Raw genomic sequence first — 72,089 nt, 5'->3', positions numbered from 1 at the left:
AGCGAAGACTCCGAGTCAGGCGTCGGTGAGACTAAGAAAACGCTTTATACATTATGTACAGGGCATAATATAGTTCAACATCGGCACGGGGGCCGAGAGCTATACAACGCGACTGTTCTCGCACAGCGACGATCAGCGAGACACCAGCACGTCACACCATCCGACTCCACTCGTGAGCAGCACTCGACTCACGGTGGGTCGGACTCTCGGTCACTTGGTCACACCGTCACACACCTCCAAGCTGCAGCGTTGGGGCTTTTATAGCCTGAGGAACGGTGGCCCCTCAGAACTGGCCAATCCAAAGGCAGCACTCGACGGCAGTCCGAAAGGACCAATCAGCGATCGCGCGGGCCAACCGCTTCAAATTTTGCCGCGCGAGGTGGCGTCCGGGAGAGAAGGAATCTGGCGCCTCGCTGTCTGGCCTCTTGCGACAGGTCCAGGCGTGTTGCTTGCAGATGCTTCTCCTAGGACTCCGCTGCCGTACGGCGCAGCATCGTGGCTTGTCAGGGAGCGTTAGGGCGCGTGCCTTGCGGCGCAGCACCAGGGCTTGTAAAAAGGGACGCTCGTTGGAGAAAGTTAGCGGCCGGCAGAATTGGAATCCGGGCGGGTTTCCCGGCATGACAGCATCCCCGCCATCAGATAAGGCGCCGGGAAGACGAGCTGCTTCCACGTGGCTAGGATGCCAGGCGCGCATCTTCGTCAGGCTCTTCCAAGTTTACGTCCAGTCCAGGTAACTTCACGAGCACCAGGTCCCACTCGCAGGCCAGGAGCTCTGTTGACCTCGTTGTCGCCAAGGCACCTCGACCAGCTTCGCTGAGGTCGTTCCGATCCCCTTGCTTCTCGCCACTGGTCATGGTTGGTCGTTCTGCAGACTACAAAACCGACCGGCAAAAGGCAACACCCAACACAAGCAAGTGCCCTCTGTCTGCCATCAAACACCAGACGAAGCCATAATCCAAATGAACCTAAACTAAATTGATGTCCCCATTTATTCCCGCTGCAACAAGAGGCATGTGTACGATCTGGTACACAAGGTTCAAACAACCATTTTGCAAAGTATCAACACATCAAAATAGCAGGAGCACTTAATAATCAACAATAATAATGAAAATAAGATTGGTCCCCTTGAAATCATTTGGACCGAAAACACACTACTGAGGAAGCAAATGAGGTCATTCATTTTTGCCCCTTTCTTCCTTCGAACATGATAGTTTGCTGCAAAGCGAGAGAAGGTAAGTAACGAGGAGGTCACTGAAAGAAGCGAGGCCTAGAATGCACGACTTAGAGCATCGGCGTTCGCGTTCAACCTTCCCTTCTTATAGCGGACAACCAGATTGTGCTGCTGGAGGGTCATGCTCCACCTCAGCAAACGGCCGCTTTTAGACGACATGTTACTTAACCAGGTTAGGGGGCAATGGTTCGTTTCCACAACAAACTTAGAACCGGAGACATAACAAGCCAGCTTCTGAACTGCCCACACAAGGCAGGCGCACTCTTTTTCAGAGGTGCTGTATGCCTCTTCCCTACAACTTAGTTTTCGAATCAAATACAAAATTGGTCGTTCATGACCACTAGCCTCTTCTTGGCATAGCACCGCTCCCATTCCGCGATCACTCGCGTCACATTGAATGATGAAACCTTTCGAAAAGTCTGGCGCCGTTAGAACCGGCTTATGGCTCAATGCTTGTTTCAACATTTGGAACGCATTTTCTTTCTTCGAGTCCCACGTCACCTTAACGGGCTCCGATTTTCGAAGCGCGTCTGTTAGCGGGCTTGCAAGGTCAGAGTAGTCTCTCACATAGTGTTGGTAATATCCAGCTAAACCTAAAAAAGCCCTTATATCCGTCTTAGTGGTTGGCCGGGGATAGTTACCATAGCGGCTACCTTGATGTCGGAAGGTCTACGCCGGCCGCGCCCCACCACATGGCCCAAATAAGTCACCTCACCGCAACCTAGGTGACATTTAGCTGGTTTCACAGTGAGGCCTGCCTCTTTCAACCTGCACAATACAACTCGCAAGTGCTCGAGATGTTCTTCCCAAGTGTCCGAAAAGATGGCAACATCGTCGAGGTATGGCAATGCAAACTCGCCCAAACCATGAAGCACTCTGTCCATTAGAGAAACAATACGGCGCGTTTTTAAGTCCGAAGCTCAGCATGAGTGGGCGGAAGGTTCCGAACGGGGAAACGAACGCGGCGCAACGGCTAGCCCGTTCCGTAAGGGGTACTTGCCAATAGCCTCGCACGAGGTCTAGCGTAGATATATAATTCGACTTCGACACCGTCTCCACTCTTTCTTTTAGGTTCGGTATCGGATATGTCTGATCTCGGGTGATCGCGTTCAGACGCCGATAATCGACGCATGGCCTCGGATCCTTTCCCGGAACCTGGACAAGTATCAGGGGCGATGTGTAGTCGCTCTCACTTGGCACTATAACCCCCAAGTCACGCATGCGCTGAATCTCCTCAGCCATGATTTTTTTCTGCACGGGTGAACAACGATACGGTTTACTGCGGATCGGTTGCTCAGATGTTAGCTCGATGTCGTGCTCTAAGACCGTGGTCTTTCCGGGACGGTTCGAAAAAACCTCCTTAAACTCGGAAACTATTCCCTTTAAATCCTCCTTTTGGGTGGTACTTAGACGCGCGTCTAAAGTCAGCTGTTCCAACATTAGCTCTAAACCACAATCTTTCATGTCAGCTGTCGTCAGGATTTCCGCCCCTTCCTCATCGGCAGCATTTATCGTCATGCTTACAATCGCGTGACGCTGAATGTAGGGCTTCATCAAGTTGCTGTGATAAATTTTGTTGGGCCGTCTCCCTAATTTCGCTTCGTAGTTGGTATCGGAAAGCTTCGATACAACCTTCGCGGGTCCTTCCCAGTGAACCTCGAGCTTGTTTTTCTTCGACGGACGCAGCAACATCACTTGACTACCCACTTCGAAGGTGCGTTTTTTTGCTGACTTGTCGTAATATCCCTTTGACAAGATTTGCGCCTCCTTCATGTGCCTCTCTACAATATCTTTTGTTTTCCCGAGCCTCTGAAGAAGGTCGAGGACGTAGGAGACTACATTTGGGTCGTCGTCACTGCCTTCCCAACACTCTCGCAACATGCGCAGCGGAGTTCTAAGGCTTCGGCCATACACGAGCTCCGCGGGGCTAAAGCCTGTGCTCTCATGGGGAGCAGACCTCAAGGCGAACATAGCGGCGGGAATGCAGGCCTCCCAGTCACAGTGACGCTCAAAGCACAGGGCTCTCAATATGCGCTTCAGCACCGAATGCATTCGCTCTACTGGATTAGATTGCGGGTGATGGATAGAACTGTGCACCACTTTAATGCCGCATCTTTCCAAAAAGGTAGAAGTTAGGCAGCTGGTGAAGACGCTGCCATTGTCGCACTGGATCTCAGAAGGGAACCCGACGCGTGCGAACATTGAGAGCAGAGCGTCCACGACCTGGGAAGAATTTAGCTCCTTAAGTGGTACCGCCTCCGGGAACTTGGTCGCGACGCACAGGGCCGTCAGAACATACCTACACCCGTTCGTTGATTCTGGCAGAGGACCTACAATATCAATTACCAGTCGCCGAAAAGGTTCTGTTATGACTGGCACTAACTTCATCGGCGCCTTCCACTTGTCAGTGGATTTGCCCACTCTCTGGCAGGTTTCGCAAGATCGCACGAATTGTTCGACATCCTTCCAACAATACGGCCAATAAAACTCCTGAGCCAATCTAGCCTTGGTCTTTTTTAAGCCAAGATGCCCTGCCCACGCATTTTCGTGCGCGAGTTCCAGTAACTGACAGCGATATTTTCGAGGGATCAAAATCTGCTCATATTTGCGACCCTGCTTATCGGTGTAGCAGCGGTACAATAAGCCAGATCTCTCGTAAAATGAAACCCTCTTTTTCTCTACTCCCAGTCTGACGCTCTTCATCAGATCGGCTATTGAGCAGTCTTGCTGCTGCTCGCGAATGAGCGTTTCCTTTTCAACTGCGGCCAGCTCCTGCCAGCTGGCGGAAACCGGAGCGAGTATGGAGCCCGCGTCGCCTAACTGCGGCGTCGTGTCTAGATCGCGGCTAGCAGTGCACGTATCACTCTCAGTCTCGTCCAAACCACGCTCTCCCAAGCCAGTCTCCGAGCTCTGCATCTCCCGTGTCTGCCCGCCACTCAAGTTACCTTGATCGCTCCGCGTGCCGCACCGCTGTTCGTTCACCGACTCAAAGTCCAGTTCCCGCGACAGTTGGCGCGCTTTGGATCGCGTGAGGGCCATGTACGCCACGTCGGCAAAGAATGATTTGCCCTGATCCTTCAGCATCTGCTCCGAGCTATTTGAGAACAGGTAGGGAAAGTGCTCCGGAAGGGCGGCAGACACAGCGGCTTCTGTGTTAAGTTTTCCAAACTCTCCTTCAATGATGACCGCTGCGATCGGTAAGCAGACACTCTCATCCTCGGCCACTTGCCGTATCCAAGCGCATTCTCCTTTAAAGTCACTAGAGGAGACGAAAGACGGGTGGACGACGTCCATAGTTGCTGCCGAGTCCCGAAGTGCTCTGCACTTCTTGCCGTTTAATTTAATTTCCTGCATGTATGGCTCCAACAGTCGCATGTTTTTGTTTGTTTCCCGTATCGTTGCAAAAGCAACTTTCTCTTGGCAGTTCGCCGCGATGTGCCCTTGCTTTTTGCAGTTGTAGCAGATTAACGGCTTCCGTTTTTCAAAAGAACGCGTCGCATCGTTTCGCTGCTTGGGACCATCGCTAGCATTCTGAGATGCATTCTGCCCTTCCTTCGCAGTTTCTTTGGTAAGGGACTCGTCTTTCCGAAACTCGCGACGCTTGATTTGCTTCCGTTCGTCGGGCTTCCTTGAAAACCCGTCTCTCTTATCTGCTTTTTCTACACGCACTGCCCTGCTGTGCAAGCTGCGGCGGAGGTAATACTCTCCAGCTAATTCTGCTGCCTTGTCTAGCTTAACCTCCTTTAGCCTATCTTGCAGCCAGAGCTTGACATCCTCATCAATGCAACGGTAGAACTGTTCTAACGCGATGCATTCGACGACTTTATCGCGGTCGTCGTAAACCTCTTCGCCTTTCAGCCATTCAACCAGGTCGGCTTTTAGACGAAACGCGAAGTCAACATGTGACTCCCTGCCCTTCTGTGCATACCGGAACCTCTGCCGGAAAGCTTCGGGCGACAGTTTGTACTTTCGCAATAGCGCCTCCTTCACATCACTGTAGCTCTCAAACGCCTCTTTCGATAAGCAAGTTATCACGTCAGATGCCTCCCCGGGAAGCAAGGCTAACAGATTCTGTGCCCAGAGGGATCGCTCAATGTCATTCCGTTCGCACACATGCTCAAATTTAACGAGGTATTTAGCCATATCCTCGCCGACTACAAAGGGCGGCAGTTGGTCGCGTATTTTTGGAGCGTTAGAGGGAACCGTCGTAGAAGCAAGACTGGGCGCTGGCGAGGTTTTTCGGAGCTCCAGCTCTTTCATTTTAACCTCGTGCTCTCTAAGCGCCTGGCGCTCCCGCATCTCCTCCTCGCGACGTTCATTTTCTCTCTTTTCCTCCCGTTCACGCCTTTCATTGATATCAGCCCAGGCCTCTTCGGCCTCCTCAGCCGTCACGTCCGCAGTCCTCATGACCTCAAGGATCGCTTTCTTTCTTTTTGTTGAGCCCAAATCAATGCCCAACTCCTCACAAATTTGGAGAAGTTCTTTAACCTTGTAACTCTCCATCGTTCACACTGCCTCTTGCTGTTTGCCCTTTTAGAAACTACTTGCCGTACACTACTATATCGCTACTAGTTCGGTACGCGCAAGAATTTCACACACTGCCTTGTTTACCCCTTCAGCATCCCTTGGTTTTCAAAACACTCTTCCTAGGCTTGAAACACACAAGGTTAACGCAATGCTACACCAATTCTTTCTCTAAGCTACTATAACCTGTGTTAGAGAAAGTCTGGCGTTTGAGGAAAACTTCAGGCACTCACCGCGCCGAGGTAGCTGATGTCGGTCGATCCCATAGCTGCCATCCAATGTTGTGCCATAGAGGTGGTCCCGTTGCGCTCGCCACCCGTTTCGTGACTGAGCGTTGCCAACTCTCTTAGCGGTAGCGAAGACTCCGAGTCAGGCGTCGGTGAGACTAAGAAAACGCTTTATACATTATGTACAGGGCATAATATAGTTCAACATCGGCACGGGGGCCGAGAGCTATACAACGCGACTGTTCTCGCACAGCGACGATCAGCGAGACACCAGCACGTCACACCATCCGACTCCACTCGTGAGCAGCACTCGACTCACGGTGGGTCGGACTCTCGGTCACTCGGTCACACCGTCACACACCTCCAAGCTGCAGCGTTGGGGCTTTTATAGCCTGAGGAACGGTGGCCCCTCAGAACTGGCCAATCCAAAGGCAGCACTCGACGGCAGTCCGAAAGGACCAATCAGCGATCGCGCGGGCCAACCACTTCAAATTTTGCCGCGCGAGGTGGCGTCCGGGAGAGAAGGAATCTGGCGCCTCGCTGTCTGGCCTCTTGCGACAGGTCCAGGCGTGTTGTTTGCAGATGCTTCTCCTAGGACTCCGCTGCCGTACGGCGCAGCATCGTGGCTTGTCAGGGAGCGTTAGGGCGCGTGCCTTGCGGCGCAGCACCAGGGCTTGTCAAAAGGGACGCTCGCAGGAGAAAGTTAGCGGCCGGCAGAATTGGAATCCGGGCGGGTTTCCCGGCATGACAGGGCCTAGCGTGCTTTTAGTAGAAGGCGGAATTGGTGAACGTGGCGCCGGGGTCACACCGTCTCGCCGGAGTTTGCTAAGTTTCTGCATATTTGTGTCTTTTTTCTTTCGTTCTTCGAATTCTTTTAGCTGAGTTATTTCTCTCGGCGTAAGGTCCGGTACACGACGTAAGGATTGTTCGACATGCTCGAATTCGAGAGCTTTTCGTTCGCTGTGCCGTATAATTAGGTCCACAAGACGTAATGAACTGTCATGTAGAATCTGTTTCCATTCCGCGTCCTCATCTGCGTTAAGGGTTGTCATCGCCGGGGTAAGCTGCAGTCGCAAACCTTTTGGTATGGCTTCCGATTCTGAATAGCTAGTTAGAGTGGTCGCGTGGGATTCATATCTAATTCGTTTTTCGATAGTTTTCCGGATTTTTAGAAATGACGGTGAGTGAGTTTCTGGGGAGCGGGCCGTACCTGTGGCGGCAGCGAGTCAGTCGCTGCGCTGCGTTGGGTTGTGTCGTGCCGCCTCGGTGCAGGCTTGTCTCGTCATGTAGCGGCGGCGTGGCGGTACGGGGGGTGTCTCGGCCTCTTGGGTTCTCGGACGAGCCAGTGATGGCGCTGTTCTTGCGCCGCTGCCTCCCTGGGTCGTCGCCATCGATTGTCCACGAACGCTCCATCCCGTAGCGGGGGGTCTGGCACCGAGGGCGCGTTTCAGGTGCTCGCACACGATAGCCACGCCCTCGAAGCTCAGATGATGTCCATCGGCCGCGAGCACTCTCCATGGTGGCAACTCTCCAAGTGCGTGATTGATATATACCTACCTGCAATACCTGCAATCCTACCTACCTGCAATCCTAGGCATAGTACTGAACTACAACAACTTTGAATTTGAGGGAAGACACTATCTTCAGGTCAACGGCACGGCGATGGGAACAAAGATGGCTCCGGCCTACGCTAACTTATTCATGGCAGCACTGGAAACAGAATTCCTTGACACTCAGTCCTTGAAACCACTCCTTTATAAACGTTTCCTGGACGATATTTTTTTCATTTGGCCGCACGACGAAGCCAGCCTCTTGGCATTCATAGCGAGGTATAACGCATTTCATCCTTCCATATCGTTCACCCACAGCATCTCCACAAAATTTATAAACTTTTTGGACGTTCAAATAGAGAAAAAAGGCAGCGTGCTTAGGACAACTCTCTACAAAAAACCCACTGACCGCCAGCAGTACCTACATTTTAAGAGATGCCACCCACGGCACTGCAAGACTGGCATACCCTACTCACAGGCTCACAGATACCGACGGATTTGCTCTGAGCTCGAAGACTTTGACCGCCATGCTGAGCAGCTAAAAACAAATCTTTTACTTAAGGAATATCCAGCGTCCATCGTCGATGACGCTATCCTGAAAGCTCGTGGTTTAGACAGGAATAAAATGATAAATTCCCCACAATCGCGGGATAGTGAAAGGCCAAGCAACCTTATTCTCACGCATTCATCTAACATTCCACGTGTTAATAGTATCCTATCAAAACATTTTAATATTATCCAGCAAAGCAGTCACTTGTCTCTCATTTTTAAACAACCACCCAGAGCAGTATACCGGCGCAGTAGGAACCTGAGGGACATTTTAGTTAAGTCCAAAACAACGCCCAACTCCAACCCGAGTCCTGGATGTCAACCGTGCCGTAAGCCACGTTGCAAGGTTTGCAGTCATATGCAGACTACAACCATCGCTAAAGGAACATTCTCCGATTTCACCTTCAGGATTAGGGAAACCCTGAATTGCGACAGCGCGAACGTAGTGTATATGCTACACTGCAGTGTGTGTGGCATGGAATACATCGGTCAAACGGAAACACCGTTCAGGTTGCGTTTTAACAACCACAAGGCCCATACTCACGCGCTGCCAAATCTTCCTTTTTCTAAGCACCTGTGCCTGCCCCAGCATGCATTCGAAAACATTCACGTCATCCTTCTCCAATCGGGTTTCCAAACAAGTCGCCAAAGAGAACAAAGAGAGTCGTATTTCATACACAAATTTCGGACACTAACACATGGAATTAATGAAAACTTGGGCAGTTTTACCTTCCTCAAAAGCCTAACTAGCTAGAACAATTTGAACGTCTGGAATCCCTCCTCTTCCATGAAGCCTGCACTCTGCGGGGTCCCACGTCCCCATTCTTACTTTTCTTAATTTTTTTTTTCTGAACGTATCTACTCTTTAGGTTCCTTCTCACCCGTCCTTTCGGCCCCTTCTTTTGAAAAACCAGTCTGTACTCGAATGCCTTCGCGACGAAAAGCACGAAGGGAATGGCCTACTGTGGGTCGGACGCCGCGGCACTCGGCTGCGGGATCGGGTTCCCGCACGGCGTCTGGCCGGCCGCCCTGCCTCCCTCGACCGCGGCGCCGCGCTTCCGCCGTGGCGATAACGGGCTTGTCTTAAACAGCTCTAAATGTTGTGGCTGACTCGTAACTCACGTTACAACGGTCCAAAACACCTGCACCGCTGGGGAGCGGTCCGTTCTGTGATGTTATACACTGTACACATGCATGCGTGCGCTTGTTTCTTTCTTCTTTTTGTGTTTCTTTTTTGTTGTTTTATTTGTGGTTTTGCTTTGTACTTTCCTTGTTAGAATATTGTTTGTGTCAATTCTGCTGGGTTCACCGCCCACACCGAAGGGAGCTTCTCTCGAAACATTCCTTCTGAGAAGCAACTAGTTCCCTCCCTATCTATTTCTATAGCTTTGTTACCCAAGCCTCCGCCGTTGCCTTCCTATATTTATTTTTATTTTTTAATGTTACTTTTGCTTCCTTTATTTTTATATTTTTGTGCACGTATGTGTTTTTCCCCTTCCCTGTCCTTCGCAACCGTCACCCTCTTCCCCCTAAATGGACTGGAGCACTTGCGTCTTATACTGAATTTGCGTCCCTTTCCACTAACGGGAGAGAGAGTGGTTTCACCTCACCCTTTGCGCACGCTGCGTACAAAATGAGAAATTGTGTTCATTCTTGTGTATACCCTGAGGAAGGACGGTCCTCCGTCCGAAACTGTCGGTATTAAATTAAGATAATTGCAAGGTTGTGACCCCTTCTATATATATATATATATATATATATATATATATATATATATATATTATGGTTATTATTATTATTTATAAATGCTATGATCATTATTATTATTATTATTATTATTATTTGTTTTGTTTCTTCTTTCTTTTTTTTCATCCTTTCCGTGCCCTTCTTGTGGTAGACTCCCCCGGTGTTCCTCTCCCGTGTGCTTTCCTTTTGCCTTTACTACGTACAGGTGAATACCAACCTTCACCATCCGATTCTTGGCCGATCCCCCAGAGTGGGTATGTGCCATTCTGTCGTAGGCTACAACAACAACAACTAGCGGACAGATCACACCGATCACAGTTCTGTTAGCTGCTTCGAGGACCGACATTGCTAGGAGCGGTACAGTGTTCCAGACACTACGACAGCCGGATCCACAGTGAGTTGGTGCTGCAGTAGGCGCTGTAAGGCGTTGAGCTGCTGCCAGGGCTTGGTTTCGCTCGAGGCAGGCCCACTGCCTCGGTATTGTGGATGATGGACGCCTTGAGAACGCGCCTTTTATGTTTATGTTTACATGAGGAAAGTAAGCCCTGCATGTTGAGCAGCAGCATTTGGCTGAGGCGGGCGTGACCATTAGTTCAGTGCACATTGCACTTCATGCTCACTTTGCCGACCATTCCAGGTGCCTGCTGGAACAGAGAGAAAGCGGAGCCATGGCGGAATCAACGGCAGCTCTTCGGTCGTCGGATGGCGTGGTAAAAAGAAAAAAATTGCGGTACTGACCTTCGAACTCTGTCGCAAGAGATTGGTAGCTTTTCGAATATAGTAGGACACACTATCAGTGAAATCGAAACGATGGGAAGACATCACGTGTCTTGTCGCATTGTGTTTTACTGTCTCGATATTGTGGGCGCCTTGATGTTAGGTTGGCGCCGAAATCATAATTAATCGGGCTAACCTGCCCAACCCTGCACACTCCGTAAGTTTGGAGGGGGAGCAGCGACAAACTTCTCCACCCCGCGTACGGAAGATGAGATTCGACTGCGGACCGGCGATAGGCGCCACGCCTGATCAGCCGTTGACCGGAGGCATGAGGCGTAGGCAAGTTTCTTAGCAAACCCCTGTTTACTTCGGTGAAGAACAAAGACGAAGAGTTACAAAACAAAGCCCAACAAAATAGCGGAAGTACACAGATAACAAACACACTGAGAACGCAATGAACTATTTACAGGAAGAGGAAAACATCAGGGCGAGAGCTATACAACAAAGTTACACAATTAAAGCAATGCTGTACAAAAGGTTAGGACAAGAAAGGGCGACTGGACAAAGAGAGTAAAGCGAGTGGTGAGAAACGGTGGCTTAGCTGCGTAGCATAAGGTCCGGTCACAGGGAGCGTCGGGCTGCGGTGGCACGCGGGGCTCATGGGGGGTTGCGGATACGGGCGAACTTGTGCCATACGTCTTCGGGACCGCCGTCGCCGCGCTCTACGCGTCAGACACCCGCCTTAGCTCGCTTGCCGACCACTTCCCTGGCTGACCTCACACACGTCCGCACGCACCGAAATCTCCAAGCCAACTAACTCGCTCGCGGTTTTCCCGCCACTGCGTTCTCGTGACAAACAACAACCAAACAAAAACTCAAAGCACAGTGCGCAAACGATTCGCAGATGTCGAAACCGGGGGTCAAGACACGCGAGGACCCTGAAGGGGACGCGAGGAAAAGGTACGGTCCTAACGAGGAGCGATGCTAACTTGCCAAGGTCGGGAACGGTGCTGGGGCATTCAACCGGCCGCTTCCCGTCCCCACCTCGTGCAATCGCTCGCTTCCCGGCCATAATCCTGGGGAGGAGGCGGCGTAGGCTTGACCCTCCAGTGTCGCGAAGGGTCAGCCGCCCACGCGGGGGGAGGCAAATTCATCGCCGACGCGTCGCGACATGCCCGCATACAACCGGCGCCGTGGACAGCCGTGGCCACCTCGGTCGGAAAATAAAAAATAAAAATAAGGCATGCACACACATTGTGACATTTACTAAAAACTTGAAGTATCGTTGTTGAAAGCTCTGATCGGCCGCCGCGGTGGCTCAGTGGCTATGGTGCTCGGCTGCTGGCCCGAAAGACGCGGGTTCGATCTCGGCCGCGGCGGCTGAATTTCTTTAGAGGAGAAATTCGAGGCCCGTGTACTGTGCGATGTCAGTGCACGTTAAAAAACCCCAGGTGGTTGAAATATCCGGAGCCCTCCACTACGGCGTCTCTCATCACCTTAGTCGCTTTGGGACGTTAAACCCCATAAACCAACCAACCAAAGCTCTGATCGCTGCAATGAATAGCATCAGGAAAGTAAGCAAAATCGGTAATTTTACTAACAGCGCCGTGAAATGCATGAGTGAGGTTGAGAGCCCGCTGTAAACGCAGAAACAAGAGTTTCATTTTACTTTGCGTAGATTTCTTGCCCAATAGCTGTAGTGTCAGCAGATATCAGCAGCAATGTAGCATTTTCGTAGCCAGAGCTTGAAGGAAGCCTATGCAAAAAGCACCTGATGAAGCTCGAGAGCAGGGGCGCTATGCCGGAAGGCCCGAGTTTGGCGTTCGCCCGAGTTTCATCCGAGTTTGCGATGACGGCAGTCAGTGAACGGAGATAGCGCGGAACGTGCGCAGGCAGCGGACAGTAAAATGTAGAGATAAAGCCACGTAAAGGCGATACAAGCGCACCCTGCGCGCCTTTTTTACACTTCAAACACAATACACTGCGCAATACCAGGCCGCAGCGCTACCTGAAGTTATCAGCGCCATATCAGCAATCGCGAAATCGTGACTTCTCTGCTATCTATCTGCACACTCGCCGCTAGCTGTTTGACACGCCTTTTCGGGCGCGTCAAAGGCGTGTCTTCTCTTTCAGGCTCTATCTGTCTCTCCATTTCCGAAGACGAACAGTGCGCACTAGGTGCACTCTTGTATCAACCCTTTCTCTTCTCTCGAATACGTTAAAAGGCAACCGATAATATTATGAACATTTTGTTCATTTCCAAATGTATTTTAAAATCTGAATCAAATGAAGCGTTGTTGAAAAGCATAGCTTTAGAAAATTAACAAATATTTGACACTTTCTGCCGCTAGTGGCGATAGTGAGGCCATTGCTTGCAGCGTGGCTTACAAACGAACTAGAGCGGCAGCCCACCGTGCCGAAAACGAGAGAGGTCCTGCTCTAACACGTCGCCGGTAGAGCTGCCTTCGAATGGAAAGACTGGATAACTACTCCACGCTGAATCTGTCTTATTTTTCGGCCATTGCGATAATATATTTTATTGTGTCGTATATCAAAATATAACAGTCATGCATCTTCTGGCTTGCATAATAAACAAAAGCAAAAAACTGAACTTCACTGCACCCCCGCGTCACTGCTGCTCTCTGCAGTGACCTCAGGTGGAGCTCTCCGCCGCTACGGCCGCTGCCGCATCCCGCTATGGCCAACCATTGCTTTTAGTACGCTCTTGGCGAATCTCAGCGGTAGAAATTGGCCGTGCGAGCGGCTGTGATGCGGTGTGAGAAAAAAAATTGCTGTTTGGCTGTATTCAATGATTCATTACGTATGCCTGTTGTGTGTGACGCCTCTGTAGTGCACTGTGGATGCGAAGAGCGTGCTACCCAGCGACACAACTCATCCTATGTCGTCAGACGCTGACTAAAAGCTGTGAAGGGGGTGGCGCGCGTATCTGCGTAGTATTTGTTAACGTCGCGCACTTCAAGGTTTTGCGGACTGGTTTGGTCACTAACGTCGATCGCCGTTGTATACCGCAGGGACATCGCATTAATATCATTCGGGCAGGTGAGGGATCCTGTTTGTAATAATGGAATCGGACTTATAACAGAGAAAGGTGTTACGGTTGTGAAGTACGCAGTGCTTGCGTGCTGGAAATTACAAACACTTTATTGCACTGGGTCTGGAGCAGCGATCGTTTGTCGATCCCAGATGTGTTTGACACATTGCTGCTGAGCTTTATCACCGATGAAAGGACGGCCAAGCCAAACACCTGTGATGTGATGTTGGAGTCGGACGTGCTCCAAGCACCGGTTCGTCGTCGTGCTCCGTGTTTGACGCCTTGCAAGCAGGTGTGACGCGCCTTCAGCGTTGCGCTGTGTCTTACGTGGTTGCAACAGGCTATAGTGTTGTGCAATCTTGGTATGCGAGCGAAGAAATCGGCGGCTTTCGCCACGTTGCGTATCCTTCGCAGAGGTGCTTAGATTTTTCAGCGATGACGTCCGTTTTGCCTGTTATATTTCGATGGTCAACATCGTCGATGTCTGTCAGCAATCGTCACAGCCGCGCAGCATACCTGTAGCCGGCAGGGATGTTGGGAGTGGCCTTCCTATAGCGCGTACGCCTATAATTTATGTACGGCACGCCGGCGGCGTGACCAATGGTATTGATTGACAGGTGAACTCGGAACTAAACTCGTGAACGGTGAAGGGCCCCGAATTCATCTCGGGACTGTCATGGCGGCAGCAGCAGCAGCCTGGGTAATCGCTTCCTCTGACGGCAAATGTCAGTACGGCCGGCTGGACCCGTTTACTGCCTTGGCCGACGACGAATTCCAGCGACATTTTCGCCTCTCCAAAAAATCGGTACGATGGTTGTGTAAATAGTTAGGCGACGACCCACGCCTGCGGAGAGTGCGTACCGGGCTTCATTAGCTTTCGGTCGAAGAGCAAGTCCTCTGCGCCCTCCGGTTCTTCGCGACCGGGAGCTTCCAGGGGAGCGTCGGCGCAGACCGCTTTAATGGACGCCAATAAAGCACTGTGAGCCGCTGTGCGAGGGACGTATCCGACGCGCTTATCGAAGCGGCTGTGCAGAAGCGGTGGCTTGCTTTACCCACGACTGCGGCCGAGCGTGCGTATGTTGAGGAGCGTTTCCTTCTGCGCGGCGGCATCACAGACGTCGTGGGATGCGTCCACGGGACCTACATTGGCGCAAAGGCCCCTTCGAAGTCCAGCCCTGACATGGTGAAGGCCAACTATTTCACGAGGAAGGCACATTATGCATTGAACATTGCAATCAGTAAAAAATAATTGTTCTCGCCATGTCCTTTGGGCTACTCTACAGCACAGTGCCAAAGTCGGTCCCAGACTCTTTTGGCGAAGACTGGATCAGCCGCAAACCGGTTCCACAGAACAATTCATAACATGCCAGGTACCTTAAGAGAGGCCCACAAAAAAAAAGTGGGTTCCTCGGCAACGGCGGAATCGAAAGTTGCAGATGGCCACTTGCTAATCGGGCCACTGCAGAGCACTCACCGCTGTGCAAATTAATTAAATCCGACGAATGAATGTCATCTTTCGCACAAACCTCTCACTTGCATCTAAAACGTATAGTCACAATGCTGCAGAATCGGGAAGATAACCGCCACTGCTGACCAAAAGCCGGTGCGAGCTCACTGACAACGAATTTCGGACAGCTCACATTAACACGGTATGCATGAAATGAACAGATGCATGCTGTTCATTTCAGAACACGGCATAATATTCAGGCGATTCTGAACAAAACGAGTTTTCTCATTCAAGTCACGCGAAATTCAACTTGCGATGAAAAAAAAATGTTAGATAAAAAAGTTTCACCATGCGGTGTTTGAACCCACGCGCTCCCATTGCCTGTCGACTCTCAGGAGCGACGCGTTAGACCACACGGCCACAGAACAGCGCGGAGTGATACACCTCTCTTTATTTTTTTTTTGCGGACTACTTCCGTTGCCTTCGCAGCGTTGCACATGTACCTCGTCGCCATTGGCGGTCAGCTGATGACGGGCGTTGGTAGCGTTCCCTCGCGGTACAAAGGAAAATTTAATAATGCATAAATCACTCCAAAGCGCTTTAAATCCAAATCTTGCACACTATAAAATGCTTATAAAGGTGTATTAAGTGCACTATAAAATTCAACTAACCTCGTTTGTCTAATTGCACACGCAGTGCACTTGGTGGAGCGACACACAAATGAAAAGTGCACCAGCGGTTGGCTCACGTGACCCGTTCTTTGTAGACCGCCCAAGAAGCCGATGAGGTGGCGCCGATGTGATGATAAAGCACGGAATATATCCAGATAACCCAATGATGTTTGAGGCGTGACGAGTGTGGTATTTTGTCTTGCTACCATTAGTTCACTCATCTGAGGGCGTCGCCAGAGCTCGGGAAGATTCCGAGTTTCAGCAAACTCGGGCCTTCCAGCATAGCGGCCCAGATATGTAGTTATCCATGGAGGAGCGATACGATACGAGTAAAAGGTTGTCACGCAGGGTTCCGCAGTCTCGCAGCTTTAATTCACTGCATGCTTTCAAGAGCCATTCAGAGCAGGATTCAGCTTAGTGACTGTTGGCTTTCTTCATAGGTTTGAAGGCTAATAGAGGAGGTTAATAACCTTCGATTTCGTTGTGGCAGTGCTCTCTTGACTCTCTTATCCGCATCTCTCAAAGCAGAAGCATAAATTAACTAAGTTCAAGGGTCCCAGCAAGTACTTTGTTATAACCCTAACTTCGTTATAGCCCATGTTGACCGAGCTTCCATGTAGAATCGTCATTCCTTCGTCATATCTATTATTACATTATAAATCATTTCGTAATAACGAGGTTCCCACACAATCTTGAATCGAGGACACTGCAGCGGCGCATAAAAAGAAATATTCTAAGTGTGACGTTCAAAAGCAAAAAGAGAGCAATGTGGATTAGCGAACTAAATCTACTGACTAATTTCCTAGCGCAGAACAATGGCATGAAATGTTCTTCAGCTGTCATGTAATACGTATAACACATAATCGATTGCGTTTAAAAGTTGCAGAGTAGGTTTCATGACAAGAAACCAGCCGAGTGCTGAAGACGGTGGGGAAGATGAGAGTGGGAAGTTTGCCGAGAATATCTTGACGAAGCTTCTGCAAGACAGGGCTATTCGAGGCCGGTGGTAGAAGCATCTGACCTGAATTCGTTATGCCCTGGCTGGCTGCCATAATGCTGACGAATTAGGTGTTGCATACAAGGCGCGTATAACTTGAGCACTATATTTTCGTGCTCGCAGCTTCTTTCGCCTCTTGCTTAGTGCAACAATATAGATTTCTGAGTGCATTTGAGGTCAACGCACTTGTGCTTAATTAGTAACAGCTCAAGAGATCGTCTCGAATCTGGCGGCAACGCAAAATAAGTGTGGCTTACGAAACAAAGGTGCAATGCTGGCCAGAGCAACAAAACTGCCTACGCGCAGGCGGCAGGCAATCCTTAACTCAATTCTTAACTCAAGGAAACTTTAAGAAAGCTTGCTCCAGCTTACGTTATTATAACTCGTCTAACCGTGATCACTAGAATTCTTGACAACAAGAAAACTTCATTTGCTTGTATATCTGACTTCCCCCACGTCAGAACAGGGCCGGTAACCTGAGGTGTTACCGGACCAGGACGAATTTTTCTTTGACTACGAAGTTTCTGAGAAAGCTGTAGAGCTTTCCTTTGTAGCCGTATGGCTGCGCTTGGGTGGATGCCAATGAGTAATTACTCCCTTATTAGTTTAGCATCCTTGGTACTTCTGCGCTAGGAAAGAAAAAGCATTTTATATTGGGAAATTGAGTCTGTTGGTACTTTCATTACAAAATAGGGATAAAAAAGAAATAAACAAATATGAGTGTCTTATTATCCTCGTATGACACATATATGGGACTCTTTATGGGGTTGTAATTTTTGCACTATGAGTACTTCGTTATTTTCGACTTCGTACCATTTGGCGAAGAACGTAGCGTTCTGCTTATAGCAGCCAAAGGCCTGAACTGAAATGACATAACAACATTTATGCAATTTATTTCTGAAGAGGACTGGATTTACCGATAGTTTAAGACAGAATAGCATCGTTGCAGATGATTCATTGGGTGTTTTGGTAAAACGCAAGTGCAAAGTCAAGAACTACTCACAGCAGACTTAAATGTTTTAACAGTTGTTATGAATAAAGCACTGAAAAAAAAGTGCTTACCAACAGTGAATTCTGTCTCTACTTTCTAATGTGACCAAGTCCTTGAGGCTACACAAAAACTTATAATGAGATTAACCACAGTGCAGAGAGCTTTGGAAAAGAAATTGGTGTGGGTAACTCCGCATGAAAAATTAAACAAATTGGACGTCATATTAAATTGGACATGATAAGGCGAAAGAAGTTTGTGATGCCTACCTTGGATACCAAGAGAAGGAAAGCGTAGCTACTTAAGGAGATAATGGGGTGACGATGTATATTGTTAGGAGATTAATTCACTGGAGTGAAGTGCAGGAAAGGGATGTTCTGAGACCAAGTTTATGAGTTTTGTCATGATAATGGCAATGATAGTGCGGTTTTTCGAATTCTCTTAGGAAAGGTAGGTAAGATGTCCCATTATCGCTGTCAGCCTGAAAGGTTAGCTCGGTTTTATCGCATACAAAAATGTTCGCCTGCAGAATCCCTCTTCTTGACCCACTTCCACACTGGGTCAAAAAGTAGAGGAGGGGTGGACTTCTTGTTTGTCCACGCCTTTCACAGGAGACATAATCTCCACGAATAGGTATTCTGGTGAAAGATTATTCTCTGCAAATATATCTTTTCTATAGGCACTTATTCTCTTTCAGCACCTATCAGCAAGGTATACCATGCACATGCTTAATGGGTACGCTTCTTGCATTTGACACCACTGGGGTGATATGGGCGACACAATAGCAATTGGAAACTGACGCCACAATATCTGAATTTCTCACAGGCGGAAAAGCAGGTGCCAACAGATCACAAAAACGCTTTCTTCGGTGTGTCCGGAAGGAATATATACAGGCTCGTAGTTCCCGTTACCATGTTAGTGATATGTGCTCTACTAGGACTGACTATGTTGTCCCTATCAAAGGTAAGAGAGTCCACATCTCCTGTAAAGTACAATAGTTTTGTTATGCCGCACTAAGGCGACCACGAGGCGGCGTGGAATGAACTGAAATGCTTATTTAGAATGCCTTGCTCACCCTGGCCCCATTGCGACCATAAAAAATAATCGCGTTTTTGTCAGACCGCCTTCAAATCTGCTTCAAGTGCGTTGTGAATTACATACCAGAACGAATAACGAATATGGGACGTTAAAAACACAGCAAAGTAGTAGCCTGTTATAAAGGCAGCTCTCCTTCAAGAACTACTTTAAAGAGCTCATCGATAAGCATCATGCGTTCCACAGGCGGTTATGACAAATCGACTTTTTTCAATGGCTAACGTTTAAATATGCAGTGTTACAAATGAATGCAGTAGTCGTTCCAATTGAAGTTGAATTATTTACTCAACAATGAGAGGGAACATCGAGAGAAAGAAACTCCAATGAGCTTGACAGGCTCTCGAGCCCCCCCCCCCCCCCCAAAAAAAAAAAAAAGAAAAAAAAAATCTGGACGGCCGCACTCCAAAGAACAAATACATCGCTGAAGTAAAACGGTGATACACAAAATGTGGGAGCATAAGATTTCCTATTTATCCGGGATTAAAATGAAGTGGAGTCACAAATTTAATGCATTGGGACAATGCAAAACAGAGTACCAAAAATATTAACAAGCGAAATATGAATGACTGTTTGCAATATACATTCCAAGGTAAAAAAAATGGACTCGCGAGCTAAAGCAACTAATCCAACACTTTGAATGTCTGACATACAGAAACGATCACACGCTTATGAACACAAATAACGACCCAAACTTAAATGACTGGAAGAGAAAATGCTCAGACATGCATCTGTATTTTCATTGAGAGAGATGGAAGATTATGCCTTAACATTTGTGTTAATGAGAAACCGCTGTGTGTGACGTAAAGGGTACGTGCTTTCATGACTTGCAAGCTCAGCCATATTGGATAGAATCATAAAGTTATTTTTTATTTTATGCTTGTAACTAAGGGCCAGTCGTAACTTATACAGACGGAACGCCTTTGCAGTGTTAGCAACATGAAAGAGCTCGAAAGTGGGATGGTCCCAGGGCAGATTGTAAATTATTCTAATGGCTTTCTTTTGCAACAGGTAAAGCTTTTGAAGATTCGTTTCAGTAGTATTTCACCACACTAAGTGACAGTGTTATAGTTGGAACATAAATAATGTTTTAAACAGCAGGAATTTTGTACCGCTTGGAAGAAGATGTCTGTGACGCCGGAGGAGACTTACAGTATCGGCAAACTTTAAACTTAAGAAATTAATATTTTGTCCCAGAGAATTTTTTCTGTAAACCAAACACCGAGGGTCTTGAAAGCTGGCGCTACTTCAATTTCGTGAGAAGCACAACTAATGATGGTGCCAAGGCTCACAATTTTACCTTTAGGACGGAAAAACATTGCTTTTGTTTTTGAGAAATTAATTAACAACGCATTATGATTGAGCCAGCGCAGGAGGTTCGTCAGTGTACTGTTAGCTTCTATAGTAAGTTCAGTGGGATCATTGGCAGCAAAAAATAAACTGGTGTCATCTGCATACATGACGAAAAATGCGTTCTTATTAACATTGATGACATCATTAATGTATTAATTAAACAGAGGTGATCCGAGGATGCTAGCTTGCTGCACGCCCAGATACCACTTATGTCGCGCTTGAGGGGTCGTGGCAATACTCTGGCTGCTCGGTAAAGACGTCTGGCGCTTGCTTTTCTTTGGGACGCAATGTATTGACGCCTCCGGCAATAAAGGAGGCCTTACTGTATTTAGAATTCCACAGTCTCAGGGAGACAACATTGTCGTTCTGTATGTATGCTCTCACAAGTCAAATGCAGGTCCCTAGCAGCAAATTTCAACGATTGAATAAAGTTACAGGTATCAACTGAATGTTTACTTTATTCATCAGTTGGAGGAGTCATGCTATGCTGTAATGTTCGAACATCTCGCATCATGAAGTGATATATTCCATAGCGAAGCAAGAACTCAGGGTACAAACACAAGCGCTAACTTCCACTAAGTCTTTATTTCGTGCAACACACAAGTTATACATGAAGAAAAAAAAACGATAAGTGTCAGATTAAGCAAAATAATTTTTGAACAACAAAATTAAAAAGCAAATCCAAACACGTTTCACCCGTTGGCATACTGCTCTTAGTTTAAAAATGCCATATCTTCCTTTGTTAGCGAAAATGATGGACTGCTGACGCAGATTTCACGTCCAGCTATTTTGATTACGGTGGCCTCGATATTCCTCTTGTTAATCTATCCGCATTTCTACTAATCACCTCGCATTCTTTAAAACCAGGCTTGCATTTATGAGGACGACAGTATTGTGCCGAATTGCTGGAACCATATCGTTCTGGATCTCACACGTGTCTTCTTTTTCTTCATGTGCGAACTCTGTGTGCACCAAACAAAGCCTTAGAGGAAATCAGCGCTTGTGTTTGCCCCCTGAGTTCTTGCTGCGCTATGGAACATAGCGCATACCCACTAGCCCGAACTGTCACCTTGCCATGAAGTGACCCAAATAATGAAGAACGCTCCGTACTCCGTTAGATGGGGCTTGGTTCAACGGACGCAGCTCAATTGAGCGCGGCGTGGTGGATGGCGCGACGGGCGGTCTGCGCAGTAGCCGGCAGTCAGCAGTTTGATGCAGTCGGAGTGCGCTTCTTCAGTGCGCCGTCGCGGCGATCGATCTGACCAGCAGATAAAGTCAGTGCACGACATTTTAGAAGCAGTTTGAGCTGGTGGTGGAACGGTTCTGTAGCCACCGCAGCCGCAGCTTGAAACATTCAACGGTTCCGACGGAATCTTGGAGAACGGCATTGTGGGCGTGGCACTGGCAACTGGCAACGCTTCTTCACGAACGCTTTAAGTATCTTCGTGCGGGACTTGTGCCGGGAATCATATGCTTGTGGAGTCTACGCCTCGGCCAGCCATGTACACAACAGACGAGTAAGTGACTTCACGCTGCCAGGCTTCAGTTCGCGCACTTGAACAGTTGCAAACAGGACAATAGGAATGGGAGAAAGGCAGCGCGTAACGCCTGCCGTTGTTTGGGGTTTAAATCGGTGGTTAGCGAAGACGAGCTTTTGTTCGGTGTGCTTAGAAGAACGGTACTATCTATTTTTCAGGCTCCCCGTATCTCGTGTGCTCACGCCGGGAAAAAGAATGACCCCGGTCTCGTGCTTGCGCCTCTGAACACTGTTACCGCGGGGAAGCGATAAAACGCAATAATTTGAGGTGTCGGCGACATTTGCGTTTCCGCCCGCGTGATGGTACGTGCAAAAGATTTTAATCGATAACCTTTAATTACAGGCGAACCGGACACGTATTAGAATACTCGCATGAGCTTGAGTGTCCGCGGAATTCCGTACCCTTCACAACGACGCAGAATCCTTAACGAATGTTACAGCTAACAAAAAGAAAGTATAATAAATTCCCATACTTCAAACCAAGTGAAAGAACAGCGGTGAAGATAAAAACAAACGTTGAAAGTGCAAAGAACGGGTTAAAAAGGATAGTGTGCAGGCGCATGAAGATACTGGTGCTGATCCGCCTATCTTTTGAATCATGTCGGCGCCATGCCAAGTACGAGACGGATCGAGCAAGCAGTAGCAAAAAAGTGATAATGAAGAAGCGATATCTCGGCCTTGCGCGCTGTTCGGAGCTTTCGAAAACCACCAAGCCAGTAGTTTTTCATACGGTGCTTCGTACCGTCTGTGAGTGCTGCTGTGAGTGGCAAGCGGGTGGCCGGAGATGTGGGCACCCCATGACGATATGTGCCGTCGTTTCCAACGGCTGGCCGCCCTTCGTCGGGAACCCGTCGATGTAGCATAAGCCCTCAACACTTGTGCACAGCGCTTCATTGCATGCGTTCTTACTGAGATGGTTACGCCAAGGTCAATTGAAATAGGTCGCGAAGCCGGAGCCTGAATGCGGTCCAGAACCAAGTGCTAGCGACATCAAATTAGTGGTGGAACTAAAGCGCCAAAATGAAATGAGTGGACAAACACGACTAGAAGAGGAAAATAATTAGGACATATTTTGTGTTTCAAAAGCATTTGAAAACAATTGCAGTGATTCCTTTTTAAAATGTTTTAGTTGTGTGCATTTTGTTAGAAAGTATAGCGCTTGCTTTGTAAAAATATTTATGACAGCGTTCGCTCAGAGCAGCGGCAATGGCAGCGGGACGATGCCAAGGTTGACGGTGCTCTGATGTCATACCCTTGCATATCTTTTGACCATTCTGCTTGCTTTTGTTTGAAACTCGATTCTGCTAGCCCTACTTTTTCCTCGTTGCTTGTTGCTCGAGTTCTTGGTGTGCATATCGTTCGTGTACAGTTTCCGCTTTTCCCTTTTGTCAGCGCTTCTGTGAAGTTTCGTTCGGTTGGGTGCGGTTCTGTCGCTTTTGCCCCAAAAGGGCATCGTCTCTGGCCATGGGGCCCCCGTACGCAAAAAAGAGGTGTGCGGTTGCACGATGTGCGAGCGATAACCTGTCTGGCGGCGTCACATTTCATCGCTTCAGCGCTACACCTGCGACATTCAGCGCGACACCTGAGGCAGGGACGACGGAAAAAGGCACAACGAGAACTGACTACCTAAAAATAGCGTTGGTGGTCGGCACTCGTCGTGTCTTCTTTCTTCGTTCTCGTGTCGGGTGTCGCGCTGAAGCGTCGCGGCGTTGAGCAGTTTATTTTTCCCGCCAAGCAGCACGTGACGCTGACGTCACGAATATGACGTCACTAAAACACGTGACTTTAACGTCGCGTTTTTGTTTTAATTATGACGTCACTTTTTAGTTGTCCACGCATTTCGAAGACGGCGCTGGCTGCGCACCATGAGCCGCCATGTTTTGAACGTATGGGCGTCTATGCAGCCTATGCTACCATAGTACATCTACCTTGATTACGCCTCGAGCAGTTGAAAGTTTCTTCCTTGGCTATCGTCGGCTTCAGTGTCGCGGACAGTGGCAGGGATGGCTTCTTTCTGGCTCCTGCTCTTTCTGCCACGTTGTTTTGCGTATTTGGGGTGCTGGCAAGCTTTTTTTAACTCATTTTTAGGCGGGGTATCCAGGCATCAGAATCAGAACGTTTATTCAATCAGAAATTGTTACAGAAATTGCTGCGTAGTTATCTGGATCCTTAGCCGCTATGGCTAGTGATGGATCCATTACAAACATTATCAGAGTTAAACAATCGCTATATGGAGCATCTCTATGAACAACAACATACGTGTTTAGCTTGATGCATCACATTCCTTGTTCAGATAGTGCCATTTTAGTTTAGACACAAAGTCCGACGTGTATTTCATGTAACACGGACGGTATTTCATATTTTATCGCCGATAAAAGATATTGAGCGCCGCCCGCATATGCTGTGAGCTAAGGGTAAATTAAAATTATGTTGTGCCTGCCTAGTGTCACGTTTTGGAGAGATGAATATGTAAGAAGGATATGGAGAGTCCGTGCTAATTATCTGGTGGACTAAAATGGCCGTTTTGTACTCGTGTACATTGGTGAAGGGCATTATGTTTAATTCATGTTCTGGTCAAGATGGTACCGGTTTCATAGGTAATGCACAAGTTCTACCCGTGCATTGCATTGAAGTTCTTGCAACGATGGAGTAGGTCCACATCCGCTGCGCAGAACTGCTGACGGGCAAATTCGGGATCCGAATCTCATGCACAGCCGTTGCCTTATGGTTTTGAAACGCAAAGACCATGGAATAAAGAAAGCTAGAGAGGCCCTTTCCATTCGCAATATAATAAAGTGTGTTGCAAGGGAGGTCAGGATTTACGCTTAAAAAATTGTAACCGCTAGCACCTGCGCAAGGCGCCATTGTTGCTGAGGTCCCGAACGTTAGTTTCAGTAGCAGTGGGTGGGATTTCGGCGAGGTGTGCTTGGCGTTGCTTATCAAAACCACATGTGTCTCCCTTCTTCACAGTGCCCATGCATTTAGGATTACTTCTGGGGACTGAAGTTGGCTCGATTGTGTCGCGAGGCGAGTGCGCTATCTCTACGCCACAAAGGCGCATGAGTTCAGCAGAGATAAAGAGAGAAAATGCAGCTGGCAAAGCACAGGATGCCATGACATATGATGGTTGCGAAGAGGTTTCCTCGAGTCCGGCGCCACGAAAGCTGCGCGCTTGCCAGGGAGCGGATGAGTGGGGTGGAAGGTGGTCATGAATAGTTGCTAAAAGTTTCAAGCAGGCGGGTTCGTGCTGAGGGATTCCGCATGCTATCGCGTTCAGACGTGGTTAGGGTTACTAACACGTTTTCAAGGTTTCGTGCGCTAGCACTATCGCTCCCACTTCTGAGTTGCCCCCAATTTTTCCGTCCGAAGCCTGTGCGTGCACGCTGGTTACCATGGGAACTCCTTCTCCACGCTGGCGCTCCTTTCCAGAGGAACACATGCAGGAAAATGCGGCGTCGGAAGGGGAGGAAAAAGAGGCATCTATCGCCTCGTTTACATGAAACCGACCGCGGCAGGTCGAGTCAGGGTCGAGTTGATTGAGGTCAACCCAACTCGATGACACACTGTTTACATGTACTCGCTACTAGCGAGTCGACTCTCCCGGTGCGCCCTGCGAGTCGCGACCGCACGAGTAGTAAACTGCCTCCCGCTTATGTTGTCTCCGGCAGAAAATGCTTTCCCCCAGCGTGAAAGAGGATAAAAGGTAATTTGCGGAGGGGGCTGCAAGTTAACCTACCCCTTGCGGCGTATTTCAGGGTTCCAGTCCACGCGACCCTCCGACCCGACTTGGGGGTGTTTATGTGAACCCAGTAACCGAGTTTCTACCGACAGCTGTACTCAACCCAGGTCTATCGTTTTCATATAAATACCGCTTTTTGAGACGCATGCGGATGCGTCCTTTATAAAAATGGTCTATAGACAGGCGACTGGCTTGAGTAGACAAAAGAAAATATCTCCAGGAAGTCATTAGTCTATAAGAAGCCCATAGACAAAAGTCTATTAAAATTGCATGGCCATAAATCTATAAATTTCTTATAGACTTTCTATAGCATTTGTATTGCCTAAGGACTGTCTATAGCATTTGTATTGCCTATAGACTGTCTATAGCATTTGTATTGCCTATAGACTGTTTTCTAGGACTTGTCTACAGAGAGTCTATAGACTGTCAAATAAATTTGTAAGGAGTCCTTGCGCCTCTTCATGCGTACGGGCCGAACAATACGGCGGATGGTCGCGTCCGCCCGGGCTGACCAAGTAGGTGAACTTCAGCTTTCGGGAACACGAGCGGATGCCACCGAGAGGTCGCATTGCAGCCATTGGCTGCTGTTCCCAGACATACCAGGTCTTGCCTCCTCATTTTTTCCTGTGCAATATGGCCTCTCGCGAAGCGGAGAGACCAGGCCTAGGTGATAGTAGCTACGCCGAGAGACATGTTATATTGGCCGCGTGTAGCAATTAAGAGTATTGATAGCGACTTCGAACTTCGCCGCATGCAACAGCGGCCAGCGACAATTTCTCCTGAGTTGTTTTGTCGCCGCCTGCACTGAGTTGACTGAGTGGCCTTCAAACCTACGCAAGACGTACACAGTGGTGGTGTCGGGAAGTTTTTATTTGCTGTTTGTGATTGTTACAAGTGTCATTTACTCCCGCGGGGATCTTCGTGAACAGCAGCAAGAAGTGATCCCAAGCGTGATTTCCTGTGCATACAGTAAGCTTCACAGCGCGGTGACAAGTGCAAGTTTGAGGAAGTGATTATCGTCGTTACGAGTGTTTTTTCAATAGTTAGTAAAATCGCCTGCAAATATATAGTACGTTTGAAAAGCTCACCACACACGCCTTGTTTTCCGAATGTTGAAAAGAGCTTCGAGCTCTACAGCTAGTCGTATTCGTTTCAATGGTTCCAGTGATCGCCAGCGCAGGTCATTGCTGCGACGTAGCCATCACTGATATTGATCTTACTTTGCGTGTACACTGTAAAAAAATTTGCTCAAGTTTACGTAGAAACCTGGAGGCAATGCGTTGCCGAGCACTTTCCGCAATTCATAAACGGACACTTTGAGAAACACGGCAAGTCCTTAAGAAGGACTCAGTACGTACATCAACCGTAAAAAGAAATTAGTTTACGTATTCCTACGTTTAACTCTTTCGGACCCTTCTCTGTATACTCATACGTAAGCCAACCGTAAAAATATTTGTTTACGTATTCTTACGTTTAACCTCTCTTGGACCTTTTTCCGTGTACTCAAGTGATGCGGCTTGTCGCCAATGGCTTGAACAAATCTTTAAAGCCAGACGACCATACTGGCAAGCCCTCTGAAGTCATACTGACACTGCTGATGCATGGTGCGGCCAGAATGATGGCGTGGAGTGTTAAGTTGAATATAAGCTGTCAACTGCATCCAGATTCCTAATTTGTGTAACTGATCAACGCGTCTTGACTCACGTTCAATCATGTACAATAGCAGTCCAGGTGAAGAAGAAATGAAGTACTATTACACACAAGCTCTTCCTTTATGCATGTTGTGCATTGCGTACATACAAAGCATGTGGCTTAGAATGAAAGAAGAGTGTTTGGGTGAGTAAAGGCACATACGTTTTATTTTCATGACAAATTGCATACATTGTACTTCTGCATATTGCTGTCAGATTCATCTGAAAAGCATCAGAAAGACCTCACTTAGCAAACACAATCAAACTATTCGCTATTGACCAACTGGCTTTTGTAGGGTCTTGCAAAAATATTTAATGAGAACCAAACCATTAAGTTTCATTGACCAAATTCATTTTTTCTTTACAGGAAAGAAACTAAAATCCACAGGACCAGGAAAAAACACACAATGCGCTTACCTGGACAACACTGTGTGCATGAATGCCCTGAGCTGCCGAAAAGAAGGTAGCTCAGGTTGGGTGCCAAAAACAATTCAATGCAGATACCTTCTTGCTGTCCATAGTACTCACTGCAAACCTTAGTGAGCAAGGAACCATGGCAACATCTTAGTATGGCCGAAAACTTGCCCACAAGCAATGTGCAAGTGCACTTCCCCAAATCTTATGCTCGCTCACAGCTTCAATTATCTCAGCACGGGCAAGAAAATGAACAGATCTCCGATTTCGAATGAAAATGCAGTCATAAATACCGGTCACTGCCCATTGAGATATTCCAATAAGTGTGCAGTATGCCTTACAAGGAGCGTATCCTCATGCTTTCAGAATGGGCTCTTTGCAGGAATCTAACCAAATGCTGTTGCCATGTGGATCTTATCGAAATGACCCAAAAAGATGAAGTGTCCTCATGTGTCTGGTGCAAAAAAGGGCTAAAACATGAGTCTTTCTGCTTCTTCATCAGCTGTGAAATGTTATTCCTGCTTCTTTGCACAGCCTCAAAGTCTCTTTTTGTCTTTTTCAAAACCATTCTATATCAGCAAAACTTCTCCCTCAAAAACATTTCAGCACCCATGAAGAAGCAGAAATACCCACGTCTTAGGCATTTTTTCACAAAATACATAAGGAAGGCTCGCCTTTCTGGGCCATTATTTCGAAAAGGTCCATGTGGCAACAAACTTTGGGACATTTTCTGCGAAGAGCACTATAAGTTCTGAAGCCTGAGAATTCATTCCTCATGAGATGCCTGTCGATATGACAGGATACCTCAATCATCTGTTACTGGGGTCTGTGAGTGCACTGGCACTAAAATCAAGGATGTGTACCTTTCCTCGCCACGTGCTGCAACAATGTATGTTGTGAGCAAACGCATTAAAGGTATCAAAGGACTGTGCTTCCAGCTTGCTTGTGGAGGGAAGCGCAAGAGTCTGGCCATGCTCAGCTGTAACCTTTGCTGCTTGTTCATTGAGTTCTGCAGTGAGTACTAGGGACAGAAACAAGGCACCTGAATCAGCTCGTCTTTGACACCTATCCTGCGTGACCTTCTTCTCGTGCAACATAGCAGCGAACTCCATAAGGTCCTTCATGCACATGGTGTCATTCGCGTCAGTGTGTTGCATCAGCTATTTCTTCCCGGTCGTGTGGTTTGCGCTATTTTCTAGAAATTCTTTAAGAAATTACTACTTAATCCTCCACTTGCTGAAGACAAAGTGCTCGACAGGGCAGTTCCACATGTTGTGCAGCAACCTATCTATTTTCTCATACGTCAGAGGCACTTAGCTATCAAGCAGTGCTTACTGTATTCAGCAGTGAAGTGTACATGCGGGATATCATTATTTCCAAGTTCTCGCAGTGGCATCTCATGCAAGAATATTGAAATTCTCTTCAATTTGTGCTGATATTTTTAAGGATACGCACTCTTATTAGGTGAAAAACAAAAGCTGGTCACATACTAAACAGCAGAAGCAGAGCACCAAGGTACTCACCAGTTGCTTGAAGAGCTGTCTGCCAGTTCTCGTGCCATCCCAAATATGGGTACTTTTGAGTGCACTCCTGTCAATGTCTTCATCACGTCAAGCCACTCCAGCATTTCAGTCGAAAGATTTCCGTCTAAAAAAAAGGAGTTTGTTTTGTTAGACTGGTCATATTTAATTTTACTTTGCACTAGGTACATGGCATTTTACTGCCCTAGACTAAACAATACCAATCATGAATCACATTTTGAATTTTGTCATATGTGATCACAAAATTTGGTGTATGCGATACATTCTTATAAATTCTGATCAAAATAAAGCTGACAGTTAAGTATCATTTCTAGAAATGTGGTATCAAGGAAGGAGGCTAACCAGATAACCTGCATGAATGTTTTTAGATGGATGCAAGAGTCGGCACTCTAGCATACAAAATGTAAAGGGTCATCCACTCTTACTGCGAACACATGGCCGCTCTTTTCAGACAGCCACTGCAAGTGACACAGCCGCTCATCGCAGCAGTGTGGCGCTGGAGAAGGAGCTGAATGTGGTGTTTCGCCTCATCTGCCACTTCGTTTTGATGGCCTTCCAATGAGCCTTTCAAAGAGCACAGCCATGCGCTCGCGTGTTTGCACTAAGAGTGGACGACCCTGTACAATATGGCAGGTTTCATCTTCTAACATGTGACTTCATGCTCCAATCACGATCTAATTATGCAAAAAAAATTTTCAACCTTCTATTCTGTATAAAGGAAAAAATCCTATGGGCTCTGTTCACAAGCCTCTGCAAGTACACGCGAACTGTGCACGTTTTGCATTCAGTTTTGATAGCTTTGCTCTCTATATGACGTCTTGTAGTATAAAACAAAAAAAAATGAAATTAATTTTTCATATTGCCTGAGCTACTGAGGAGGTACAGAATATAAATGCAAAATGCCTTTTGTCCCTACATAAAATTGTTAATACAGATATAGCTGTGCTTAACTGAAAGAACTATTGTGCAGAACTGGGCTATTTGGCATTAATTCGCTGAAGCCAGAAAATCTGTGTAAAATATAGAAAGTCCTAGTTCTTTCTCGTTCTTGTGTTCATTTTTGCTACTCGTTTCAACAAACCAAGGCTGAAAAAGCATTAAAAGAGGGCCATGCAAAATAGTATAAGTGCAGCAATTCATACGCCTTTATAATGTGGCCATATATCACTATGTTATAGCCAGAGTACCATATCTATTCACCATGCTGGAGCACTGAAAAAAGGTGAAAGAAGTACTAAACGAAGGTTTGCTAATCCCCTAAGCACGTCGCAGAAAAAATGAGGCTGGGTATGATGTCTCACCTCTGTAGAAATCCAAGTCATGACATTTGCTTCCCCCATGATGAAGGCTCAGCACATAATAAGGCGACAGAAGGTTTGTCATTTCCAAGAAAAGGATCCATAAATACTGCTTCCTGCTCATAAGACAGAGCGGCACTCATTGTAGATTCTACCTGCAATGCAAAAAGCAAAGTTTGTTTGAGTGGACTAAACTAGAAAAAAAAGCATAAAATATCTATGCCCAAATGTCTGAACTGAAAGAAATTGAGGGTATTGTAATAGTGAATATGTTAATATATCGCATGCAAGATATGCATGATATTCAACTCAGCTACCATTGGCTTAGCTACTATCTTGTACATTATTATCACAAAAATAGTGATATAGTACTATCCGCATTAGTAGTAGCAGTGAAGATTTCATGGAAATAAAGGAAGGGACTTAGTGTTGCTGTCATTTTCACAGCAGGCACCGGACCAATAGCTAGTGCAAAGGAAACAGGAGAAATGGCCGAAGAGAGGACCAGGAGGAAGGCAGTAGCATAGGAGGACATGGAGGACATAGGATACAATAGGAAGCCAAGGCTTGCATAAAGCAAAATTAAGACATTAGTAAAGATGTACAAGACCAACCACATCACTGTACAGAGTGGAAGACCTTCATTAACCATATTTAGCTCACAATGTGCTCTCATATATCCTTGTAGTAAAATTGGTAATTAATACCATAACTCAAGGAGTGAAACCAATACAGGGGTGAAGGGCAATCAATTAGCCATGGGCGTGATGCTTGTGCCTTCCTAGCAGGAGACAGATTGACGATTCAGTTGAATATCAGGTCTCAGATACTAATAGTTCAATATTAGCAGCTGCACATTGTTTCCCGCACCCTTCTAAAACATATGTGCAGCATTTTTCACAAGACAGTGCATGCTTCAGTTGGGGTACCTGCTTGGAGAGTAGTGTACAGTCAGGCTGGAATGAAATATGAGCCACGCGGATGAACAAGACAAATTATTTTGCCTGTGTGCTTTCAACTGCAGTATACAGCTAGCCTAATTCATGTTTCAGGGTAAAGAATCTACTGAAGTACTCATTTACAAGCCTTTTCTAAATGAATATCTCGCTGTAAAGTAGAAAAGTACGACATATGCGTGTTTGCATTTCATTCCGCCCTGACTGTACATGCAGAACATGTCTGTAATAAGTATTATTATCAGTGATGGCTGTTACTTCGAACACTAAGCAGATAAGTGAAACCTCCAAGCTCTCCTTGAAGGCAAGAGTCTATGGAGACAAGATGCTAAACACGCTTTGAAGTATGTAGATTTGATATTCAGCATGGCAAATACTGCTACATTAATAGCGAGCACTTCAGGTCAATACATGCCTTGCACGTGTCGTCACTTCCGGCCATCTGAGGCGCTTGCGGCCATGCTGCCGAACCATTCCTCCGTCCGCATGCGTCCGCTCCGTAGACCCGTGACACCGGACCGCTCCCGAGACGCTTTGGATTATTCCTACATATTCGGACGCGATGCCTCCTCCTCAGAGGAATGAGCCGTTCAATGCGAGCTATTTCTCTGAACTTGTTGGATCGGCGCGCGTACGCTATGAAGAAAAAGTGCAAATGTGCGACGGTAGAGATCCGTACACGCTGCGACTGGGTGTTGATACAACGATGGACGCTGATGTGTTCCCTGAAGTGACTCACGGGGACATCGTGAACTATTTAGTGTACTCCTCTAGTTTTGTGACATTAGAAGAAATGAAAGCATTCAAATCATTAGAGGCGCATAACTATTTCACTAGCGGGTGGGTGAGAAGCCTATCTGCGGTGCGCCTACAAGACGAAAAGGTGCTTCTGCTCGGAGAGGTAAGCTCAGGGAACTTTTCTGGCATGTCTCTCAGTGAACATAAGCAAAAAAATGACTGTTGGAATTTATGCAAATGGAAAATAAACCGTGCTTCTGCCTGTGGCGGCAGCGCTTAGTGAGAGGAAAATTTCAAAACGTCCGCGAAGGGAAATTTACGGAGCACGGCGATTAGTAGAAATTTCACTGCAAAAATGCAGTAATGAAGATAAACTATGCCTGTCCGCTTACAATGCTGGAGCACTGGAAACTTGTTCTGTCCGAGACCACTTTGTCTGCTATGCATATGCTCATTTTGTGCAAACAAAAAAAGTGCACTGTTATGTACAACTTCACAATATTTTCGCAGGTCAACCATTCCCAAAGGCTCAGCGACCACCCACTTAAAGCCTGGATATTATGCAAGGCAAATGGCACTGTGCTTGTTGCTCATTGCACCTGCATGGCAGGTACAGGTGAGACGTGCTCACATGTTGGAGCTTGTCTCTTTGCTGCAGAAACTGGAGTGCGCATGAGAAACTCAGTTTCATGCACCCAGAAAAAGAACATCTGGCTGCCAGCCTATGTTGAAAAGGTGCAGTTTAAACGGCTGAGAGACATAAACTTCACTTCATCGAGGGGGCGCAAAGAACAGATGGATGGCACACGTGCTGAAGGCCAGCAGAAGAGGAGGAGATTGGAAATTCCAGGACCTTCTCCGGAGGAGCTGAGTGCACTTTATAATGACATCGGGAAAGATGGTGCAGTACCAGCGCTTTTCTCTGTGCTTGACGATAGATGCGATGTGTTCCAGGAACCAATTCAAAAGCCAGCAGCACACCTAAGAAATCTCTTCACTGACGATGCGTTAGGCGACAGCTACGAGGTGCTCGTGAACAGAGCAAAGGACTTCATGTCTACTTTCAGCATTTCGGAGGACACCGTTAAGGAAGTAGAGTCTTTAACGAAACAGCAGAGTGACTCTCCACAATGGTTCCTTCACAGAGCAGGAAGAGTAACTGCTTCTTTTATGAAGAAAGCATGCCACACGAGAGTAGCAAATCCTAGTGTGTCCCTAATCAAAGAGATTTGCTACCCAGAAGCCCAAACAATGAAGGTGCCAGCTATCATGTGGGGTAGAAGTCATGAGGCGGATGCCTTAGCGGCTTACGCACGTAGTGAAGGCAAAAAACATGAAAATTTTAAACTGTCTAAGTCAGGCCTGCACCTCAGCACTAGGCATCCTTTTGCTGGGGCTACACCAGATGCTCTGGTTTCATGCAGCTGCTGCGGAAAAGGTGTGGCAGAGTTCAAATGCCCATACGTGCTTAGGAATGCAACTGCATTCACTGATGAAAACACGTGCCTGACTGAAGTCAATGGAATCATGCAGCTTCAGAAAACACACGCATATTATTATCAAGTTCAGACACAGATGGCTGTGTGCCAGGTGAAGTATTGCGATTTTGTAGTTTGGGCACCGAGTCTTCTTCACATCGAACGCATCAAGTGGGATGAAGATTTCTGTGAAAATATTTTCTCAATTTCAGAGAGGTTTTTTGTGAACGCAGTGCTCCCCGAACTGTATGCAAAGTATTTCACCAGGCAGAAGAACAGTGTTGGAACAACTGCATTGCGTGAACAAGTGTATTGCTTTTGCAATGGACCAGAGACTGGAAAAATGGTTGCTTGCGACAGTGAAGCCTGCATATACAAATGGTTCCATTTTTCTTGCGTTGGACTAACACGAGCGCCTAAAACAAAGCAGTGGTACTGCCCACAGTGCAGAGAAAGCAACGAGAAGCAGTGTGCTTAATTTTGGTTTTCTTGCATACGGCAGTTGTGGTGGCAGAGGCTTCAGTGTGCTTCAGACTGTTGTCCAACTTTTATGCGTCTGTACAGCGGATGTTTAGTTGTCTTGACATCCTGACTTTATCTAACTTGTTTTTTTTTTCTAACCTTATTGTGCGTTACTCACGACAGTATCATTCGTCAGCAGCTATTGTTTCATTTCTTGTAATAAGGGAGTAATTACTCATTGGCATCCACCCCGAGCGCAGCCATACGGCTACAAAGGAAAGCTATACAGCTTTCTCAGAAACTTCGTAGTTAAAGAAGAATTCGTCCTGGTCCGGGGTTCGAACCCAGGACCACCGCTACACCGGAGCAGTCGCTCTACCAATTGAGCTAACCAGGACGGCAAGCTTATGGTAGGGCAAGATCGAATTGATCAATAACTCGAAGTGGGAACAGTGTTGGTCAAATGTTTAGGGGAATCCCCCAAGGTGGAGTAGATTTGTAATAAGGGAGTAATTACTCATTGGCATCCACCCCGAGCGCAGCCATACGGCTACAAAGGAAAGCTATACAGCTTTCTCAGAAACTTCGTAGTTAAAGAAGAATTCGTCCTGGTCCGGGGTTCGAACCCAGGACCACTGCTACACCGGAGGACCACCGCTACACCATTTCTTGCTGCCCAACTTTAAAACTTGTCTGCATTTTCGTTACTGTGGTTGTTTTTTTTGCCGAAATATGCGACTTGCTCCTGTTTTGTCATTTTCTTTAGTGTTTGTATAATGCATATTGCCTTGCTGGACTACAATTGCCTTTGTGTTCACACATACTTGCACTGTGTTATTTTCGTGTATATGATGTCCCTCTCCTGCGACGGCCTCAAATGTGAGGCTAGCAGTATTGTGAAGACGAAGACGACCGTTCTGCTTAGCGGCGGCGCTGCCATCGCTGCGCGTGCTGTGTTCTCGCCTTCGCCGACCACGGACTGTTGCCGCTCTGCTCCTGAGGTCCCAGTGCCTTTAACAAACCCCCATCCTACATTTGGTGGAGTCGCCGGGTAACGATATCGGCTCTGGAGCTCCGTAGCCGCACTCTTCCGACACCTGCGATGCCTGTAGACATCCAACACCAAGCCGTGCAAGCAGGCCCACCGACTGTCATCTGTGCCGGCTCCCTTCGCCAAAGGGACCCGGCTATCTTCAGCGGCACAGATGACCATGACGTGGAAGACTGGCTCGCATCCTACGAGCGGGTGAGCCTGTATAACAAGTGGGATGACGAGACAAAGCTCAACAATGTAATTTTTTATCTTACCGGCGTCGCAAACTTATGGTACCGCAACCATGAAGGGGACGTTGCGACTTGGTCAGCCTTCAAGACGAAGTTCTCAGAAGTGTTTGGTCGCCCAGCTGTCAGACAACTTCGCGCCGAACAACGCTTGCGTGAACGGTCGCAGCAGGTCGGCGAAAGCTTCACTAGCTACATAGAAGATGTAATCGCCCTCTGCAACCGAGTGAACGTCAGCATGCCGGAAGCTGACAAGATCAAGCAGATCTTGAAAGGCATTGATGATGACGCCTTTCAAATGCTGCTCGCTCGGGACTTGCGCGCCGTTTCGGAAGTCATCACGCTGTGCCAGGGATTCGAGGAGCTGCGTAAGCAGAGGGTCCTGACTCGTCAGCACTCAGCTCAGCCAGAGTCACTTTCTGGACTGACACCCGCAGCTGACAGCTCCTATCTGCTGCAGCAAATGAAGGACTTTGTACGTGAGGAGGTGGCCCGTCAGCTTTCACTTTTGCCTAGCCCTCAAGGGTCGCCACCATATTTGGCCCCGGCTCTCCAACATGCAATTCGAGAGCAGGTTGCTGAGGTGCTTCCGTCAGCGCATTCATCACCACCTGTCGCAGCTCCGCTGGCGTACGCTGACGCCGCCCCAAAACCTGTCGCCGGTCCAATGACTTACGCTGAAGTTGTCGCACAACCTCGGCCGCCTACGTACCCTATTATGTCAGTGCCCGTACAAGCGCCGGCCCCTTATCTGCGCCCATCTCCACGAGACCGAGATCCTTGGCGCACGACGGATAACCGGCCTATTTGCTACACTTGCGGATTGCCTGGCCACGTAGCCCGCCATTGCCGTCGCCGTCTCCCAGTTTCGGCACCGCCGGTCGGGTACTGGCCTCCAGCGCGTCAGTACTCCGCGTCTGCTGAGCCCCGTGCGTCCCCGCGTCCTTTCTCCCCCGACCGTTCAGCGATTACGGACCGCCGTTCCCCTTCGCCGCGACGACGCTCCATTTCTCCGATGCGTCGCCGCCCAAGTAATTCTCAGGAGGAAAACTAGATGTCGCAGTTCCTGAGGCAAGAACGTCCTCGTCGAACTACCAAAGACCTCAGCTGGCCCCTGCGAACCTTATTGACGTTTCGGTAGAGGAAATTTCTGTCATGGCCCTTGTAGACACTGGCGCCGCAATTTCAGTAATAGACGCAAACCTTTGTCGCCGCTTGAAGAAAGTTAAGACGCCAATTGCCGGTCTCTCGCTGCGCACAGCCAGCGCTCAGCACATCAAGCCGTCGGCAGCTTGCACCGCTCGAGTTTTAATTCAGGAAGTCCTCTACACGATCGAGTTCGTCGTACTGCCGTGTTGTTCTCACTCTGTTATTTTGGGCTGGGATTTCCTTTCTCGTCATGCCGCTGTCATCGATTGCGCTCGCGCTGAAGTCGGGTTCTGTGCTCTGCCCCAATCCCTGCCGGACGCTGCTCCTTCACCGCCATGTATTAAAGCCCTCGTCACCGAAGACATCGACCTGCCTCCATGCTCTTCCGTCCTTGTGCGCCTCTTGTGCTCCTTCTCGTGATGACACTGTTCTCTTCACGCCAGCCCATACTTTCCTCCGGCGCAAGTGCCTTCCTCTGCCTTACGCCGTATTGACTATTTCTGCTGGCCTTTCCGTGCTGTGGGTCTGTAACCCGTTTCCCTACCCTAGTGCTCTGCGCCGTGGCGAATGTGTCGGCAGTGTCCAACCTGTCGCGGCTATTTTAACCCATGAGGAGACTGCCAGTTCATCGCACATCAGTCTCGCTGCGCTCAGCCCACCATCTTCTACACCCACTCCTTCATCTACCGAACTATTTCTCCGCTCCATCGACGCAGATCTCCCACCGCAGCAGCGCACGCAGCTTGTCGACTTGCTCAACCAGTTCCGCGCCTCCTTCGACTGTCATCACAGCTCACTGGGCCAAACGTCGACTGTCACACATCGCATAGACACAGGTGCCCACGCTCCTCTACGGCAGCGCCCCTATCGTGTGTCGGCACCCGAGCGCCAAGTTATTGAAGATCAAGTCGACCAAATGCTCAAGAGCGGCGTGATTAAACCCTCAAGCAGTCCATGGGCTTCGCCAGTTGTGCTTGTCAAAAAGAAAGACGGCTCCATCCGTTTCTGTGTAGACTACCGCCGCCTTAACAAGATTACGCGCAAGGACGTATATCCCCTGCCACGCATCGATGACGCGCTAGACTGCTTGCAAGGTGCCGAGATATTTTCCTCTTTAGATTTACGTTCCGGGTACTGGCAGGTACCCATGGAAGAGGCCGATCGCCCCAAGACAGCTTTTGTAACACCTGACGGCCTATATGAATTTACTGTGATGCCTTTCGGTCTTTGTAATGCTCCCGCCACGTTTGAGCGGATGATGGACACCATTCTGCGTGGTCTCAAGTGGAAAACCTGCCTCTGTTACCTCGACGACATCGTCGTGTTTTCGCCTGACTTTGACACTCACCTTTACCGCCTGAAGCACGTTTTGACCTGCCTCTTTGACGCCGGCCTCCAGCTCAACTTAAAGAAGTGCCATTTTGCCGCTCGCCAACTCACCATTTCAGGCCACGTTGTTTCCAAGGAGGGTGTCCGTCCGGACCCGGCTAAACTTCGTGCTGTGGCTGCGTTCCCTCGACCTACTTCTATCAAAGAACTGCGCAGCTTCCTGGGGTTGTGCTCCTACTTCCGTAGGTTCATACGCAACTTTGCCTCAATCGCTGCACCTTTGACACAACTTCTGTCCGGCAGTTCCGATCTTTCGCAATGGTCCCAAGTGTGTGACGACGCCTTCGATTCCTTGTGCCGTATGCTCACTGCCCCACCGATCCTTCGCCATTTCGACCCGACCGCACCCACCGAGGTCCATACTGACGCCAGTGGGGTAGGCCTCGGCGCCGTACTCGCGCAACGTAAACCTGGCTTCGCCGAATACGTCGTTGCCTATGCCAGCCGCACGATTACAAAGGCTGAATCTAATTACTCGGTCACTGAAAAAGAGTGTCTGGCGATAGTTTGGGCCCTTACCAAGTTCCGCCCTTACCTCTACGGCCGCCCGTTTGAAGTCGTGACCGACCACCACGCGCTGTGCTGGCTGTCCTCTCTGAAAGACCCATCCGGTCGCCTCGCGAGGTGGGCCCTTTGCCTCCAGGAATACGACATCCGCGTCGTGTATCGTACTGGCCGCAAACATCAAGACGCCGATGCTCTATCGCGCTGCCCACTCCCAGCCAATACTTCGAGCCTTTCAACCTTAGACGCCTCCTCACCGATGCTTCACATCAGCGCCATGCCTTCGGCGCAGCGTGCCGACCCATGGATCTCTTCTCTTCTTGACTTCCTCACAAACCCTACGGCTGCTTCTCCGTCGCGTGCTCTTCGCCGCCATGCTTCCCATTTCTCAATTCGTGATAACCTCCTTTATCGCCGCAACTACAGCTCAGATGGCCGCAAGTGGTTGCTAGTTATTCCCCGTCACCTTCGCTCGGAAGTTTGCGCCCATTTTCACGCTGACCCGGAGTGTGGTCATGTCGGAGTGTTCAAGACCTACGCTCGCATCCGGCTACGATATTATTGGCGTGGCATGTACACCTTCATCCTCAAATATGTGCGCTCGTGCCTTACCTGTCAACGTCGCAAGCCGCCACCTCAACGTTCTGCTGGAGAATTGCAGCCGCTACCCTGCCCGCCACGCCCATTTGACCGCGTCGGCATTGATTTATACGGCCCCCTTCCGTACACTTCGGCCGGCAACCGTTGGGCTATCGTCGCGGTTGACCATTTGACAAGGTATGCCGAAACCGCCGCCCTTCCAGCTGCCACAGCCTCCGAAGTTGCCTCGTTTATTTTAAACCGATTCATCCTTCGTCATGGCGCCCCTCGCGAATTGCTGAGCGACAGAGGCCGCGCCTTCTTATCCGATGTTGTGAAGGCACTGCTCACCAAGTGCAATGTAATTCATCGCACCACCTCCGCATATCATCCGCAAACCAACGGTCTCACCGAGCGCTTCAACCGTACCCTCGGTGACATGTTATCTATGTACCTCTCTTCAAACCAGTCTAACTGGGATCTTGTGCTTCCGTATGTAACCTATGCGTACAATACCGCAACACAGTCCACTACTGGCTTCTCTCCTTTCTTTCTCCTTTACGGCCGTCACCCTTCTGCTACCATCGACACCATTCTGCCGTACCAACCCGACGCTTCCGAGTATACGCCTCTATCTGAAGCCGCCCAGCACGCCGAAGACTGTCGCCGCATCGCCCGTGCTCTCACAACTGACAACCAGTGCAGAGAGAAATCCCGCCACGACCTCAATCAAACAACGCCACACTTCCCCAATGGCTCCCTTGTGTGGCTCTGGATTCCGACAAATACTCCGGGCCTGTCGTCAAAATTTCTCGCCATATACCATGGCCCATACCGTGTCCTGGCGCGTACATCTCCAGTTAATTACACAGTCGAACCTCTCGTGCCGTCTTCTGATCGCCGCTGCCGTGGACGCGAGACTGTTCATGTCCAGCGCCTCAAGCCATTCTACGACCCAGCCATCCTGCCCGCGCCCTAAGTCGCCAGGTTGGCTCCTCTTTTCCCCGGGGGCAATTGTGAAGACGAAGACGACCGTTCTGCTTAGCGGCGGCGCTGCCATCGCTGCGCGTGCTGTGTTCTCGCCTTCGCCGACCACGGACTGTTGCCGCTCTGCTCCTGAGGTCCCAGTGCCTTTAACAAACCCCCATCCTACAGTATGTTCAAATGAAGAAGTCTTTTCCTCTGTAGTGCATATGTGTACTGTTATCACAAGAGCTCAGTGTATTATAACCTGTGGCCAGTTACACTTCCCATGTGTTGCTTTGTTTGGGAAATACTGTCTGTCTGTGTTTATGGAGCTGTTGATAGATCAGTGTAAGGCTAACCACACCAGTACCATACAACAGCTGCTGTCTATAAGTGTTATGAAACTGCAGCCAAAACAAGCAAATATGAAGCTTCGCAGCCTTTCACTTCCTGCCATCAAAGAGCTGCCCACTGATTCTGCAACTCCATGTGTAGTACGAATAGTGCAGGTATGACGCATTAACACATGATGTTTGCTTTGGACTTTGAAAATTTTTCTTGACAGTACAACCTGTCATATCCTGAAGCGTCCTTTAACGTGCACTGAACAGCACACAGGGTTTTTTAGTTCATTAGCCATGTCAATCACTGCCACCAAATATTCTTGACAGTACAACTTGTATCCCAACTTTAACGTGCACTAAACAGCACACGGGAACTTTTAGTGTTAGCCATGCCATCCACTGGCGTCAAACTTTTCAGTTGACCCCAAGTCAGTGTAATAAAAAGCTTTGAAGTCTTGCACCAGCTTGGCTACCACTCTGAGTAGAACCTGTTGAACTCATAGAAGTTTTCACATATGAACTGTTCACACATGGCAATGTTTGACGATGAAGTGGTTTATTACAAATACAAAAATTCAAATACAAAAGGAAAGGATACTTGTTGGTCATGGCAACTGTTAAAATTAATTCTAAACACCTGATCTGCAGCTGACAAAAATATAAGGACACGGAAGTATCACATATACCACCAGAAATTGGTATATGCATTCCTCACACAAACTGCAAACCATACCAAACCAGAGCATTACAGTGTGCTCTACTTGTTTATGCCCACACCTGCAAAAATAGGTACAGTGTAACAAAAGTTTGTAGGATGACAAATTGCCGAAAAAATTTAGTTTTGTGTATTCAGGCAAAAAGCATGAGGGGCCATGTATGCTCCATTCCATGAAAAAATACCATTTGATTGCCTAGTGAGAGGAGGCACAAATAAATTATTTTCTGCTCATCTGCATCCCATAAACTTCTTCAATGACCACATTCTTGCACTCGTGCATAAATCACCAGTCATGGTGGGCACCCATCAACAGATTCGGGCACATTCCCTTTGCTCGGTTCCTTCAATGCAGCGACAATTGAAGGGCATAAATTGGACAGTGCACAGCACACGGTCACAATTTTGTCGAGTGGAGTGATGCTGTCACCTTGTCGACATGTCACATAGTCGATCGGAATGACACACTTCAGCAACAGAAACTTGTTTCTTATGAGTCCAATTACTCTTTCCACGTGAATGCGTACATTAGCAAGCTTCCTTGTACTTTCCACTTCTGCAGCCGACAGCTGTTTCTTCCCTTTTGTGTATGCTGGCAGATGTAGCCGGGCACAGTAGAAACCAACACTGTCTGCAATGTTAAACCCTCGATCTGCTAGAACGACGTCTCCAGGGAGTAAGTTGTCTAGGAGCCCGCAGTGTTCCGTGATATGTTTGTCACTTACTCGGCCTCCCCAGCCCTCCGAGATGAACGTAACAATACCCTGTGGGGCAATTCCTATCAAGTACTTTGCAGTGTTGTTGCCCTTATAAGTCGACCAGGTTTCACTCCTCGGCAAATATGACGACGGCCTCTCAATCTTGATCTCAAAACAGTCTATGATGACTGCCACATCACTGCCGAATGAATCATAAAATGTTTGCGGCATGGTGCGCTGCAGCGCACTTCGTTCAGGCCACATAACTTGAGACTTCAAGCGGCAGTAAGCTACATGAAGCCACTTGTCGAAAATGCGTGAGACAGTAGATTCAGACACATTGAATCTGAAGGCCAGGTCAACATTTTGAAGACTTAGCTTGATCTTCATTAGGAAAAGCACGAATTCTTGAAACTTTGCCAGGCTGTTGTTCACACTATGTGAAACAAATGGTTCTAGCATTTTGAAAATGGCAAGAAGCATCGTGAAGCTTGTCATCCCTGTGTAGAACACTACCTTGGGCTCTGAACTTCTCAATGATTCTTCTGTCATTTCAAGCTGCACCTTTTCGGAACGTCCAGTGTACAAGCAGTCGTTGAGTCTGATGCATTCCTGTTCCAATGCCCCAATGTCGCTCATGCCCATATCTGTCTGCACATAAACACCTGGAAGAGAACGTTCATCGTTTAGCGGTCGTGTGAAAGAACGAGTTGGCAAAGGGCCAGACTGCAGGACGACCACGTAATTATTTCTTAAGGTAAGGCTATGAAGGCATGGTGCAAGGCCGACTCACCTGTTTCTTCTTCTCCGGCGTCGACCTCCTCAGCCTGCTGCGGCGATGGGGGAACATCGGGCACGGGTGCGGCGACGCCGCACGGCTCTTCCGACCCAGTCATCTCGGTCTCGGCACGTCGTTTTCGCTGCCGCCGTTGCTGGCTGCGCTCGTGGCGATCCGAGCCGACTCGCCTAGTGTTGTAGCCGAGCTGCAATGACGGGGCCCAGTCTGGGTTCGTGTTTTCAAAGAAATCGACCGGCGCCCCTGCAATCAAAATCAGGGTGTAGTCCTTGCTTCCCAAGTTTTCGCTAACTTTTAGTTCATGACACAAGCAACTTACCTGTTATGAAGTGCGCTCCGCACACACGTAAGTTGGGGTTGTCCGGGTCCAAATCGGCTCGCTTAATACGTGACAGCCACAATGTGCGCCGATTTGTACTAAGCGTCTTTGAACGCTCGCACTTGTCTGCTATGATCCTCGGAATTCGGTAGAAATTTGAGTTCGTCGGCTTCTTCTTTCTCCTTGAGCTGTCGCTACGGTTTGAGCAACCAACTACAGCGCACAAAACCATACTGAAGCTGTGGAGAGACGCAGACAAAAAAGACGCGAGCTGACAAATGCTTTCACGCCGCAGTAAGCTAGAAGCGGAAAGGCGGCGATGGTTCGGCAGCATGGCCGACTAGCAGCCGACGGCTACCGGATGTGACGTCGGTGCAAGCTATGTATACACGGTGCCTTTGAAACTTCTTGCCTAAAATTTGCTCGCGAAAATGCAAAACGCATGCAAAAGTGCAATCTGCAGGCACAACAACTGATGCTGTGCAAGCAACAAGAAAAAAAATGAAGGCAATGCTGTGATACTCTTTCAGTCATTCAAGTGTACAAATGATAATGCATGCTGGCTGATGTTGCTACTTAACAATGAAAAATAGCGGCTACTGCTCACTTACAACAAACGCTTTCTCTGAGCAAACAATGAAATAAGCAATGCTAGTCATGCAGCCTCTCGTCATTCCTTTTACGAAGACAGCCTTTAAGCATTTGGAATGCAAGCCTCCCCGCCAGTGCAGCGACACAAATACACGGAGGTTCGAATGCCAACGATATAAGAGTTAATTTACCACGTCGTCATTATAACGTAAACGATTCACACGCGCTCTGCACCAGGCCGCCAGTCAACGCCAACTCTTTGATCACGTACTGCCTTGATGCGGTGCATGATAGGTTGCACCGAGTGTGCGACGCTACCAAAAAACACGAGCAAGCAGTGTATCCAAGTGAGCGCAAAGCAGATGTAGCCAAGCACATGCAGCAGCCGATGAGCAACCTAGATTATGAAAACGGGCGCATTAAGGCGCGCGTGAAATGGAAAGGAGCGCGAAAGGCGCGCACGCCAAAGGTCCCTCCTGAAAACAATACAGCACGGCGATAATCCAGGCGACGATGGCTGAAGCAGGCAGAAGCTCGAGCTGGCACGCTAAGGTGCGCGCGGAGCACAGCACGGACAAAATCCGACGACGCAGAAGAGTGCGCTGAGAACATGTCGAGAAGAGAGAAGAACCGCGGCAGAGGCATGGGGAGGGAGGCAAGCGCTTCGAGAGACGTACCGCCATGGCCGACGTTGTGTCGGGCACCGCACACCCGGCCACTCCGCAGGAAGAAGAGCCACTCGGGCCACTACAGGTGCTGCGGTGAAACGTTGTCGGCGTAAGACGCGCGCAAAAACAGTTGAGGGTTACTCTGGTTGCGCGTAGAACGAAGACTGGAACGACGAAAGTGGCGCAATGGCTGGCGTACGCCGGCGTGGACCACAACGGCCAAAATGAACCACCGTCCACCGCCAGCCAAACGTGCTTGGCTTAGCTTGGCTTGTTCAAAGAACGCGACAGTCGACAATAGAGGAGATCGCATGGTACGGTCCGGTCAACCTTGGAATGCAGGGGAAGGTTTCGTATAGAAAGACAGCAAAAAAAAAAAAAAAACAGACCGCGGAAATTCACGCCGAGGTGGAGAGGAAGATGCCCTCTCCCGAACGGCGCGGCGTGCTCCCTGCTCTGTGGTAGGAAAGGTTCCTTTTCACAATGGGCTCATTCCTCCCTTTCTGCTGCCTCTACCCCTGCGAAAAAAAGAAAGCTTTACCCAAGGAGAAGCAGAACGGAACTGGACGCGCACCCTCCAAAGCAGTAGCATGTAACTACTGCGAGACGCCTCAAAGAGCAGTTGTAGTGAGCAATTCTCTGCGTACTGCTTTCTTGTTTTCCAATGCGTTAATTAAATCAGTTTGTTAAAGTTTAGTCGTATTTATAATTGACCTAAAGCGAACGAAACATCTTTGCGTTACGAAAAAAAAAGGTCGTTTTTCGAAGGTTGCTGGAAGCGGCTGCAAAATAAAGTTTTCTCTCTCTCTGGAAGCTGCTGCACTCTGCTCGGTAATCTACGCCACGCATTAGGGCATTCCGTAGTAAGTACTAAATGAACGCGAGATTCGTGTGGGCTAGTGACAACGCTTTTGCATACCTGGGACCTGGAGTGTCGATTACGCAAGAACACCGAGCTGTGCGCGCTTGAGACAGCACCTGTCTTCGCAGCGAAAGGTGAAATATGACTCCGGCACGACAAATTGTTTGATGCAGAGCAGTGAAATTACACTTACCTTTCACACATCGGTCTTCCGTGCGTCAAAGCGTACTTGCGCCACTGCGTCCACAAGAACGCAAATTGTCGTTGAAAAGAGAAGCAAAGTGGAGCCGCCACCACAGCAGCGCACTCAGTGGCGTAGGGGTATAAAGGTGACTTCAAGGCACCTACCGAGTTCAAAGCGAGTATCTCTAAAATTTCGGGGGAGGAGGAGGGAGTAGGATGAAAGGTGTATGAGCACCAGCACAACTTGCTTGGCTGCGCACATGCCCCTGGCCTCCCCCATTTCGTTCCCAGAGATCGCAAATGTAGCAGACATGAAATTTTTTTTCAGCACCAATTTTTCAAAGAAAGGGTGCTGCGTAAGCCCATTTTCACATCAGCTGTCAGACCGTTACGCTTGGCACCCCTTGGAAATGTGGCACCGTGCAAAAAAAGGCTGTCAGTTAACAAAAATGCTTCAAGTTATAATTATCGATTTCAGAGGCAATATTGCATATGCAAAATGGAATTGAAATTGAATTGAATGTGTTGTAACCCAAACACCACTTTTCAAAAGTCTTAGTAGATGCTACGGCCTGGAGTATTTTGGCTCTGTGGGCAGCCCTGAACCGAAGCTAATATTAAAAAAGCGCGCCAGTGACTTCTCTCCGCTCATTTGCAGCATTTGACAAATGCTCTAAAAAAAGAATTTAACACCAATGTCATTAACGTTTGACGAAAACAAAAACGTAACGCTGCTGTGATGGTTCCCGTATTAGATGGGACGGCTCAGGGGCCCACTGAAACAGTGAGACAGATATTTCCCCCTTTCCAATAACAAATTATTATTGATCATGCAGGCATGAAAGTAAGCAGCGGCGTCAAATCATGACAACCTTTGCTCTTTTTCTGTTGTCGTTAATCAAGTTATTAATGCGTTTGGCGGTAACACAATGCCGAAGGAGTCAACCGCTGTGTAGTGTTAAGCTTTGCTGCCTAACAGAATGTTCAAGTTTTCTTCCCTGAACGTCTACGGGTGAATAATGACGATTCCTCCGTTATTGAACTGATGTACGGTCTCCTCCTCCGTGTTTTCTAAAAATGCAAATGGTCCTTTTTTTCCACGTAGTAAGTCTCCGTAAAGTCACGGACTTTTTTTACAGTGTATACTGTCAGAAAACCGCCGTGAAAGCGACGTGACCTTTCTGAATTGTGTGCTTTGCCTATGCGAGACGGTCTCGGCTGCACGGCCGTTGAGCTGTTTTCTGCCGGGAACACAAAAGCGACGCCACCACTCTGTGGCACTGTGCAGCATAAAGTGCCACTGGCGACTATGGGTGGCCGCTTTACGATGGTTTGCCGGTGGCACTGTGTAATACGTGGGAAAACTGGCATCTGTCACTTCTGGGATGACTTCTTTGCTTTTTATTTCCTGCAAGCTTATATCTGCAATAAATAGTTGTGTGACGAATAGAATGAATCCAACTTCCCTCAATGTGATCATGAGCGCAGCCAAAGCAGCAGTGTTAAGCTTGGGTAGTGAGGTGTTATCAACATATTAGGAACACTTATGTGCGAGGAAAAGTCAACTGGAGCAAAATGGTGGTTTGAGCTAGTTGGTACATCTTTAAAATTTCACCAGCGCTGCGACTAGGGAGAAGAACAGAGAAGGAAGACAAGGACAAGCGCTTGTCCTTGTCTTCCTTCTCTGTTCTTGTCCCTAGTCGCAGCGCTGGTGAAATTTTAAAGAGGAAAAGTCATTGTCGCGGGCGTTTCACAATGCGAAAATTTCTAATTTGATTCGACTAGTGCAGCTCTTTTTCATGAGCACTTTATGTGATGTAAAAAAAAGACCACAAAGCCCACAGGCCTGAAGATTTCACGAGACATTCCCCGGAAGCCCTCTGCCGCAGCCATCCGCAGCGGCCTCCTCGGTGACGGGCACCCAGGACAGCACTGTTGGGCTGGACCTGTTTCCTAAACCCACTAAAGTTGGATACAACTTAAGTCTGCAGTGAAACTGCAACGAGACAGCGCGAAGACACGGGACTACAGAAACGAAGAACACATACACAGCGCTGTCTTACAACTGTGTGTATTTCGTGCGAGAAAGCATTAAATGAAGGAAGCAAGCACAAGAAAAAGCAGAACACACTACTGAAATCATTCGATAGTATCCAAGAAAGCCGCTTCTTTCATTTATAAGTGAAAAGACGGTTCGCTCAAGCATCCATCTCCTTTGCGGTAGATGACAGAGTTGAAAGTCAGCGCTTGTCTTTGTGTATCTTCCTGTGGTCCTTGTCTTTTCGCGCTGTTCTTCTTGAAGATGACAGAGGCTTCATAGATATCCCTTTGTATCTGGCTGCTATACGTGCCCAACACTTTGCACTGCCTGAATTGAGGATTGAAACCGCATGTAGTCACGTGTTTTGGAATAGCAAGTTTTGCTATTCGTCAATTCATTTGCATGCTCTCTTAATCTATCGTTAATACAACGACCGTCCTCCCCGACGCAAGTGGCACCGCACGAGAGAGGAATTTCATAAATCACTTTGCTTTTGCATTCCAGATATTGTGTCACGTGCTTTATGCTCCATTCAACCTTTGTTTTTTGCTGACGGCCGTTTACTTTCTTGCACTCCGAGCTCAGTCTGTTGGGAGCTGAGACGACCAGACGTACTCCGCCACGACCCACTGCCGATGGCTAACACCGTGCACGTATGGAATGGAAGCTATCTTCGCGGAATTTCGTTCATAAGGTTTGCAGAGATCTGGTCGACGCTTCTCTTTCAAAAGCTGGTTGCACACGCTGCTGATGGTGTCCGTAGGGTAGCTCACAGCACTAAGCCTTTTAGCTTGCGTCTCAACACTTTCAAAAATGCGGTGGTGGCATGACTTGTCGAGAGCATTCCTGAAGGCACTAACGGCTACTTCTCGTTTCACCACCTTGGAGAGCGCAGACTTACATAGAAAAACTTCCGTGATCGTTGGGCGTGTGACCAGCACAGGTGTGACTCCTCGAAGAAGAGCTTTGTGTCTAGAAACTGAAGTTCGTTTCCGTCGGGCACTTCCCTGGTGACCTCAAACTCTACAAAAGCGCCTGAAAACAGGGAGTGAAGGGCCTCGACGTCCTGCCAATTTAAACCCCAGCCATATTTTTTTGTTGGTTGTGATGCATGAGGGAAAGCACATTATCACCTGCCACATATCACGCGTGATAGAACTCGGGGTAAAATTTCACCCAGGAACCACACCCACCTAATCCCGGAGTAAGGCAGTCAGTCTTCGCCCACGGAGTCTAGTGACGAAAATGGCAAATGATAGACTTCGAGTTCTTCCCTTTCTGTCAATGGCAACCATAGTATGACCGACCCGCAATAATGGGGTGGATACTGGTCGACCTCCGCCATTGCCTTTAAGCGCGACCGGAGAACGCGAACAAATGCGGTAAACTAGTGCTCGGTAGTTGAAGCGCTGTCACGGGTGACAAGTGCAGTTTCTGGGCAGACCGTCGCGCCAGACACTACAAAGAATCCGATGTCAGGTGCCCGGGAGGAAAAAAAAAACTTTCCAGAGACGCCGCCACCAACAACTTTCCCCGCGCAACACATACCAACTGAGGGACTGACCGGTCACAGTTGGAGAGGATAGCGGTGCCAGTACAAGGGAACCGCGGAAAGGGTCAAGGTTGCACTCTCAAGTCACATCCGGGTGAAAAACAGAGTCCCCCCTCCCCCCCGCCAATCCTGCGTGCGACCGAGTAGTCACACCGGGGGGAGGGCCAAAGTATTTCCCAGTAGGGCTATTATACGTTTATTTCCGGAAATACAAACAAGAAACACTTCTAGATGTTAAAAAACGCATGTATAACGTTATTAAAGAAACGGTTAAGAAGCAGCCATGGGCTAGATTTTGCACAAGTGCACAGGTTTGTCGTACTTTTTATGTACGACAAACAATTCACAGAAAAAAACAAAACAAAGGAACATCATATGTCCTTGGCGGCCGCAGCCTACTGAAAAATGCGGTATGAATTTTAAACCGGAACCGCATACCGGGTTATTGTACAGGATTTGCGATACCGGAATACCGGAGTATCCTGTATAAAACAGGACCGTCCTGTATTATACAGGATACTCCGGTAATCCGGTATCGCAAATCCTGTACAATAACCCGGTATGCGGTTCCGGTTTAAAATTCATACCGGATTACAGGACAGTCCTGTATCATACAGGACCGTCCTGTATTGTACAGGCTAGCCCCGTAATAAACAGGAAGGCCCTGTATCACAGGACAAACGCAGGAATAAAATGCTTCAAATATATCCCACTTGGACTAAATCTGCAAAAAAACTGGGGCAATTCTCCAACAAGTGCCATAAGTGTACATGCCAAATGCTGCAATATACAGAGCCTCAGAAACTGGTAATCTGCGACTATCAGCGACTCGAATTGCAGTGGATGTGCAATTGTGTTATCTGCTCCCAGCTTTCACCAAGTATTGGCAGCTTGGTGAGTATTATAATGCATCAAAAAATCAAAACGATGTTTATTTTTTCGCATGTCTTGAACCAGCTCACTAAGGTAATAATTTGACACTTTGCGACGATCTACCAGCGCTGGTGTCTCTACAGGGTGCTGGCCAATGAAGTAGTGAAAAGCACCTGCAGAAAAGAAAACATGATTGGTAGTACATAAGGCCCCCAGCTTATCATTTAATTGGGCACTGACACACAACATAATGCATTGAGCACTGTGACATGCAACTTACGGCCAATGGCTTGTAGCTTTTCAGGGGTCATTGGCTTTCTGCTCACTGTGGAGGCTTCTGACTTCAGGTACCGATGGCAAGCTTGCCCTGTCACGCTCCTTTCCAGGAGTTGTCGAGTCGTCCAAAGGCTGCGGGCTGCGTCCTTGCAGAAACGCGAATCTTTGGGTGCCACCGTAACTGCTGCCCACTTTCCCGAAGAAATAAAAATTCCATTCCCGAGGTGGACCTGTATGCAATAATTACAAATGCATACCACAGTAGCACAAACGGGGCTCTGAATTGCAGGCCCCCGTGGGCCCAGACAAGCCAGACAAGCCAGGCGTCTCATGACGCCTGGCCCTAAGCATTGCCAATGCTCAGTATCGTGAATGCACCTCACGCCTTTCGTATTTGAATCAATAATGTATTTCAAAACTGCGTCGTAACATTGTTAGTGTGTAAACAGGTTGCTCGGACGATTCCAATGCTTGCGTGGTCATCCTCCATTATTGACAGCACATACCGCAGCATCGATGCGATGCGTGATGTTTGTTCAAGGTCTTGAGCCGCTACCCCTCAGGACGCTTATCGCTGATTGCTCTCCCACGTATACACCATATGCCTCTGTAAAGAAAGAATACAAACCATAAAACTAATTTTAGTCGTGTTATCATGAAGGACAAGCAATTTAGGTATGTAGCTGAAAGAAAAGTGCGCTATTTCGTCCCTCTACGCTGTGAAATCCACAAATTGCTAGTTAAAAAGACACTAGACAGTTAGAACGTTTCTGTTGACGGCGAGCATATAACCGAGACGGAGGCAGTACTTAAAGAACAGAGTCATTTGAAATCCGTACTTACGTCCTAGCAGCACGACGTCGCCGTCATAACATCCGCCTTCACCGCCGTGGCCTCCACCGGTCAAATGTCAGTAAATGTCACTGTTCACCACTCACGTCTTTCGGAGCGAAGTCATTCAACACTGAGAGAAAGACGATAGGGTTCCACCATATTTGCACTGGACGTACGCATGGAAGGCGATGTCATATTCGATCGTGGATTGATCAAGCAACACGAGGAAAGGCACAAAAAACTGTATAACACAAATTCAACGAGGACTAGCGAGTGCCAGCGTGTTTTCGCAGCTACCTTCATCACTTCACACTAAAGCCAACCGCAGGAGAGAAGAAAAACCTGTTCCAAACGAACGCAGGAAACGCGGGGGAGCACTTCTGCATAACGTCACCGCGCAGCGACCGGACACAGTGAACAAGTAGAATCGGAGCCCCCTCTCCGCTTCATGGAAGCGCCGCTAGGAGTGTGGTCGGGAGGGCGGCTTAAAATGTTCGGTAGTGGGTTGTAGCGTTGTAGACTGAGCGCCTCCGCGCCATTTCGGGGAAGGGGGCTGGGAGGGAGAGGACAGACACAGAGGAGTCCTCGAGGAAGGAACAAAGGCAGACAGAAAAACCAGGGTTGAGCAGGTTTTTTGTTGCGAGCGGACCCAGGAAAAGCAGGGAAGGCGGTGGTGAGAAGAAAGAAAAAAAAAGTCGAAGAAAAAACAATTTGCGAAAAGACAGGTTACTCGTGTGACATTTCTACACGAGTTTGTTTTCATTTTGTTCTCTCTAGCACTGTACCTTTTCGCTAGCCCGAATTGTCGCCCTTTAGGGAACACCCCAAGCTGCCGACTCAGTTGAGTTAATCTTTTCTTGTTCGTCGATTGAAATGTGGGCGATTTGTGATTAGTATCTCTTCCCGACAGGGTGAAGGGTGGGGCCGCTCGCAATGGCGCTTGGCCAAGTTGCGTTATCAATGTGCGATCACTTGACGAAGAAGCGCAAAGAATGCCTGCACAAAAGCCGAGAATGTTGTGACTTGATCGATGCGTCGCTACAGACTCCTGCTAGCGGACATTAAGAAAGCTGCTGCAATGAACGCGACAGTAACAAACATTTTGCAGCCTCAGGGGCAGTCGCCGGAGGCTCGCTATGTTCATCAACCAGTCATGAATTCCATGCGCCACATGTTGCATGGAGACGACGAAAGCGCTTGCAGTGCTGGCGTAATTGAAGTGCATTGAAATAAGCAAGAAACCTTACGCTTGCAGCTTTCTCCGCGGCGACCGTAGCATACCAGAAATAAATGCAATGCGATAAACGCAAAAGAAGCGCCAACAAATCTCAGAAGCGGGTTCTTTTGTTATTACGACGTTCGAAGAGCAGCTCTTCGTCAGAGTGAAACGTGCAAGGTCTTGCTATTTGGGCACGCTTAACCCTTTTACCTCTGCTGTAGGATATGCAGGCAGACTAAATGCCAGAATGTCAACTCTTCCCATGTACAACTAATGTACGTGGGACTGTCGATAGGTGTTGCCCGGCAACTTGCTAATGCCGAATGATGTTTCTGCACTGTGAAGCCAAGAGTAACCTGCGCAGGATTTACGAAGGCTGCTGGCGGATATATACTAGCCGTTTGCCAGCACACAGCCGCCCTGGCTTTGTCAGGGTGCTGCACGGGAAGCCAATATGGCGGTTGCCCGCAATTCACCTTCATGCAGCCCCCGTCTTTCATGCACAAACTGCATGTTTTGCCACTGCGCACTCACGCTTAGCCCTTTTCGTAGCCCTTTCAACAAAACCGTGCATGTGTTGATTATCGCACTTGTGCGCACGCTGACCCCCCCCCCCCCCCCCCCCTAAAAAATATCTGCTGGCGTACAACAGTCAATCTGCAGACCAAGCACCAAAACCACGCAGCACATATCGCTCTGAATGCAGGCTGGTTTGTCCGGTTTGAGCTCCGTACCGGACTGGTCTGTCCGGTTTGAGCTCAGTGCCGGACTGGTCTGTCCGGTTTGAGCTTCGAACCGGGAATTGCCTGTCCGGTATGAGCTCCGTAACGGAGCGGTCTGTCCGGTTTGGGATCGATACCGGACCGGTATGAACCGGTATAGCCATCAAACCGGATGGGTCTCGCCGGTATGAGAGTGATACCGGACCGGTATAAAACTGATATGTTCCGGTAAAATGCGGTTTGCCGCGATACCGGATTTTTCAATAGGACAAGGTGAGTGGCTGAGGGGAAGAAACACATAAAAAAAAAAGCCGCCGCAGTGGCTCAGCGGCTATGGCGCTCGGCTGCTGACCCAAAAGACGCGGGTTCGATCCCGGCCGCGGCGGCTAGAATTTCTTTGGAGGAGAAATTCTAGAGGCCCGTGTACTGTGCGATGTCAGTGCACGTTAAAGAACCCCAGGTGGTCGAAATTTCCGGAGCCCTCCACTACGGCGTCTCTCATAGCCTTAGTCGCTTTGGGACGTTAAACCCCATAAACCAACCAACCAAACACATAAAAAAAGGTTAAGAATATGGACGAAAAAACTAAAACGACTCAAAGCCACCTGGAGCGCGCGCGATATTGAACTCAGATCATAAAAGGCGCCTGTAATGCTTGAAAGAGATAAGGCCTGAAAACATGGCAAATTTAGTGCACTGAAGAGAATTGCTCTTAGAAAAAACCTACAAGTGGCAATGCCATTTAGAAAGGAATAAAAGAGGATGCATATGAAAATGAGTGAATGAGAAAAAAATTCACACAAAAATAGTGATTCACTCATACAAAAAATGTTATGCTCCAGTCATACAAACACAAACATACAACAAACAAAAAGAAGTATGTGTGCATGCCTAGGTATGCACCCACACATATTTGCATATATATGCCCGCATACACAGACATACCGACATACAACAAAAACGGTGATTATGAAGGGAAAAAAATGAGCTGGTCCCAAGGGCAGGAAAGTCATACCAATTGCGCAGAACGGCCTAAGACAAAGTGCCAATGAGGGGACGGGTGCTTAACGAAATGAGATCCTTTACAGAAAATCAATTTCCTTTGCTGCCTTCCTGGTGCCAGTACAAAAAAGTCCACGTGATCCAAACGAGAGACCCAGAACCTTGCAAGGTTTCTCCCTGGAAAAGATCTCCAGCAAGGGGGCGCTTGATGCGAGACATGTGCTCCAATATCTCGGGGCTGTAATCCCAGGTGACTGCCACATCTAAAATGTACGTGCAGTGAGGCAGGTACAGAATGATGTCTGGTCTCTGCCTGGTCCCATCACGACCGGTGAAGAGTTTCTCTAGCGTCACGTGGGCACCGGGATGAATTTCTAGTAATTTGGCGACAATTGCGCCCGCGATGAAGTTATGGCGTTTAATGCGTGGGTGGCTGACGGAGTCGCACTTACCTGTAATTTGGGGGATTGTTTCAGGCTTTCGTTTACATCGACGGCACAGGCTGGACTTTACATCACTACAATGTTTGTTGGGAAGTGATCGACATGGGTAAAGCCCCGCCCGCAGCCGTAAAGCCCTGATCTCGTCCCTTTCCCCCAGATCGCTGGCCCCTGGCTTCAATCATTTGTTGCCTAGCGGTTCCTTGCGGAATGCCGCTATGTCCATGGAAATGTACTGGTCTTGCTATGCTGCCAGAGATCTGCGCCTAGACTCTTTGAGGGATTTAGCGACGTCCGCGGCGTCAGCCAGGCCTTGAGGCAAGTCTAAGAGGCCATAGAGAGCGCTTTTGACATTGGGGAGACACTCTGCTGAAAGGCTACTGAAAGAATACGCTTTTCCTACCCACCTCCCTACACACATTTGTGCCCACCCACCCTGTATCATCGGAAATGACCGCAAGACACGAACCCTAATCCTTCCTCTTCCCTGTACAGGATGGATAGCAAAATGCCTAGGCTATTTGCTCCCCGACCCAGTACAGGTGTGTAGTTGCCCTGGGGAAGGGGTTTTCGCTGCGCTGAGGTTGCTGACTTCCAAGAATTTTAGAGGGTTCATAACTTCGCTACGCCTTTAGCGACTGCTGTGGAAGAATGACCTTTGTCAATATCTAGCCACGTTTACATGACTGCGACCGGAGTAGACTTTCGGAGAGAAAAAGCTCGTTATGAGAAGCAAAAGCGCGGCTCCTCACGCCATTCCTTCATCCGCAACATCCGGTTTCACATCCGATCCGAAGACATCATTTCCGGTTTGGTTGCCGTCACTTCCTGTCTTATTACGTCACTCTGGTTCCGGGATGATGTGACATCACACTGATTGGTCGTGGCACCGACTTCAGAAGAAATTTTATTAGGCCTACCATTCCGCGCTATTTGGCGCTGTCTGTCGAAAGTCGGTTTTGTGGCAAGGGGCACCGCGGGGCCTTTCAGATCAGCAACTCGGGCCTTTCATCAACTCCATTGGAAAAAACTACAAAGCGAAAAAAATAGAGGTCTTGAGACCTTCTCGTGGACGTTGACACGAAAGAGCAAAGCAGCAAACTGCTATTCGTGCACACATTTGGCAGATTGGATTGCGCAGGTCACTCCGCACCGCACCCTCAACTATGCGAAGGGCTTCACTTCCAAGCAGGAACTGTTACAAGGGTCTGATGCAGAAATGGATGAACTCGCTCAGCAAAGGAGTAATTGCAGCCCCCAGAATCGCGATGAGAAGGAACAATGCAGAGATGAATACAAAGCATGTTGTCCAAACACTTAACACCTCAACTTGACCAGACTCCATCCATGTAGCATATATACCAAATCTAAGGCGGTGCTTCAAATGCCAGCGTTTTGGACACGGCTCGCTGGCATGCTGGAGCAAACCCACATGTGTCACTTGCGGTGCAGATGACCATGCCGAAGAGCGATGTGAGTGCACACTGAAATGTGTCAACTGGAATGGTGCACACGGCGCTTACTCCATGTCACACCCAATCTGGAAAAAAGAAAAAGAATCAGTTTGAATAAGAAAGAAAACACGTCATGCGCCAAGGCAAGAAAGCGATTCACCTTCCATGAAAAGGGCAGTTTTGCTGAAGCGGGGACCGTAACCGCCTTAAGTTTTGGTTGGCCCACAATCGAGCTGCTGGACCTGGTGTCGTAATCCAAATCCTCAACTCATTCACAAAAGCCAGTGGCAGAGCCCACAGGCCTGAATATTTAACGGTAAGGTCACGTGATATCCCCCGGAGGCCCTCTGCCGCAGCCATCGGCAGCCTCCTCCTCATTGACAGGCACCCAGGACTGCCAGCGCAGTTGGGCTGGACCTGTCCCCTCAACTCACTCAAGTCGGATACAACTTAAGTTTCCAACACCCTGGTCTACAGTGAAGGTCCGCCCACGTTCAGCGCCGGCGCACAGATTGTGTGTTGTTAAAACTTTTCTAGTTACGTGAACAAGAATCCAATCACAAGAAAGAAAATAAACTCAACAATTCTGATACCTGGCTTGTTTAATACAGTCAAACATTAAAAAAATTGATTTCGTTTAGTGTTGCGACTGCCTAGCGGAGTAATACAAGACGCCGCGGACCGTGGCCCAGTGTTAACTGCTGTTTTTTTTTTAACCCTTTAACCGCCAATTTATTTTCCGAAAGCGTACCAAAATCGCCAATTTTTTTAGGTGACCATAATTTTCTCCATGTTATTCTATTTCTGAAAATATAATACTTCGATGGTTTCTGGTTAAAATTAACAAAAAATTTAAAAAAAGAAAAACAGCTTATTTTTTGTTTTTTTTTTGTTTATTTCTCCTTCGGGCAACATACAGGTATTGCCCACGAGGCAAGACAAAAGGAGGTGCTAAACCTCCTGACTGGGTCTTGTCCTCGCCTGGGTACAGCAGCAGGAGCGGTATTGCATTGTACAACAACAAAGGCTGTCTTTGCCATCGCTTACAAAAACAGACGCATCATAAACAGTTCTTGTAAATATATACAGATAATAAAATAATAATACACACTAAATCATATACAAAAATGGTACAGTAAAGCAATACATTACGGTTGTTGGAACCGATACAGCATTCCCTGCTGAAAAAAAAAAGCTCTACGACGCAACAACCCCACAGACCATCCACCACAGAACACCACACAATCTGCACGACACACCACTCCATCCGCACGACATATCATACGAATTGTATGGCATATCATACAGACCGCACGATATGCCACACAGACCGCACGACATCCTACTATGAACAATCTATGAGGCCACCGCACCACAGAACTCCCCTCAGCAGGGTTACATCAAACGGAACCAGAAGTAAGCATTTTGTTAGGACACAACGTTAGACAAAAAGAAAGACGAACAGATGCGTTTAAAACCCCTGTGCGTGGAACTATTTTTAGCTGCATCTATTACAAACGGATGAGAATTACACATCAACATGATCTGATGCTCAATTGATTGTGTTCCGTAGTTAGTACGAGGCCTATTTACCACAACAGAAGTTTGACGCAAGCTGTAACCAGTAGATCTGCTTAGGTACGTGTTAAAAAAATTAATGTAATTTGTTTTTATTTCGTTATAAATAAACACACATATTTTGAGTTCATACATGATTTTCACAGGGATCATTCGAGACTGTGTATTTGCCGAGCAACTATTTGTGTTGTTTCCTGCAGGTAAAAGTAACCGAGCTGCACGCGACTGCAGGGCTGATATTTTTTCTAAGTCAGTTTTGTTACAAGTACCCCAGATAAGAAGACAATAACTGATGCGAGAATGGATAAGAGAGAAATACAACTGTCTTTTCAGCGAGCAAGGTATAAGATCTCGAAGCCGGGAAAGCATACCAATAGCTCTCGCTATCTTGACACGGGTGTGGTCTATGTGGTCGCTCCAGCCTAGGTTGTGATGGAATTTAACTCCTAGAAAGGAATGGGAGCTGACACGTTCAAGGTAGCAAGAGCCGTAGCGAAGCTTGAAATCGTAATCTATTGGTTTGTTTTTTGCACAAAAAAGCATAAATTTAGTTTTTTTCTCGTTGAGTTCAAGACTATTTAAGTTTAGCCATACACTAAGATTTAATAGCCACGTGTTAGCAGTGTTTTCAAGTTCATTAAGATTTGTTCCAGAGAAGAATACATTCGTATCGTCTGCATATAATACTATGTCATCAGTTTGAGGAATGTTAACTATATCGTTTATATAGATCAAGAAGAGCAAAGGGCCTAATATAGATCCTTGCGGTACACCATATTTTACAGTCCTTGGGTTTGATTTGTAGCCATGTAGGCATACGAACTGAAAACGCGACTCAAGGTAACTGCGCATGAGTTGAAGTGCTATGCCCCTAATTCCACATATTTCCAGTTTTCTTAGCAAAATATGATGTTTGATGGAATCGAAGGCTTTGCGAAAATCTAGAAATATTCCAACGGTGTACAGCTTATCCTCAATATTTTTAATTATTTTATTTTTTATTTGTACGAGAGCCATTTCAGTTGATCTTCCTTTCTGGAACCCGTACTGCTTTGTTGATATGATGTTTTTTGCAACAAAAAAGTTGTTGAGGCGTTTGTGTATGACACGTTCAATCACTTTCGAAAAAAGAGGCAAAACTGAAATCGGCCTATAGTTGTTCAGGTCACTGTATTTTCCTCCCTTGTGAATGACGACGACACGAGCTATCTTCATTTTCTCAGGAAAGATTCCCGAAGCGAGTATGCGGTTGCAGATGTAAGCGAGTGGTTTTGAGATTAAGTGGGCAGTTTCTTTTATAGGTGCGGCTTTAATGTCGTCGTGGCCAGCTGCCGATCGGTTATCGAACGAGTTTATTATAAGGTTTATCTCATCCTCAGAAGTGGGCGTTAAAAATGCACTTTCAAGCAGCGCCTGCCCTATATATCTCTCCAGACTGCTGTGAGGCAATGAAAGAGATGAAAAGTTTCCAGCACCTGCGTTAGCTAGATGATCATTGATAAGGTTAACTAAGTTTTGCTCCGAATAAGTGGCTCCATTTATAACTAATTCAAATGGTATACCAGAAACGTGCGTGGCGTTTAGTTCATTGAATTGTTTCCATGTTTTTCGGGGGTTATCTGCGCATTTTTCGAACTTATGTTGATAGAATCTACACTTGGCTTTCTTTAAGTCAGAGCTAAGTTTGTTTCTGAACCGCTTGAATTCTTGCAGCTTTGCAATATCACGCGTCCGCAGAAACTGTTCGAATAGCTTATCCTTGTGTTTTATGCGCTTAAAAAGGTCATTCGTAATCCATTCTTTTCTTGCTTTCTTGTGCCGAACAATTGTTGTGAGGGGGAATGCAGCATCGTAACAAATTTGTAATTCGGACATAAAAATATCGTAGGATACAGATGGATCGGGTTCCTTATATACGTTCGCCCAGTTCAAGTTTTCAACAAGTGAATGAAAGGTCTTTTTTCCGCCGTCATTGATGATACGGATAGTATTATTTGTGCATTGTGTACGTGTGGCGATCGGTAATGCTACAAAAATTGGTAGATGATCGCTCAGTCCTGAACAAAATACACCGGAGCAACTAGCAGACTTAGAAAAATCTGTGAAACATAAGTCGATCAGAGTACTTGTATTCGATGTGACTCTCGTAGGCTGTTCAATGACGTTCTCACAACCATTTTGAAGCATAATTTCAAGAAGTTGAACTTTAGCAGGGTTATTAGAGTTAAGATCGATATTAAAGTCCCCTATGATCACTACATGCCTCTTCCGGGAATTGACAAAATCCATGAGTGATTTAATGTAGTTTAAAAAAATTGACAGCGTGCCCTGGGGCGGTCGGTAGACGCATACGATGGCAATGTTTTTGCACATGATGGCAACAGTTTCAAGGGTGGCTTTCCCACAGTGCATGCCGTAGTAATGGGTAGAACGCATTGAAATACCACATATTTATTTCATATTATACGCTGTGAAACAAAAGAAAGTGTTTAGACATTGCTTCGTCTTAAAAGGAAGGCCTTGTTCAGCCTTGAGATCACGGGCCACAACTTCCAAAGACTGGGGTGTGGGTGGGTCGCTTCATCCACGGTTTTCATATCGGTGAAATGGAGGCGTTTCCAGCTCATGGCCTTCCTGAACACTGGTGTCTGCAAAACTTCTTTTGTAGCCCAGTTCATTTCCACTCGAGGTTTACCAATAATACCCTGCAATATTATCACAGCAAGGAAGACCGTGATCTCATCGCGGTCTGCCGGTTTCTAAGCAGAACGCCAAGCAACAAACTACTCTACCGCGAAGCGGTTCGTCTCTGTGACGATGATGTCAACAATGTCCCAGTCAGAAAATACCTAAAACTAGCCGAGAATGTCGTGCTCGTCAGTGGGCTAGCGCAAGATCCCAGGCACTGAAGAAAAATGAAACCGTGGAGGCGCGAGCGGCGGGTTTTTCGTGCTCACACGCTGCCACACACGTGCAGTGACTCACCCTCGTCGTCGTCGCCACTTTCATCGTCATCTGAAGCCTACTCAAGCACGTACAAAGTCCCAGTCACTTTCAGAAACAATTTCAATATTCTCAGAAATGGTCCTGTCACAACTTTTTTTTTTGATACCTCAAAGGCCCCTGGTATGGGGCGTTACATGAGGGATGGGCATGACAGTTAAACAATAATGGTCTTGATGGCGTTCTTAAAATGGATGGCGTTGATGTGATGCACGGCGTCCTGTGGTAGATCATTCCAGTCCCGGGATGTCGTGACGAAAAAAGATCGAGAATGAGCGGTAGTTCTTGCGGTGGGGGCGTAGACGGCCTTATGGTGGTTAATACGGCTTGAGAGGCGATAAGCAGGTGATATGACTGATTCTCCTAAAGATGAATGATAAAACACATGAAAGAGGCACAATCGAGAAATTTTTCGTCGCGTTTCAAGGCTGGGTAAGTTAGCTTTAGTTTTTAAGGCAGACACACTAGTGTAGTACGAATAGTCAGAATAAATGAAACGGATAGCTCGATTTTGTATTTTTTCTAAGGTTAAAGAGAGGTTAGACTGGTGAGGATCCCATATTGCCGAAGCATATTCTAGTTTAGGACGGACAAAAGTTATGTATGCTAATGATTTGATGGATGGGGTGGCAAAACGTAGATTGCGCCGTATGAAACCAAGGGTACGATTAGCTTCGTTAGCGATGTTCGTGATATGAGATGACCATGTTAGGTTTTGCGTTACAGTAATACCCAGGTACTTACAGGAAGAGACGGACGATACTTCTGAACCGAAAAGAGTGTATTTAGAAGGAGTATGCATCTGCCGACGATGGAATGAGATTAAACATGTTTTGGAAATATTGAGAGACATTAACCAACGTTCGAACCAAGTTTGGATTCGGTTAAGATCTTGTTGAAGAATGCCAGCGAACAACTGCTTGAAGAAGCAGCTTTTTTTCGGGACACTGCTAGCACCGGCATTCCTCATATATGACGCCAATGTGAATGGCTCTTTTGAGCCTTCAATTACGCGTCAAAGGCGCAAAATGCGTTTTTTTATGCTCGCCTACCATCCTCTAGTGTTCAAAATTGCAAGGATTGCAACTGACGACCGTAACTCGTCCTTTGAGGTGGCTGCACCGCAATATCGAGTCGGACGAGTTTGGCTCGTCATTAGCGATTTTGGTACGATCTCCCACGACGAGTACAGCTCGGCGTTGGCGCTTAAAGGGTTTTAAGGTGCATCCGACTGCTGTTCCACTTAACTCTGCTTCTACAGCGAAACTTGGTGCACTTGCAGCACTGAAAACATGGCACGTGAAGGCCATGCGCCTTCGGGACTCCGAATCAATCTCCAAGTCATCTGTGGAGGATATGGAGGTCACCGTAAGCCTTCCGCCATCCTTGCTGCCGAAGGATCGCCGCTTCTCTGGCGGTCGCAGTAGCAAAGGAAAACAACATATCACTGCGCCCGTCAAGGATGGATGTAGTGATATAATCCTTAGAGCGTGGTACGTTTTTCGAATCTGCTCCGCTTCCTAATTTACTTGCGACTGCAACCTGATTTATCAATATGGCCCTTTTGTTATTACAATAGAACTGCAGAGGCGCAAGACATAACTGACGATATCTGCACATTACCAGAGGAACACCGCTCACGTTTGTCTTCACGAAAGACTGTTGAACAACACTCGTAACAATATATTCAAACATTACACACTTTTTCGAAAATACGGCGTTTGCGGCGCTGGTGGTTTTGTGGCCATATCATCATGAACTTGGACGTCATAACTTGGACGTCAAGGGTATAACAAGTGTCTAACTACCATGGTCTATCTTTATCTGAGCCGCCGCGGTGGCTCAGCGGTTATGGCGTTCAGCTGCGTATCCAAAAGACGCGGGTTCGAACCCGGTCGCGGCGGCCGAATTTCGATGGAGGCGAAATTGCCCGTGTATTGTGCGATGTCAGTGCACGTTAAAGAGCCTCAGTTGGTCAAAATTTCCGGAACTCCTCGCTGCGACGTCCCTCAGAGCCTCAGTCGCTTTGGAACGTAAAACCCTGTAATCCTCTTTATGTACCGCCAAATAGTTGTTCTCCGGTTGATGAGCTGCTAGAGATAATGAGTCAATGCTCATAACCCTCTTTGGGGTCAGTGGTAAAACAAACATAGACGGGAATATGATCGAACAGCTGCTAAACACAACGAATATTGTCGCATTGAACAACGATGACGTGCTCATTTCAACACTGCAAATAGAACTTACTGCTGCATACGTCTATCGCATGCATCGCCTGGATTATGTCTCCATTACTCATGGGATCTATTTGAAGTCCTTTTCGAAGTGATCATTTCCCCATCCTCCTGCAAGCTGAAACTTCAGCTCCAGCTCTTTGAGTTAGACCTCCTCGATTGAAATTAGGACAAGCCCAATGGGACCTTTTTTAAATATGCTACAATAGTGCATGCAGATTTGGTATATTTAACTATAGAGGTATCGAATACTATAATCACGAAAATAATCATCGATGTGGCTTCAAGACCGATCCTTCGTTCCAATGGGAAAGCTCCAAAATATTCGAATTTGTGGTGGTACGAAGACTGCCGCCAGTTGAGAAAGGCCAGAAATAATGCATGGCCAGACTTCTAGCAATGGTTGCTAAACTCATAACAAGAAAATAAATTAAAGCTAAAGGGCGGTATGTTCGGCGGAAAGAAAAGAACGGGTCTTCGAAAAAAATTGTTTCCGATGTAAAGTGTCCGTCTTTAAATATGTTAGGACGGGAAAAAAATACGCAAGGTCGATGGCGAAAGTCGGGTATTTACTTATCCCTCTTCTCAACACAAATCACTCCGATTCCAGAAGTACGTACAAAAGGGCAGGCCGATATTCTGGGTGAGCATTTTTATCAAGAATCGAGTTCTACGGGGTACACGGACGACTTCCTCAAATTTAAAAAGAACGCTGAACGCAAGAAACTTCCAAGCGCAAGCGCAAGCGAAGAGTACAACTTTGAATTTACACTGTTTAGAACTCGTGCTAGCGAACTGAAAAGCTACCGCGGTTGGTCCAGGCGAAATTCAGTACAGCATTCTGCAAAATTTGCCTCCTCCTTCCCTTGATGCCTTACTGTCCTTTTTCAACCAAATTTGGAAGGAAGGTAAACTCCCTAAAGTCTGGAAAACAGCAATAGTGATTCCGATTGTGACGTCGGAAAAAACTCGTTGGAGGCACTCAGATATCACTTAAGTGCGGGAAGGCAGAAGCAGTTTGCTACTCATTGAATTCATTTGAATTTGCCGCGCTTGAAATCATTTCACGACAGAGAAGAGCGTGGCGAGAGGAAGCGGCGACGTCACACTGCGCATGCGCAGCGCGTCGGCACTTGTTGCTTGGCGCCGGATCACACTGCTTCGACGTCCTTTCGTCTGATGCGACGTCATCATCCATTTTTCCTCGTGTTTGAGCAATTTTTACGCAAATTATAGATCTTTAGGTGATCTTAAGTACTGATTACGCTTAATTACACATTTTTCAATCTAATTTTTCACAAATCCGGCGTTTTCCCGTTCATTCTGTGATAATTTTCTCGATGCTTCCGATGGATGTGACTTCACACCGTTCCCGTCGCTATATCGACGTCCGCGCTCTATGGACGCATTTCGTTGTTTCTTTTTTTCACTATAATTGGCTATAATTAACTGATCACTCTACAGTCATAAAACTTGGCGTCGGCGTTACGTTTTGTCCCCTATATCTGATGCTACCGTTAGTTTTCTCCTATCTTCATCAGTTGCCGCGTTATTCGTGGAAGACGGTGTTACACCGGACGTGTAACCGTCGCCCGGCTGCTGCTGCTCTTCGACGGCTATCTGCTGAGGCTCCTCCTTTTCTGTACCGAAGAAAATGACAAAGCAGCGGGTCAGAAATGCGCCGCGACAACGCCATCATGTGGAGGTATTAACTCTGAAAACAATAGAAGTATAAACTTGTCAACGACACAGCTCGGTATGGAGGACGGCAACGTCGAACAGAAGAGGATCGCAGGGCAAGGCACTCCTAGAAAAAGTCTTTAAATGCATCAACCATATCTCAAGGAATTCATGAACTGCATATCAAGCAGACAGCAAAGAAAGATGAAATCAGATGAGTGAAAGCACAGTATCAGAGGCCACATATCACTCGCGATAGAGAGAACTCGGGGTAAAACACCACACAGGAACCACACCCACCTAATGCCGAAGTAAGGCAGTCAGAGTCTTCACCCACGGAGTATGATGTCGAAAATGACAAGGGATAGCCTTTGAGCTCTTCCGCTTCCGGCAATGGTAACCTTAGTATTACCGACTCGCAATACAGTAGGGAGTATTGGTCGTCCTCCGCCATAGTCTTCAAGCGTGACCGCGTAGAACGCGAACAAAAATAGTAAACGAGTGCTCGCTAGTTATACCGCTGTCACGACTGACAATTGCAAATTCTGGGCACGCCGTCGCGCCAGAAACGACAAAGAATCCGATGACAGGTGCCCGGGAGGAAATAAAAACCTTTCCAGAGACGCTTCCACCGACAACTGGCCCCGCGCGACACATGGCAACTGACGGACTGACCGGCCACAGTGGGAGGGGATTAGTGGGGGCAATATGGGGGACCCGCGAGAAGGGTCAAGTCACAGCACACCCAAATGCATGAACTGCAATGGTGCACACTGCGCTTACTTCAGGACTGCGCTCCAGGACTCCTAATCAATCTCCAAGTCATCTGTGGAAGATATGGAGGTCACCGTAAGCCTTCCGCCATCCTTGCTGACCAACGATCCCCGCTTCTCTGGCTGTCGCGGTAGCACAGGAAAACCTATCACTACGATCGACAAGGATGCAGTGATATACTGCTTACAGAATGGTACGTTTTTCGAATCTGCTCCGCTTCATAATTTTCTTCGACTGCAACCTGATTTATAATATGACCGTTTTGTTACTAATAGGGAGCTATACAGGCGCAAGACATAACTGTGACGATATCTGCGCGCTACTAGAGGAACACCACTCACATTTGTCTTCAGGAAACACTGTTGAACAACACTCGTAACAGTATACTCAAACATTACACATATTTTCGAAAAGACGGCTTTTGCGGCGCTGGTGGTGATGTGGCCATATCATCGCTAATTTGGACGTCATAATCACAGAGCTGAACTTCAACAACTCTTCAGAAGCCGTCGAAGTAACGGTTTAACTCGTGTCTAACTACCATGGTTTCTCTTTATCTGAGCGGTGGCTCAGTGTATGGCGCTCAGCTGCTGATCCGAAAGATGCGCGTTCGAACCCGGTCGCGGCAGCCGAATTTCGATGGAGGCGAAATTGCCCGTGCACTGTGCGATACAAACGAGCCTTGCCCCCCCCCCCCCCCCCCCCCCCAAAAAAAAAAAAAACCTTTCCACATTTTCCCGAACGTCCGTTTTCGGGCTCTCATAGGGCGAGATGTGATTTTTGACGTACAACTGGAAACCTTTTTCCTGCGTGATACGTCAAGTAGTCCCCTACTTTGTATGTTCACCGTTTCGCGGCTGCCTTATTTCACACAATTACACGTTGTACAGATTGGTAGTTATGCGAGCACAACTCGTAGTGATTGTCTAGGTATCGTGGACCTGCCGTGACCCCAACGTTGTCTTGCATTTCGCCGGCGCGGCGACGACGGCGTTGCCATTGACCTGCGGATGCTGTGGGCAGCAACCTCGTCGGGCGGCAAAGAGCCACCCATTCATGTCTTTATCGCACCATGGGACACAGCGACGCCAGAGGGGGTCATCCCTTTTTGGCTTGACAATTAGCGCCGACCAGCCGCCTTGAAGGAGGCAACTGAGGGCGGAACAAAGACACTTCCTAGAACTGAGTAACGAAGGCCTCTAATCCCGCTGGTGAAATGTCCGGACAGGTGCTTTGACATTCGTGGACATGCCGTGGCGGGATATCTCAGCCGTCGGCGTGTTTCCCTTGGTATCCAAATGAATATTGCTCGCGTAAACGTTAACATTCAAATACTGAGTAGTAGTGTTACATCTGCACCGTTCGTCATTTATTTTTCAACAACAAAGCGCACAAAATTTTTTGTGAATAAAAGAAACCAAAAATCGTTGTATTTATTTTTTTCTTTTTTTATATACGAAAATCTGTCACCCCTCCCTCCCGTCCGCCCCTGCTAAATCCACGCTCTGGGACCGCCACTGGCTCCATCAACCATCCCTAACATCACTGGGAAACGAATCACTGTGAAAATGGAACAGAAGTTTTTCGATTTACTTTTCGATGCAAAACTGACATTTGGGCCGCACATTAAAAAGCTGAGGCACCGCGCAAATGAAAAAGCAAAAAAAAAAATACTGAAAATTCTTTCCCACAAGACTTGGGGGTGGGTGGGGGGGGCAGATAGAATTTGCTTACTCCGGCTCTACCGGTCGGCTGTACCGGTCGCTAATCCGCACCAAGACGGACTATGGTTGCATTGTTTATAGTTTACCCCGGTCGTTTTTCTGTCAGTCGACGTCTCTTTCTACGCTGGGAATAATTTGAAGTGCGAATTTGGCCTTTCTGTAGAAAATATGTTTCAATATAAAAAATACGTTCGACCCTGGTTGAAAATGCCCCTTCAGTGCTAAGTATAATAACAATGTTGAACCTTCGGCAATGATAAAAAGCGAGTTTCAGGAAATTCATGAAAAATACCGTGATTTTTTAGCTTTCTGCTCGGATGCGTCCAAAAGACGTGACTGTGTTACTGCAGTTGCTGTGCAGGAGGCTTCAAATGGTCGTGCAACCCAGATGGCAGTGTGTACTATACTCAACAAGGGGAAGCTTTGGGCCAGTTGGTCAGACATGTTGGGGAGGAGGAATAACCGCAAACTTGACAGGACTGAAGATCGGGAAGAGGACAGGACGAGCGGTAACTAGCAACTGAAGTTTATTGAAAAAAGACATGTTGCAGCAAAGGTTGCATCTGCGCATAGCGTACGGGAACTAAGATAGTGACACGTGGAACACACAAGATAATTAATGATATACATCGAAACGAACAAGAAACGAACAAAAAACAACAAAGAAATGCCCGTCACAGGTTTAACAGAAACCGGGTCTCTTTATCTAAAAGCGCCACACATGCGCAAACTTGGGCTTGATATGTGTGTGAGTGAGCCTTCCGTGGCGCTTTTAGATAAAGAGACCCGGTTTCTGTTAAACCTGTGACGGGCATTTCTTTGTTGTTTTTTGTTCGTTTCTTGTTCGTTTCGATGTATATCATTAATTGTCTTGTGTGTTCCACGTGTCACTATCTTAGTTCCCGTACGCTATGCGCAGATGCAACCTTTGCTGCAACATGTCTTTTTTCAATAAACTTCAGTTGCTAGTTACCGCTCGTCCTGTCCTCTTCTCGATCTTCAGTCCTGTCAAGTTTGCGGTTATTCCTCCTCCCCAACATGTACTATACTCATTTGTAGTAATACACAAGTAATAATATAATAAAATGAAGACAATAAAATAATGAGCACAAACAACAAAAAGGCGGTGATTTACAGACTCGAGGAGCCCTATGACATTATTTCCCTATGAGCCCTATGACAGATTTTACGAAGTCATACATTCAAAAGGACGAATCAGACACACGCATCTAACAAACAGCTACTTGCTTTTATTAACACAAGAGTCTGAATGCGAGCACTGTAATGACCCGCTTTTAGTTGTTCAGATTCTTTTAACCTGTTCATTTCATGAAACTCACCGCCGCGCGCATTTTTGAAAACTTCATGAGTACTCTATGCCATTTCATCCTTCTCTGTTATTAGGGGATGATTCCATTGTGCAATCTGACGACGTCATGCGTTATTGAAATAGAATCGAATTTAATCATCATACAAAGTTTAAATTTTTTTGTCAGCAGAACATTTGAAAAGGGTACCCTGGCACTGACAAGAGGGCGCCGTAGCCAAGCACGGCGGGGAGGGAACTCCTCGCCCTCTTGCAAGTGGCAAAACCCTGCCATTAACTTCCATTTAAATTTTGATTTTTACTCACATCACATCACTGCATTTATTTCATTCTATATTAGATTTATTTTATTCCAGTCGTTTACGCTGTATTTTTAGTCTAGGTTTTAATATCCGGCCTGTAATCATCCCGTAGGTTTCCCTAATATAACACAAACTTGAACACTTCTCTGGCACTCTTTGACCTTAGTCGCCCTTGCGCCATTAAACTCCCAACTAACTACCTGGCACAAGTTGTAAATTTATTGTTTTCAAACTACGCAAGATGATTAGAATTATGTGTCGTAGGCGCAGAAGTTTTCTGGTGGAAAAATAATGGTCGTCTATACCTAACATCATCACATTAAACGGGAAGATATAAAAATGAGTTCTCTAGAGCTGATAAAACCACGCTATAAAACAAGGATGACAGCAAAGAACAGGCACCGCCACCGCTTCAGGCAGCAGTTCTAGTCGTGTTGTCCCTTAGTGCAGTTTCACCTTGTTGCTTTGCCACCAGTCCAAGCATTGTGGCACTAAGCCAGGACACAAGCTGAACCCATTGCAGGACGCAGTATGCCCATGTATACAGGGTGTTTCACCTAAGATTGTACACAATTTTTAAGTAAAGGCTTTTTGGGTTAGAAGAGCGATTTTTTTCCGCATAGCAATGTCAGAGGTGTTGTACATCAGAATACAGCTACGGCGTGCTAACTAGCAGGCTGGTTAACTAATGTCGGATAGTTAACATTTTAGCTATTACTGTTAGGCTCCTTATTACTGAGAGGTGTGTAGTTCACCTTGAGTAATATTTCTAGGAGTTTTTAGAATTTCGAAAAGGTAGATATCCTTTGCGCTGTGGCCCAACATATTTTGGCTATTTCGACGAGTTACGGGCACTGGAGAGGTTGCTTTGCCTGCAAGCTTCTCGAAAGCACATGCATTTTGGCATGATGTAGCAAAGATTTGTTGGGCCTCTGCGCCGAGGGTAACCGCGTTTTCGAAATTCTAAAAACCGATAGCGATATCACTTATTCTGGGCTACACGCCTCTGAATAATTAGGGGCCTAACAGTTAAGATTAACTATTCAGTATTAGTTAACCGGACTGCTCGTTACCATGTCTTAGCTGCATTCTGATGTACTACACCGCTGACAATGCTATGAGGAAGAAGCACTTTTAACTAAAAGAGTCAATTTTTTTTAATTTGTAACTCGTATGTGAAACACCCTGTGTATATCTAGTGTTTATTATGTAAATAGTTTCTCGTCCCTCTTATATGCGTCTTGCCTGTCGTCACACAGCAACTGTTGCTTCACTTCTATTACTACCACGTGTTCCTAATCATGAAAAACATTATGTACTCTGACTGCTAGATTGGTGCGGCCCAAACCTTTACGCTTTTTGAAAAGCATTCTTTTGATAGCCAACTTTTCATTCTTCGTGATAAGCACTTGCACGTTGCTCTCTCTGAGAAATCATGCGATAAAATTCCTTGCAGCATAATCTTAAGTGCTCATGTTCTTACTTGCAACCTACTGTTCTGACCTGGATCCAAGTGATCCGAACCAGCTGCCACTAGTCGGCCTATGCTAACACTTACTCATCCTGCCTTTCTTTCTTTGGTATCTCAGGCCACCTGGTATTGTCGTTGGGCCTTCCTGTTTCTTACATTCATTAATGACCTTCCTTTCACCGTTTCATTCAACTATTGTTCATTGATTACTATGTGGCCTGCCATCCTACAATCAATACCAGCGTTCCAACAGTCCAGAAGAACCATCTGCTTTCTCAATAATGGCTTATTTGTCAGTATTAGTAGCACTGCACTTCCCAGCAGTGGCTAAGAATGTCTTAAGGTTTCTCTTTAAGTGTTTGACAAACAATTGGTCTTTGTTATCATCCATTTGGGTGATTCGTAGCTTCTGTTTTGTTACCGGTTACCGAAGCCGCTCAACCAACCAACTCAGAAAAGCTGCGGAAAACATTCTTTTGGTCGTCAAGTGAACTTCTTCATCAAGGCAATGCTTTTTATTCATCGGCGCAATTGCAATTTCAGCGTCCTGATTTTTCCAAGCGTCAAAAGAAATGAAAACACAGTAATGATGGCTTGCACAAGCCATGGACGGCCCCAGTTTCTTTCTGATCTGTAGATTAAGGATGCTATCTGCTCCGTCCGGAGCATCACACATAGTCTGCTGTGATGTGCAAGAAATTGTTTAAAAATTTTCAACGGCAAGTTGCTCAGTTACTCTGAATAGCTTAACTCTCCACATTTCTCTGAACGAAGAACTTATCTTCGGATGTTCACAATGAATCGCTGAGCAGAAATGAATTTTGCCGAAACACTTCAGAATGTGATGATACCACTTACGTGCGGGACAAGCAAAGTTTGCTGTTTTTAGCACAAATTAAAAATCGCTGGATAACCATGGAGGTGTGGTTACGTTACTACTGACACGCTTTCATCAGACTGTGCAGCTATACTGACACTGATCATTTTGGATAGCGATTCAGAGAGCTCAGAGGGCAGCAGCAGCAATGACGAAACCTAAGTACCCTCTGAGACGCCTTACAGATGGATACTTCCAGTTTTACTAGCATGGGGACGCTTTTATGCTATTAAAACGGTGTGGCTGGCGAGGTTCCATCGCCTGCCCATTTCCCTTGCACTGGAGCAGTGGTGGGGTGCGACACTTTCCTCACTCTTGGAAGGGAAGTGCGAGGAGGTCAGTGGAACCGAAGGCAGCGGCGCGGGAGAGACAAGCTTGCTACAACCGGTTTTCCCGATAGTCCGCGCCGTCGCCGGCTATCGCTGTCCGTCATGAGCAAACGAGCCGCTGCCGCTCCCGGACGAGGCGGGACCAGTGATGTTGGGTGTAGTGGCGCTCTGTCCGAGGTCTGAATCGGTGGTCTCGTCTCTCCTGTGAATCGACCTCTATTACGGTCGGCTGCCTATACGTTCTCGGAGAGTCCCTGCAAGCAGAACACCGTTCTTCTAGACCACGATCGTATTGTTGGCCACCAGACGCACATCGCCTTCCTGAAGCAACGATGCACCGGTTCCCGTGGAGACACATGCAGTACATAGCAGTGCACATTCGCCTGTGGCTGCCTCCACATCTGTCTGAGGGTATTCCGGGACCACCCGCAGAAAGCTGAGGTGGCTAAGGACGGTCGCCGAACAAAGCATCAACAGAAACACGACGAATACGCCCAACAGCGTAAGCCCGTCCAAAACGGACATTACGGTCAGTATAGCTAGCACCGCGACCTGTTCACTACGCCGCCTCCTACGACAGTGCGCGTCCGCAAAAATATCACGTGACTGTTCAGGAGGGATGGCGCGTCACAACATGTAGTGCCACAACTTACCCTCAATTCGGCATCGCCCACCGTACGATTCAGTGCGCTTGGGCTGGTACTTAGTGTCGCAAGCCGACCTATAAACCGCGGCACTTTTTAAGCTCACATCGCAAATACGTTGTGTTTATATTCATAAGATGCTATAATCGGGCAGAGCTTTCTGTATGCAGTGATAGCTACGAACGCTAGCTGTCAGCTAACACGCCTGCGTCTTTGGCTAGTGAGCGCGCGAGAGCAGCGCAGAAGCCGGCGTCTCGTGCTTGTAGCTTCCTGTGCGTAGCCACAAAAAGCTGTACCCGACTAGAGGCTGTTAACAGTAATATTTTGTTTTCTCAGAGCAGCAGTTTTGTCTTTATAAACAAGCTCAAAGAGCAGTTGTACTGGTGTGCGCGGCTCTGGTACAAGAAAATATAGCCGGTCGTGCTCTGGTGCTACTTGCGCGCTACAGCAGGGCCTTTTTGTGAGGCTCTGTGGTGTCGTTCGCGAAAACAAACAGTTAATTCTTTGAAAGTGATGGCAGCACCAATTCTGCGAACTTCTTTAGCAGCCTAAACCCCCTCACAAGGACAGAAGCCACGCTTGATGCAGCAGCTTCCAGGCAGCTGATGAACCCTACGAAGGCCAGAGTATGGTACGACAGCCCTCCCCGTTCATGCCTGCTATGATGACAGCAGTGGTGGACTGAGAGGCT

General features: G+C 47.5%; 1 protein-coding gene, 1 long non-coding RNA gene and 1 pseudogene across 2 annotated transcripts; 1 reads left to right on the top strand and 2 right to left on the bottom strand.

Annotated features, from left to right (window-relative positions):
- Window positions 1–30,367: 30,367 nt before the first annotated feature.
- Window positions 30,368–44,287, bottom strand: LOC149367649 (uncharacterized). The gene is made up of 2 exons (XR_016287695.1): window positions 44,007–44,287; window positions 30,368–30,519 (listed from the first exon to the last, which is right to left on the bottom strand). It is a non-coding gene; the product is annotated as an uncharacterized LOC149367649 (long non-coding RNA).
- Window positions 31,782–33,568, top strand: LOC149367651 (uncharacterized; annotated as a pseudogene).
- LOC149367650 (uncharacterized) lies at window positions 40,822–43,033 on the bottom strand. Its single transcript, XM_089567388.1, has 3 exons — window positions 42,739–43,033; window positions 42,417–42,662; window positions 40,822–42,288 (listed from the first exon to the last, which is right to left on the bottom strand). Exons 1-3 carry the CDS (start codon window positions 42,968–42,970, stop codon window positions 41,219–41,221), a joined length of 1,548 nt encoding a protein of 515 aa, XP_089423514.1. The 5' UTR covers window positions 42,971–43,033; the 3' UTR covers window positions 40,822–41,218.
- Window positions 44,288–72,089: the final 27,802 nt, after the last annotated feature.

Source organism: Amblyomma mixtum, chromosome 1 (assembly GCF_055824585.1).
Source record: "Amblyomma mixtum isolate Tamu chromosome 1, ASM5582458v1, whole genome shotgun sequence".
NCBI classification, from domain to species: Eukaryota; Metazoa; Arthropoda; class Arachnida; order Ixodida; family Ixodidae; genus Amblyomma; species Amblyomma mixtum.
This window is presented reverse-complemented; position numbering and strand designations above follow the sequence as displayed.

Bases quoted from the DNA above. Each gene is read 5' to 3' on its own strand.
- LOC149367650 (XM_089567388.1), bottom strand. From the start codon at position 42,970: ATGGTTTTGTGCGCTGTAGTTGGTTGCTCAAACCGTAGCGACAGCTCA. The intron at 42,663-42,738 runs GTAAGTTGCTTG...TTTTGATTGCAG, and splicing joins CGGAGCGCACTTCATAACAG to GGGCGCCGGTCGATTTCTTT. The intron at 42,289-42,416 runs GTGAGTCGGCCT...GTTCTCTTCCAG, and splicing joins CGCCGGAGAAGAAGAAACAG to GTGTTTATGTGCAGACAGAT.